The sequence below is a fragment of the Rhipicephalus microplus genome, chromosome 8 (genome assembly GCF_043290135.1).
Source record: "Rhipicephalus microplus isolate Deutch F79 chromosome 8, USDA_Rmic, whole genome shotgun sequence".
NCBI classification, from domain to species: domain Eukaryota; kingdom Metazoa; phylum Arthropoda; class Arachnida; order Ixodida; family Ixodidae; genus Rhipicephalus; species Rhipicephalus microplus.
The window spans coordinates 110,112,005-110,184,093 of record NC_134707.1 but is presented as its reverse complement, the minus strand read 5'-3'; the positions used below and the strand labels follow the sequence as shown (position 1 = coordinate 110,184,093).

General features: G+C 45.1%; 2 protein-coding genes across 2 annotated transcripts; both read left to right on the top strand.

The window, feature by feature from the left end:
* Positions 1-4,915: 4,915 nt before the first annotated feature.
* On the top strand, positions 4,916-6,859 carry LOC142769331 (uncharacterized). The gene has a single exon (XM_075872481.1). The coding sequence runs from the start codon at positions 4,936-4,938 to the stop codon at positions 6,454-6,456; it is 1,521 nt and encodes a 506-aa protein (XP_075728596.1). The 5' UTR covers positions 4,916-4,935; the 3' UTR covers positions 6,457-6,859.
* A 6,850-nt stretch (positions 6,860-13,709) lies between these two features.
* Positions 13,710-39,168, top strand: LOC142768719 (longicornsin-like). Its single transcript, XM_075870728.1, has 3 exons — positions 13,710-13,869; positions 36,365-36,409; positions 39,004-39,168. The coding sequence occupies exons 1-3, from the start codon at positions 13,824-13,826 to the stop codon at positions 39,138-39,140; spliced, it is 228 nt and encodes a 75-aa protein (XP_075726843.1). The 5' UTR covers positions 13,710-13,823; the 3' UTR covers positions 39,141-39,168.
* The last annotated feature ends 32,921 nt before the right edge of the window (positions 39,169-72,089 follow it).

Genomic DNA, 72,089 nt, shown 5'->3' with positions numbered 1-72,089 from the left:
GAGATGTGGTGGATCAGTCGAGAGAAAGGCTTTGAGGTGGTGGAAAAAAACTGAGAGGTGCATAGGTGGGTGGTTTTCACTTCGATGGGCGGGTAGGTCATGAGGTGGGTTCGCGACTTGCAGGACGCGCAGTAGCTTTTTTTGGGGGAAAGCAAGCCCTTCGGGGTGCAGGATAGCTAGTAACGAGGAAAACAACCTGCAGACGCTTTGACAGGTGGTATTGACAGATACAATTCCAAAGTGGCACCAGAATCTAAGATAGGTAGAGTCCATGGCAGAAACAGGCGTAGCCACGATGGCCGAGCCAATTCAAACATAGGGTATATTAACATGCAGAGTGGCAGGAACAAGCTGAAATGGGAAGAGATAGAAGAACAGCTAACGGAGGAGAGGCCGATGGTATATGGTTTTGTAAAAACACATCTTGGGGACTTGTAACAACCTTCAAACAAGCCGAGTTGGAAATATTGTAAGAGAACAAAAGGCAGCAGAAAAGGGGGTGGTATTGGAGCATCAATTCATAAAAGTACAGACTGGGAGAGGGTCAAGCAGGAGTGCAAGGATCATTTACGGCTTAAGAGAGAAAGTGGCAGGACAAATGACACTCCTTGGTTTGGTGTACTTGTCGACGGGAGCAAAGGCCAGAGAGGAAAAACCAGGCAATAGTGCCGTGTATATCAAAATACATTGAGGAATTAGGAGGAGAGTGCGAGATAATTATACTAGGAGATATGAATGCGCACATATAAGATATAGATGGGTATACCAACCCAACAGGCAAAATGATCATAGATATATGTGAAAGGCATGATTTCATCATTTGCAACAGTACTGAGAAGTGTGAAGGGCAAATAACATAGAAGGTAGGAAAGCTGCAGTCGATGAGAGCTTGCGCACTGAGGCTGCTTGATAGGCTCAAAAGATTGCACATAGATGAATGTGGCTTCACACGTCTGGGTAGTGATCACAAACGTATCAAGCCAAATTTTGGAAGAGCCGTGAAAGTGGGAAGGACCCAAGTTGAGCAACTACAGGAAATTTTTATTCAGAAAGGCAAATAGAAATCGCTAACAAACAATTATAGCAAGTAATCACTAAAGACAATAAAACAGTGTGTATATACACGAATATAATTAGAATGTTTGAGCTAGAGCTTGCTAAGGCACGTGACAAGTCACCCCATAAAAGAAGACACAAACCCAGCCGTTGGTGGGATGAGGAAGTTAAGATAGCCATAACAAAACGTCAGGAAGCCTCTAGGAAACACAGACATGCTAAGCAGTCGGGTGAACCAACAGAGGATGTTGAAAGAAAATGGGACATCTTTCTTAGCTGCAAAAAGGAAGCATCTCTTCTGATCAATAAAAATATTAGAAGAAAGGTGGCTCATTGGCTGGCAGAAGTACTTGAAAAGGATAGAAAAGCAGCTACAAAATTCCGGAACGATCTAAACTCCCTCAGAAATGAGACGAGCCTACAGCAGAGTTTGATAACTACAACTCAAGGTGTTAGGCTAGAAGGGGACGAAGCCATTGAAAATATAAGAACAAGGGTGAAAGCAAAGATTTCAACAAAGAAGTGCCTTACGCACCACAATAGACAAAGATGAATCAAGTGGCGTAATAGCTCCATTTTCACAACGGTAATGGGGAAGGGCTGAGAAGAGAATTCCTAGATGTTCATCAAGAGCCAAGATGGCATTCTAAATATGCTGAGAAAGACACTGGGTCCGAAGTCTAAGCAGACTTTGAGAGAGGCAGTGAGCAAAATAATATTCGATGATGAAATCCCCAATGGCTGCAAACTTAGCAGGATGAGCATGATCTATAAAGGACAGGGGGACAAAGCTGACATAAACAACTACCGTCCTAAGACAGCAACATCAGTGGTCTACAGGCTGGCGATGCAGAATATAAAGGAAAGACTACAGGCATGGATAGATGATGAGGGGGTGCTGGGGGAACTGCAGAATGGGTTTCGGAAACAAAGTAGGTTGGAAGACAATCTGTTTCCACTGACGCAGTGCATCGAAATAGCATAAAAGGAGCAGAGGCCCCTGTGGCTAGCATTTTTGCATATCAAGGGAGCGTGCGATAGCGTGGTTCAAGAAAAATTGTGGGGAATACTAGACACACTAGACGTGGAAGATGTAATCACTAATCTTTTAAAGGATATCTATAAAGGTAACAAGGTAATTAAAAAGTGGGAAACAAAGGTATCCAAGCCTGCAGAGGTAAAATGAAGGCTTAGGCAGGGGTGTCCTGTTTCACCCTTGTTATTCATGATGTACCTATAAGGATTAGGGGCCAAGTTACAGGCAAGTGGACCTAACTTCAACCTCTCTTTTGTGAAACAAGGAAAACTCATTGAACAGGCACCACCAGCATTGATTTACGCAGATGATATAGTGCTAGTGGCCGACAACAAGAAAGATTCAGAGATTGATGGACATCTGTGCTAAGGAGGGAGATAGGTTAAATTTAGGATTCAGTAAGAAAAAATAAACAGTCATGATTTTTAATGATAATGAAGGTAGTGAGCTTAGAATACAGGAGGTCACGCTAGAGATAAAAGATAATTACAAATATTTGGGCGTATGGATAAGCAATGAGGCCAAGTACCTAAAGCAACACGAAACATACGTGTTGACTAAAAGTAACAGGAATGCAACAGTGATAAAAAACAGGGCGCTGTGGAATAACAATAGGTATGATGTTGTGCGAAGAATAAGGAAAGAGGTCATGGTTCCTGGTCTGACGTTCGGATATGCAGGCTTGTGCATGAGATTAGAAGTTCAAGCAAAATGAGAAATTAAGCAACGTGGAATAGGTAGGCTTGCCTTAGGAGCTCACGGGAATACACCAAATCAGGGAGTAAGAAGTGATACGGGGTGGACATCATTCGAGGGCATTGAAGCTAGCAGCAAGATAAATTTGAGAAGCGATTGAGAGAAATGGGGGAGCACCGTTGGGCTAGGAAGGTATTCAGCTACTTGTACATCAAGAATGTCGATACAAAATGCAGGAAGCGAACCAGAAAATACTAGTAAGTACTTAGAAAACAGAAGGGGACCAAACCAAAACGAATGATCGGCTAAGAAGAAGGTGACGCAAGCTGACACCAATATGTTGAGAATTGGCATGACTAAGAAGTCCGCAGTAGAGATCTGTCAAACTTTTAAGCAGGAAATCGCCAAGGACAGGATCTATGATAATACTCGGGGTAGTTCTCTACTGTTGGAGGTCAGGACGGAAGTATTTCGAACCGAGATATATCGGGCAAAATATGCAGGCGTACACATGGTATGCAGTGCATGTGGAGAAGAGGTGGAAACTGCCGAACATTTGCGAATGTTCTGTAAAGGGCTTCACGCTATAGTTCAGGATGATGGTGCAGAATTTTTCAAAGTACTGCGGTTTAGCGAGAGGGATTGCAAAATATACTTTCAGCGGGAAGAATTACCTAGAAGGACGTTATCTGACTAGTGGATAATGTCGAGACACGAGAGAAAACTAAACACTTCACTGCAAACTATTAGTCCTCAACCACATTTTTAAAGGTAAAAAATCTAGTTTTTGGTTCAATACGTATTACGGCTTGGTGGTGTTGACCATCGTCCAATCTAAAGGGTAGAGCCATATCAATACAACCATCCATCCATAGCAGGACCGGTGCCTGGCGTGGCAACGCCGGTGTGACGCGATGAAACGAACGCGCGCTGGGTCATGTCGAAGTGTATTGGCGCCTTGATTGTGGCATGTAGTCATGTTCTCACATGACACGCATCTCATGATTATCATGTTTGCACCCGTTACATACCTTCGTCATCCATTGACATCCCGTAATATTGAATTTAGAATATGTTAAGCTAGCGAAACGGCCGCGACTGCATCATGAGCGTAGCGTGTAGTCGTGTTGTTACATGATACGTATCTCATGATTATCACGTTTGCACTAGTCACATACCTTCGCTATCTATAAACGTAGCGTAATACCAAATTTGTTATATGTGACGCTAACGAAACGGCTGCCAGCGCATCATGAGCGTGGCATTTAGGCATGCTGCTACATGACACGCATGTCCTGAGTATCATGTTAGGGTCTGTCGCTTGTGTTCGCCATGCAATCATGTCATACCATACCAGTTCTGAAACATGTCATGCGAACAAAATCACCGCAAGAGCAACAGGACCATAAAATGTAAATCATGACATTCATGGTACACATTGCATGATTTTCATGTTATGACTAGTGAATTATGTTTCTCATTCAGTCATGTTGTGCCATAAGAAGTTTGGTATCGATACCATGATCAAAATGGCCAAGAGAGTTAAAAGTTGTTGGCGGCTAGCTAGCTGGCTAGCTAAATAGCTGGATAGATAGATAGATAGATAGATAGATAGATAGATAGATAGATAGATAGATAGATAGATAGATAGATAGATAGATAGATAGATAGATAGATAGATAGATAGATAGATAGATAGACAGACAGACAGACAGATAGATAGATAGATAGATAGATAGATAGATAGATAGATAGATAGATAGATAGATAGATAGATAGATAGATAGATAGATAGATAGATAGATAGATAGATAGATAGATAGATAGATAGATAGATAGATAGATAGATAGATAGATAGATAGATAGATAGATAGATAGATAGATAGATAGATAGATAGATAGATAGATAGATAGATAGATAGATAGATAGATAGATAGATAGATAGATAGATAGATAGATAGATAGATAGATAGATAGATAGATAGATAGATAGATAGATAGATACGCTAAAATATACTGACGTTCACTACGAAATGCTTCGTATTTAAGAGTTCTGTTTTCCTGTTCGGATCCGCCCTTCGTTGACCCAGCATCCTACAAATTGAGACTTCATCTTGTGTTCGTGGGCTCGGTGACTGCACCACAATGCAGCCATCTAATCCACTTACCTTTGCAATGCAGACGACCATACTTGTGTTTGCCAGCCTGCAGCTGTCGAACATGATAGGCCTATCCTCGGGGGCGTCATCTATGTTGGTGCTGCCGGGCTCCGAAAGCGAGCCAGGCTCCTGCCGCCTACTACGCACCAACTGCTCGTCCCCACCGGATATTACGTCGGAGGAACTACTATCACCGGAAATCACCGTGCTATGGAAGGCCGCATCGTCATCAACCACAGCATCATCAAGTATAAAGGAACATCACCCGCTGACGCCACTTCGTGGGCTCGGTGACTGCACCACAATGCAGCCATCTAATCCACTTACCTTTGCAATGCAGACGACCATACTTGTGTTTGCCAGCCTGCAGCTGTCGAACATGATAGGCCTATCCTCGGGGGCGTCATCTATGTTGGTGCTGCCGGGCTCCGAAAGCGAGCCAGGCTCCTGCCGCCTACTACGCACCAACTGCTCGTCCCCACCGGATATTACGTCGGAGGAACTACTATCACCGGAAATCACCGTGCTATGGAAGGCCGCATCGTCATCAACCACAGCATCAAGTATAAAGGAACATCACCCGCTGACGCCACTTCGTGGGCTCGGTGACTGCACCACAATGCAGCCATCTAATCCACTTACCTTTGCAATGCAGGTCAGTAAATCGTATGTCCTCTTCGCTAAAAAGTCGAGTAATTACTTCCTGGTGCAGTTCCCGAGCCCCCACTGCTGTATTACTATTGCTGTTGAGTGTGCTCATATAATTCACTCGTTGCTGATCTTATCGGGTGACGTCGAAACTAATCCTGGCCCTAACGGAAACGCTGCTATTCTTACTGAGCTACAAAAGCTAAGTGCCGGCCAGGCCCAGCTGATTGCCGAAGTTCAGAGTTTGAAATCTCAACTAAGCACAACGGACAAAAGAATAACAGACTTAAACAAACGAATGGGCGATCTCGAAACACATTACCAAACTCTTCTTCCTCTCAGAAATGATATCGAAAAAACACAGACTAACGTAATCAACATGACTAAAAAAATTCAAGAGCTAGAAACTTCCCTGGATGACGCTGAAAACAGGTCGCGCCGGAATAACCTTCTATTCTACGGCATCCCTGACCCCACTAGGAATGAAACGTGGGCTGAATCTGAAAAAATGATAATCGATATCTGCAACAATAACCTTGGACTAACAGTGCAGCCTAACGACATAGAACGCGCACATCGTCTCGGTATTCATTCACTAAACCGAAATCGTCCCATAATTGTGAAATTTTTATCATACAAAACCAGAGATGCACTTTTATCAAACGGCAGGAAACTGAAGAACACTAACTACAGCATCGGGGAGGACTTTTCCCGCCCCGTTCAATATGCGCGCAAGCAATTACTTGCATTTGCAAAAGCACGTTCGGACAAGTTCTCCTTGCGGTTCAAAACGCTGCACGTCGGGTCGAAGCGCTATATATTTGACGCATCATCACACATGGTTAAGGAAATTGCATAGCGGTTACCCCGCCAACAAAGAGCAATAAAACGCCAAACGGCTTCCCCATGTCATGTTCTCTCGTTTTCCGTAATATTCACTAACATACGTAGCCTTCTTCCAAAACGTGAACTCATATCCAACATTATCTCGTCATCAAAAAGCAACATACTCGTATTAACAGAAACGTGGCTTACCAGCGATATAACGGATGCGGAAATATTAACTGACTTACAGGACTTCCACGTGTACCGAAATGACCGAAATGGCTCACGGGGGGGCGGAGTACTTATCGCAGTTCATCGGGGCATATCTTGCTCCGTTGTTAACGTCGATTCCGATACCGAATCCCTGTGGCTAATTTGTCGTACTAACACCGTAACTGTCCTACTTGGCGTCTGCTACAGGCCCCCGCAAACGGATCCAAATTTTCCATATCATCTGAACAATTCCATTCAAAAACTTACTTCCGCTTACCCAAAGGCTCGCATTCTTCTGTTCGGTGATTTTAACTACCCTAATATTGACTGGCAAAACATAGTTACTTCTACATTATCATGTCACGCAGAGGCGAAAAACTTCCTCGATGTATGTCTCAACTTTAACCTTACACAATTAGTCGCCCAACCAACCCGTGTCACACGAGGATCAGCAAATATTCTCGACCTGATATTAACCAATAGCCCCGAGAACCTATTATCTATTACTTACCTTCCTGAGATCAGCGACCACAAGGTCATACATGCTTTATTTTCATTTACCTCGACCAAAAAACAGACGACTAATAAAACAATTGTTCTTTATGATAAGGGTAACTATAGTGCAATATCTGAAGATCTCAGTAACTCTTTTAATCAGTATGAATCTACATTTCACACGCGCTCAGTTCATGACAACTGGTTGATCTTTAAGGACAAAGTAAATCAACTCTCTGATATGTTTATCCCGAAGATTACTTTTCAAACTAACCGCAATAAACCATGGTTTTCTCGGCATTTAAAAAAACTTGAAAACAAAAAGAAACGACTTTTTCGTACCGCCAAACGCAACGGCAAGCCTACTGCATGGCAAAAATACATCGAAGCTGAAAAATCATATTTGCTATCCGTTCGTAAAGCCAAATACTCGTTTTACCATATAGACTTACCTAATCTCTTAATCAGGAACCCCAAGCAATTCTGGCAAGTTCTAAACCCCACACATCCTTCTGATATTAAACTAACGAATGATTCACACGAGACAGTGACTGACCATGATTGCGCAGAAATATTCAACGAAGCATTTGCATCTGTCTTCACTACTGAACTTGACATGCCCTCACAGTCGCCATCATTTAGCGTAGAAACTTTCATGCCTGCTGTCACCTTCTTCGAAGAAGGCATTTCATCTATAATCCACAAATTAAAACTTTCTTCATCAGCTGGTATGGATTCCATCAACTCGAAACTCCTCAAGAATGTGAAATCGACTTGCGCAGCATACTTATGTCTTATCTTCTCACAGTCACTCACATCAGGAATCATGCCGGATGATTGGAAAACGGGCAAGGTCGTTCCAGTCTACAAATCGGGTAACAGAAACTCACCCTTGAACTACCGCCCCATTTCATTAACCAGCGTGCCTTGTAAGATCATGGAACACGTCATCTACTCACAAATCTTCAATTTTTTGGACTCCAACGAATTTTTTCATCCTTCACAGCACGGATTTCGAAAGGGCCTTTCTTGCGAAACCCAATTAGCACAATTCGTTCATGACCTACAGACTAATCTCGACTGTAATATCCAAACCGACTCAATATTCCTTGATTTTGCAAAAGCTTTCGACAAGGTTCCTCACCAGCGTCTGTTACTGAAACTTTCAAAACTAAACTTGCATCCTAACATTTTCAGGTGGCTTGAGGAGTTTCTAACTAACCGCTCGCAATCTGTCTATCTTAACGGCCACCTGTCTAAACCACTCCCAGTCACCTCAGGCGTCCCACAAGGGTCTGTTCTCGGTCCTCTCCTATTCCTAATATATATTAATGACTTACCATTGCATGTTTCCTGTAACATTCGCATGTTCGCTGACGATTGCGTAATCTATCATACTATTACTAATTGTCATGACCATCACATCCTTCAGAGCAACCTTAACAATATAATAAACTGGTGTAATATTTGGCTAATGACTCTCAACCCCACTAAATGCAAACTCTTGTCCTTCTCTCGTCGTCACAATCCCTCTCGCTTTCAGTATTCTATTTCTAAATCATGTATCGAATTAGTAGAATCGTATAAATATCTAGGAGTCACCCTTTGTTCTAATTTATCATGGCGCGCCCATATTACAAACATCATTTCAGCATCGAACAAAACACTGGGTTTTCTTAAACGCCACCTTCGCCTTTCCCCACCACATGTTAAATTACTCGCGTATAAATCGCTTATAAGACCAAAATTAGAATACGCATCTGCCATCTGGAGCCCCCATCAAGCATACCTAATCACTGCCTTGGAAGGTGTTCAAAATCGGGCCATCCGTTTCATCCATTCCTCATATTCATATGACATCAGCATTTCACCATTGAAACATGAATCTGGCCTATCACTCCTTTCTTATCGTCGCCGCATTGCTAGCCTAACCCTTTATCATAAGTTTTTTTATTCTTCACTCAATCAAGCCCCTTATATAACAGCCGCCTCACGCATTTCCCACCGCACCAGTCATTCATTTCAAGTTGCCCGCCCGCCATCACGCACCACTACGTTTGCTGCTTCGTTTTTCCTCAGAGCAGCTTCAGACTGGAACGGCCTGCCCTACGACATTGTCACAATTGCCTCATCATCTACCTTCCTGGAACGCCTCACCGATCATCTGCCATGTTAATTCAATTTTAACTGTTTGTTTGCAATGTTAATTGAATCTCCGCTGTTTTGAATTGTAATCCCACCCCTTATGTAACACCCCCTGAATGGGGGCCTTTAAGGAAATAAAACTGAACTGAACTGAACTGAAAAAAAAAAAATCAGGAGTGGGAATTGCATCTTCAGTGTTCATGTGTATATCTCAGTTTGTTTATCCGGTTTTACACCTAATTATCAAGCGGAACTGCTTGCATTGGTCTTAGAACTATAGCAATCGCGTTCATCTATAACACACGCTGTCATTTTTAGGGACTGCCTGTCTGGGCGTTTTTAATCAACTGCACCTAATATGTCGAATGCTTTGAAAGTGTTCCTTCGCCTTGCCCCAAGACAATTATGACTCATTCGCGTGGTATGGGTCATCATCATCATCATCATCGTCATCGTCAACCTGGCTACGTTCACTTCATGACAAAGGCATCTCCCATATTCCTCCAGTCATCTTGGTTCTGTGCTTGCTGCTGCCATTTCATACCAACAAACTTCTTCATCTCATCTGACCATCTAACTTCCTGTCTCCTCTTAACCCGCTTGCCTTCTCTAAAACTCCAGTTATTTACACTTACTGCCCACTATTATCCTCTCTACGCAGTACATGCCCAGCCTGTTTCCATTTACTCTTCTTGATTTCAACTATGATATCTTTAACCTTCGTTTGTTCCCTGATCCACTCTGCTCTTTTCTTGAGTTTTAAGATTGCACATACTATTTTCCTTTTCATTTCTTGCTGCGTGGTCCCTAATTTGAACTGAACACTCTTTGTAGTAAGTCTCCTGGTCTCTCCTGCGTAGCTAAGTACAGGCAAGATGCAGTTGTTGTATACCTTCCTCTAGAGGAATAGTAGCAATCTACCTGACAAGACTTAAAAGTTCTTGCCAAACGTGCTCCACTTCATTCTTATTCTTCTAGTTACTTGATTCTTGTGGTTGGGCTCCGCGGTTATTACCTGTTCTAGTTAGACATAGTCTTTTACAGTTTCTAGTGCATTATCACCTATCTCGAAGCACTGTTCTCTGTCGAAGTTGTTGTACAACACTTTTGTTTTCTACAGATTAAGGTACTGGTACCAGATCATAAAGGTTGAACCATCAAGGAATGTTTAGATGCACTTGAAGTGCTCTCAAATAATGGTACAATAGTTTTTGTATTGCCGAAGCTAACATTTATCGCCGTGGCACGACTTGAAAATTTTGCCACGTCAGATAACTTTGGAAAATCTCGCTTGGCAACACCTCAGTTCCCTGAACCTAAGTACTCTCGGAAAAAATTATTGTGCTCCTCTGAAGGATGGAAATCTCAATTAAAACCTACAATGCTCAGTCCTCCTCAACCCTTAAAATTTTCCTACACAAGTCTGGTCTAATACCGTCCCCCTAATGCTCCCACTCATTGACAGTGAATGTCTCTTAACATGTAGGTTATTTGCAAACCAAAGCAAAACACTCTTGAAAGAACCTCACCGTACAATGGCTTTCAATGCATCCCTTCTGGTGGTCTTTTTCATCGGATCAACAAAAAGGACTTTAGCCAGAGGAACATTTGCAAAGCCGTATGCGATTTGCGAAGAAAAACAAAATGAACCGAAGAGTGAACATAGAGATGAGTTCACTTTATTTTCAACTCGATGATCTTGTTGTGTTTTGTTTTGTTTCGTTTCCTTTATTAATTCTATTTTTCATTCTGCTTTATAATGTCCGATAATGTATTCCTTTTCAGAAGATAAGTATCAGAACGTATTGGGATCACAAAACGATTTTACTTATAAGATAAGGTATCATCCATTTCACGGCCGATCACCCGTCGTGAGCTGCCCCAGGAGTTCAACCCTTTTAGACGCCAAGTACACATTTGTGTGCACCACTAATTTTCGTTATTTGCATCAAGTAGGGGCTAAAAAAGCGCAAGATATATCGTACAATAAACGAATTGAACCTTTTGCATGGTTATTTGTCTTCGTCTAACCTCATTTTGTGGTGCGCTGACGCATATGATCACTTTTCTGAAAGCACTGAGTCACACTTTACTCAGTATTCTACCTGCCGTTTCCTTCAAGCAATGTGAAAAGCAAAAACATTTTGTTGCTCACAATTGACACTTCCAAGAATGAATTTGCACTGTATTTTTATACAGATATTGCATTCTAATTAAATCAAAAGTAAGCATCAATGACTTCAGGATACAAAGATATTTAGTTGCAACGTAATCAAAACAAGTTACGTTACTATAACACGCATATATTCAACAATTATCTCGTTATTTTTGTTGCAATACAATACTGAGTGGCTTTAAGTAATGTTGTAATGATCTCACACCTTTGCAGACAGTTCTTATTAGTTGGCGTCTGAAATGGTTAGGGACCAATGAACCAATCAACCCTCTGAAGCGGAGTGCATCGCTTAGCAGTTGCGAGCTTCCCTCCCATGCGAGGATCTCAAGGACTGGGCCGTCAAGCGGGCCAGAGCCATTGCTGAGAACCTCGAAAGGTGTTCCTCAAGCGATAGATTCCTGGTCGCCTAGTTCTGGGCACAAGCCACAATAACCATGAGACAAAGTTTTATCCGCTCAACCTAATTAGGACTCCCTTAACTATTCCCCCTTGGCGAATAAAAATTATGTCCTCTTGATGTGACACTCAGGACACTCAAGATGTGACACTCAGTCAGGCACTCATGCTTTTTTGTCACACCTCCTAGACAGGACAAATGGACACAATATTTGTGTTTGTCTGAAATAAAACGTTCGTTCATTCATCCCCTCCGTATTGGTAGGGGGGAGGACGGACACAACTTGCTTATAGGGCATGTCACGAAAAAAGCTTTTGGGCATCATGAAAACCTAAGTGGTAGAAGTGCCGATTTCTCCGGTAAATAACGCATTCGGAGTCGTGTCTGTCTGTCTGTCTGCCTGTCTGTCTGTCTGTTTATAAAATGTCTGGCACTGTGCGCGAGGGCAGTGGCAGTAAGCTTCCTTTTCTCTTCTGCCGCAATTACATGAGCGAAGGAGATGTCTTAATGCGATAGCGTTAATCAAATTGTTTTGTGGGATTTCCGGCGTGCACGTCCGTCTTGTTGGCTGTGATTGAAAACTCAGCATCTTCTCCGGTAAAAAAAATCAAGAAAGGTGCAAATCAAATATATCATAAGAGTTTTCAGGTTTGAGTGAACATTGAACTAGGGCTGCTTGCGTAGCAAGGAGGTTTGTTACCACGCAACCAAAAGTTTTCGGGTTTGAGTGAGCATTGAACTAGGGCCGCTTGCGTAGCAAGAAGGTTTGTTACCACGCAACCACGTGTCTGCTTCCAAATACACTGAAACTAACTTCCTCTGCTTGGAAATGCATTGAAAGTAACGCTGAATTAACGCTTCAAAATACACTGGAACTAACTTGCTCTGCTTGGAAAATGCACTGAAAGTAACATTCATGCTTTACAAGCACACGCGTGTTGTATACGGGCTGCCGAATACAACATGTGATGTCGCAGTTATATTGCGTGGTACGAGCATGCATTGTCATCGGGCGTCAGAACACGTGATTACCATAATGATCTCGTGGCTTAAAGTCGGACAGCCATTACAAAAGGCAGACTTGTGACTACGCGTATAGCCTTAAAATCACGTATTCAGTGCAGAACCATTTCGAAAGCATTTCACACGCATCAATGCTAATGGTTGAAAGCATGCTACCTATTACACACAAGGTAGCCATTTGCGAAAGCTTCACTGAAGCTACTTTCCCCTTTATCGATTACATTGTATAGTAATTGACAATTTAAACTCCTCGAGTAATGTCATACGATAAAAAAGCATACACTAAAATGTTAAAATGCACAATACGAACAGTATATCGAGTTCAACACTGAAAGGCGAAGCTTAAAGATCTCACTCTCTTCTTATATTTTACTCTTAACACCTTAACGGAAATGATTGACACCAATGACCATGTCGTTCAAGTGGCAGAGTGAAAAGCTACCAAGCATTTAAAGATGTTTGTGGAGTCCACGGAGTCATGTTTCAATAGAAGTCAGCAAGATATAGCTGTTGTTCACTGTCGTAGGGGCTGAAAACGAAGGTTAGATGCTTAATATTTCTTTGCGTGCGTAACTATGATAAATAGCACACGTCAAGGTGCGGAACGTTAAAGCACTGATTCGAATGCTTACGAAATCACAGCAGTCGTAAAATCTGCTTTCACACTGTGTACTTATCTCCACACCTCTTTAGTTTTACTCAACTCCGTTGGGTCGTCTCCCTCAGCAAGTGTGAAGGCGTGCTGACACTGATGAGTCCTTTAAGAAGCGTGACAGGCATCCCGCTTTAGCGGCCATAAAGAGGCGCACTTAAAAAACACTTGCGTGATAACCAAGACGTTCGGGTTATTGCGTTTCTCTTGGAGTCGCTCCCGAACCGCAGCTGAACACGGCTACAGAGAAATAAGACATCGAGTCAGCAGGTGCGACGCTGTTACTGAACTGAACGCATCATGGTCGGCCAGGCGACGACATTGTGCTTTCTTCTGCTCGTTGCAGGTAAGTGCGCTCGCTGCGTTGCGTCGATGCTACGCTCTTGGAGAAGTTCAAAAAGAAGATTTTAGCCGCCGACGTTCTGACCCAACTGCAAGCACATTAGAACCCCACAAAAAGTGTTCACCCTGAGGCAACGTCTGCTATCCTTGCTCCTGTGTGGGCAGAGAACTCGTATTTTCAACGTCGATCGCCAAGCGCTGAAGAGTCTTGACAGAAATCGTTACATGCAAAGTTTTAAGACAGGTCGGAGTGCTAGTGATTCAGCGCGTAAAATAGGCATGCGTCTAATCAAGAAGCAGCTGCCTGTCTTTTAGTGATCAATTAGCGCCAGCCTAAACTACAAAGCTCGGCTCGTATGCACAAGACGCTCTTAGCATAATATATTCGCAACTTACGAGCCAATAGTGACGCCATGAAAGGCCCGTGTACTGTGCGATGTCAGCACTCGTTAGAGAACGCATGAAGGTCAAAATTTCCGGAGTCCTCCACTATGGCGTCTCCCAAGTATATGGTGGTTCTGGGTTTTCATATGCGAGATGCTGTACTAAAGCATATTTGACCATTGGTGTGTCAGCAATAGTGAGGAAGTAAAATACGGGTTGAGAAACAGTGTTGCATAAATGATACGCCACTTTGCACGTTTTTTTTTCTAAGTCAAGAAAGGCTTTTGTCTGTGTGTGTCATGTTCTTCTAGAAGTAACTGAATACAACCTCATCGCTTTTGTAGTTGCATGACGCCTGCCGTTGTATTTCTGGCTCTGAGAACACTTCGGGATTTCCGCTACGTAAGCATGTATTGAAGCTCAGGAATCGCCAAGGTATCAGCATTCGAACACGGTCACAGTTTATCATTCATGATGAAACCTCAGGTACAGGTTTCACGTGTGTAAAGGTTGGGTGTACAAGACACTATGCTACTCACCTGCTGCAGCAAGGAATGAAAGAGCTTATACGTCATAACCATTACTACCACTAGTAATGATCGTTATTGCCACCAGACAAACGGCACATCGCCCATGTGTGTTTTTCACGATTGATGGAAGTCATGAATGACCGTGTCAAAACGGAGTCACCAGAGCACTGCCACACGACGTGTCAAGTTTTCTTTCACGTCGTGTACAGGAGCCGATATGATGTATGATGTTGGTAAATTCGTCTGGTCACTGTTGTTCGAGGGAATAAAAATATTACAAACTCAGGAGCCCTTCTGTCACAAAATCTCTCTATGAGGTTGAGATAGTGTCCGCGTCTCTGTGCGCGAAGCTCTACAATTCCGTCTTCTCATCGCATTTTGAAGCGTATCTTGCCTTTTTTCCTTTTTCCATACCGCAAGTAGGACCATTATCTACATGCTAAGCAGGTTGACATTTCAGTTGTTACAGATTTGATTGATATGTGGCGTTTAACGTCCCAAAACCACCATATGGTTACGAGAAACGCCGTAGTGGACGGCTCCGGGAATTTCAACCACCTGGGGTTATTTAACGTGCACCCAAATCTGAGCACACGGGCCTACAACATTTCCGCCTCCATCGGAAATGCAGCCGCCGCAGCCAGGATGGAACCCGCGACCTGCGGGTCAGCAGCCGAGTACCTTAGCCACTAGACCACCGCGGCGGAGCAGTTGTTAGAGGCAACAACGATGGTCGCAAGTCCAGGCAACAAGTAGATGTCGCAACTTAAATTAAAAAGTAGCCTTGATAATAGATAACATTACTGTATCAGAAGCGCCTTCTCATTGACAAGCCCTCGACCGAGGGATCATCTTGGATGCAATAGGACTATACAAACGACCTCGTAACCGGCGTGCCTTGTAGGGCCATAAAACTTCACACTCGCGAGTCAGGTTCTATTGTTTCGCATATTTTTTATCATTCCCATCTTTAATGCAAAAAAAGAAATGAAAATTGCGAGTGAACGCAATCTTTACTTGAAATCGACAAGTACTGGTGACTGGCTGAGCTCGTGCATGATAAAATGATATTGCTTTAGTGCAGCTCAGTTTGAACGTGAAGGAAAGAAACTGTGCAGTGAAGAAGGGGAAAAAACAGACGACAGTGTGAGCGCTCAAACTGCCGTCTGTTTTTCCAGTTTCTTGACTGCATAGTATCTCTCCTTGACGCTCAAACTGAGCTGCGTCAAAGCAATATCACTTTATTTGACAGGAAGTTTTGCACGCGCACTGCATATTCTCGCTACAGGCCACTTAGTATAAGCTACTACATGTTAGTAAACTGTGAAATTTTCGACCGGTCAGACGTGATTTAATGCAGGCCGATGATCAATTAAAATTGTTGTATGCCCTCTCCAGTTTGGCGAGATCTTTGTTTTACATGCGGGTGAGCACTAACACCAAGCTCAAGCCTACTAGCAAGGACGATTACGACTGAAGGCATATCTCTGCACCATTTGATTCATGCGTGACACGAAACAAAGCAGGACACATTGGACCTTTGTGTTATACCAATTCCTAAGAAAAGGATCAACCCTGTTTTCTTTGTATTTAGTGCCACACGTGCTTCTGAATATGCGAAGTGTGTTAAAATTACGTTATTGCACCCATTGCATAAAATAAAATAAAAAAAATTAGACATGGTATATACATAATGCCCCTTGCTTCTCGTAATGACTGCTTTAGATTCAGTTACTTTCCCAGCGCTATCGACAAATAAAGTGTGTTACCGAAATCCATAATCAAGTGTTACTCGTAACGTTATTTGAAGGAAATCTAAAACTGGTTTTCTATACATAGGTTTGTGGCTACATATAGCTTTTATTTGCAAAATTGCTTTAAACTGTCTCGTGATGCTGTCTACGCATTTCTGTGTTTTGAACACAATACACTTTATTCTGCTCTTTGTACTTTTTCGTATACCTTTTTTGTATTTATTTATTTATTTATTTATTTATTTTCAATACTGCCAGTCTCACTTGGAGACCAAAGCAGGTGGGCATACAGATAACAACGTGAGTGCAACAGAATACACGCAGTGCACAGTACAATGGCATGTCATACAAAGAAGTGTTCTCTCTAATACAACATTAGTATATACAACGGAAGAATCAAGGTTAATACAATCCAATGGAACACAAAGAAGCCATTAAAAAAAGAATTTGCATGAATATGAAACCTTTTCCTTTCCCTTTTCATGGTTGGGGCTTATTTCCTATCGCGTCACAAAATATTGATGATGATTCTATGGCAGCTACTGTTGGGTCGAGGTTGTTCCACTCCCTAACTGCTGTAGGAAAAAATGAGTATTTAAACGTGTTGGAGTTGCAAAAGTATTCAGTTAACATTTTATCGTGTTTATTACGCGATATCCGGGATCTAGAGAAGGTGATATATTTGGAAGAAATTATGTTGAAGTGGTTGTGCAGAAGGCTATGCATGAATTTTAACCGAGCTTGTCTTGCTCTGCCTGCCAGTGTGTCTAAACCGGATGATGCTAGAAGTTCAGTGGGCGAGTCAGTACGTTTGTATTTGTTATGGATGAACCGTATCGCTTTTCTTTGAACTTTTTCTAGTTGATTTATGTTAGTAATATTGTGAGGGAACCAAACAGTGTTAGCATATTCCAGCACTGGCCGCACAAAGGTTGTGTAACTGAGGAGTTTGATAGGAGTGGGAGCAGACTTCAAGCACCTTTTAAGAAAGAATAACTTACGGATAGCTTTTGAGGATATGTTGGCAATGTGTTTGTTCCACTTGAGGTCGGTTGCTAGGGTAAGTCCTAGGTATTTGTGTTCATAAACTTTAGTTAGTTCAGTGTCATTAAGTGAGTAAGTAAATTCTGACGGGTTCTTCTTTTTTGTCACCGTCATTGACACAGATTTGCTGGTATTAATAGACATTTGCCATTGTTCACACCAGGTGTTTATCACGTTAAGTTGTCTGTTCAGGGTGTGGTGGTCTTCGTAACACAGTATTTCTTTATAGATAATGCAGTCGTCTGCGAACAGCTTTATGTTGCATTCCATGTTAGTGATGATGTCATTAATATAAATTAAAAACAGCAAGGGCCCCAAGACCGAGCCCTGAGGTACACCAGATGAGATGGGAACAATGTCGGATGATGCTTCATTGAAATGGACGAATTGCGAACGCTGGGATAAAAAATCGCCAATCCAAGCAGAAATATTTCCGATGCCAATTATTGCCTCTAGTTTTGCTATTAACTTGTTGTGACACACGCGATCAAAAGCTTTGCTAAAGTCCAAGAATATAATGTCTGTTTGGCCGCGATTGTCAATTATCTGTGCAAGGTCATGAACAACTTCCGTTAATTGCGTCACTGTTGACATTCCGCGTCTAAACCCGTGCTGGCTGGGTGTTAATATGCGATTTTGTTCAAGATATACTGTCAGGTGTTTTAAAATTATATGTTCTAGGATCTTGCATGATGTACTGGTAAGGGATATGGGTCGATAGTTAGACGGAGAGTTTATGTCACCTGATTTATGAATTGGTATCACCTTTGCCTTCCTCCAGTCATTTGGCACACGTGCAGTTGATAGTGAAAAACGATAGATAATACCCAGGTATCTGCTGCACCATTCCGCGTATCGTTTCAGGAATTCATTTGGAACATTGTCAGGGCCGCTTGATTTTTTAGCATCTAATCCAAGTAGAAGGTTAAGGATTCCCGAGTCAGATATGATAAGTGGGTCGATGCTGGAGCCTGTAGAAACGACCGATGGAAGAAACCCGTTATCTGTAGTAAATACAGATTGAAAGTACTTGTTGAATACATCAGCCTGGACAGCATTTTCATCATGAGTGCGTTCTGGCGCCAAAGTATTGCGTGCACGAAAGTGATTCCAAAATCTCTGTGGATTATTTTTTAGGAAATCTGGTAGGATTGTATTAAAGTATTGTTTCCGTGACTGGTTCAACTTTTGTTTCAGCTCTTGCTTGGCACCTATCAGCTTAGATTTCACGACTGATTGACTTTCTGTATGTTTCAGTGAACGACGCAACCTTTTAACTTTCCTTTTGGCATGTATAACCTCGCGCGTTACCCATGGGCTGTATTTTCTTGGTTTCCTAGTTTTTAACGGTATAAATTTGGTAATGCAGTCATGTATTATGCCCTTAAACTTTATCCAGAGGACATTTATATCTGCCGACGGATCAGAAGCAAATTCTGAAAATGATGTGAACTCATGTGCCAGGGATGTCAAAACGCCAGCGTCGTTCGATTTCTCAAAGTCAATGATTTTGCTTTCAAAGGACCTTTTCGAAATAGAACATGATAATGGTAGGTGGCATATCGGGATATCGTGGTCGGATATTCCTTCAATAATGCCAGTTTGCAATGTATTTAGTTGAAAGTGATCACTAAGCAGTATTAGGTCAAGTATGTTGTTTGCAGTACCTTGTGAGCGCGTTGTTTGGCTAACTACTTGTTCTAGACTAAAATTTAGCATCAGATCAATCAACGCTTCGGAAGCATGTGATGAATATTCCTTTGTGTTCCAATTAATGTCTGGTAAGTTAAAGTCCCCCATAATGATAATTCTTATACTTGATAATTCTTGTATACTTTTGCTGCTGTTTGTAATCAATCCTGCGAGGTGACCCTGGATTTTTGTAGCGAATTTTGGCTTAAACACACTAGTACTTTACACGCTGTTACGACCGTTATGAGGGCTAGCAGTTTAATAAATGAATTAATGAGGACCAAGCGACTCTTGAATGCACCCTTCTTTCTTTAGCAGTCAGGATTTACGACGGTGTTATCTCCAGCTGTACTGTCAAACACGCTAGGTCAACTCTGTGTTCTCCACTATTGAACCGTAATTCGGGACCCTTAAGCCTCACCTTTAAGAGTTGAACACGATAGCAATGTCCGATCCCTATGCATAATTCAACCGCTTAGTGTATACGTTTTATTGACGATGTCACTCGTGAGGCATAAACTGTGGATTACTGCAATATACGGTAATCAAAAAAATTCAAAGTGACTTGTGCAAGTGAAGCTTTCGCACATGGTTACACTTTGGGTAGTAGGTAGCATACTGTAAACCACGAGTATTCAGGCGCGGGAAATGTTTCCGAACTTGCTATGCAGACACCACGTAATCTTGATTGAACACGCGTCGTAACGTGAGTGCTTTTTGTAATGTGTGGCCACACTTAAACCATGAATTTGTTGTGATAATCACCTGTTTTGACCCCCAATGGGAGTGTACGCGTGCACCACGCAATATAACTGCTGTTGTATTGTAAAGTTTCCACACAGAACATGTGGGTTTGTCAACCCTGAAGCTTGATTTTCCTGCATTTACAAGCAAATGAAATTCTTTTCATGACATTGCCAACTTTTGTAATGCCTGTTGTACACTTGTCGCAGTGGCCTTCATTATTTTGTGCACTATGCATATAAATAAATGACATTTGCAATAAATACAATCCACATTATGATGAAACTGAAGGAGATCCAAAAACAAATTACGAGAAAAAGATCATGCTTGCGCTTTTGTATTTCTACGTGTGACGCAGTGCACACAACTACAATTACTGAAAAGCTGGGTGTAATAAAGTAACAGTTGAAAAAAAGTCACAATAAAAAGTTTCATACGTAGCAGGCCAGCTCGTGGTACACGTAGGGTAGCCAACAGAGTGCCGCTGAAGATCTCGCCAGCTTAGTAGACGACGAGGGTGCCCAGTATTGCAGCCGTCTCGATACGTTGTGCGGGAACTGCATTTTCGCCGACTACGCGAGACTCGCGATACCGACTACCGCGCTTCTCGCTGGTTGCACGTCAACTGCCGATTCCGAAGAAGTGAAAAGATTATTGTGGCGTACGTGTGCTCCCGTACCCTCTCGAGGTCATTTGTTTCTCCTCGGAACACATGTGTGCCCCTTTCGGTACAGGTGTAGGAAAGACGCGGCGGTGCTCTGCTGGATCGTTAGTCGCCAAATGTCGTCTTTCCAATACAAAGGCGCCCTTCCTGGGATGATGAGGCGAGCGGGTGAGAGCAAAATTTCAGTCGTTTGTGACAGTGATTACGACCAGTTAGTGTAATAATGCAAAGGAGAACTATAGGACTATCTCACTCACTTGTTTTTAAATGCGAAGCATTTCTTAGAGAACTTCGGCGACATTGAGTGTGTCTTTACCTATCTATCTATCTATCTATCTATCTATCTATCTATCCGACTTTTAGCTGTCCTGGCCATTTCTGAAATGCGTTCGATACCCAAATGGGTATGGCATAGTATGACTGTATGACAAACTTAACTGACTAGTCATAACATGAAAGTCGTAACATGCATGTCATGAATGTCATAATTTACATTTCATGGTCATTCTGCGCTTGCTGTCTTTTCGTTCACATGACATATTGTAAAACTGGTATGGTATGACATGACTGCATGGAAACATAAGAGGCAGACACTAACGGGGAAATCATGACATACATGTCAAGTAATTCATGGCTAGACGCCACGCTTATGGTGCGCTCGGGGTCGTTTAGCTAGCTTCCCATGCACCCGATTTGGTATTACGGGACGTGAGTGGATGACAAAGGTATACGACTGGTGCAAACATGACGATCACGAGATACGTGTCATGTCAGAACATGACTACATGTCATGTTAGTGATGCGCTCATGGCCGTTTCGCTATCTTCAAATAAACCGAACTTGGTATTACGTGACATGCACGGACGACGAAGGTAAATGACACGTCACAACATGATAATCATGACAAGCATGTCATGTAAAACATGACTACATGCTACGCTCATACCGCGCTCAAGGTCGTTTCACTAGCCGAATTCGTCGTTTCAAATGTACCGAATTTGGTGTTACTTGACTTCAATGGATGACTAAGGTATATATATGGTGCAAACATGATACTCATGACATGAGTGTCATATAAAACATGACAACATACCACGGTCATGATGCGTTCGAGGTCATTTCGCTAGCTTCAATTATACCAACTTTGGTATTACATGACGTCAATGGACGATTAAGATAAATGACACGTCCAAACACGATCCTCATAACATGAATGCCACGTAAAATATGACTACATGCTAAGCTCACAGTGTGCTCGCGGCCATTTCTCTTGACGATTGATATCTGGTATCACATGACGCGAATAGACGATGAAGGTAAATGAGATGTCCAATATTAATAATCATGACAAGCATGTGACGTAAAACATGACTATATGCCACGCTCATAGTTTGCTGATGGTCGTTTCGCTACATCCACATATGCCAAATTCAGTATCATGTAATGTGATTAGACAGCGAAGTTAAATGACACGTCCACAAACCATAATAATGCACTGGAAGTCATGTACAGTATAATTTACGTCTGCCTCGTAACATTGTGCTAATTGTAAAGTTACATATTAACCTTCTTCATTCGTACTTCGCATATCATTGATTTCCACAGTGTGCAGGATCTGCCTATTCTTCACGTTGTATTTACACGGCAAACGATACATTACCGATCTGTTTCAAACTACATCCGCAAACTTCTTCAATAAAACATAAATGAAAGAAATAGAAGATTTAAGTGCTCGCTTTTCTTTTTTGGACAAAATGTTAATCAAAACTAACAGACAAAAAAGGCAAGGTAGGTGCAGATGACGGAGTGAGATGGAAATGTAATGCAAATGTGAATAAAAAAAAGTGGACAACGAGATAACTTAGACGCGTCCGCTCATGCTTCCACGTTTAAATGCACATATGTACCTTATAAAAAGGACGGAGAAAGAGTCGCTGTGGTAGCTCAGTCGGTAAATAAGCATCACACGCGTTATTGAAACGTTGCAGGTACCTGCCAATTCAAAGTTATCTCTCCCTCCACTTTTCTTTCTCTAACATCACCATCTATACAAATGTCCTTGGGGCTATTGTGTGGGAGTTTTCTGTAATACTGTCTCGGGGTCGTGACGTGGATGAATGGAGCACACTGGAAGTTCAGATTATACTTGTAATTTGGCGAACTTGAGGCCTCGTAAGAAGTTGAAATTACAGCAAGACATTGATAGCGGTGAGCAGAGCATCGACCGTTGTTCAAAAACTGATAATTGGTGGTCTCTGTAGACATTTATACAAATTCTGTCGAAAATTTTAGCGTTATTGCTAGCGGCCACATATATTACAGAATAGTCTGTAATTTTTGCGAAGTGGGCATAATCTTATTCAAAAAATCTACTACAGTCCCGACGCTTTTCGAACAATGCAGGCACGTTTTACGCTCTGAATCATGTACAGCGTAACGGGCTGATAAAAAAACTTCAGGAAGAAACGTTCATATGTGGGGTTTAACTTCCCAAACCAACCATATGATTATGACAGACGCCGTGATGGAGGGCTCCGGAAATTTCGACCCCTTGGGGTTCTTTAAGGTGCACCCAAATCTGAGCACACGCACCTACAACATTTTCGCTTTTTTCGGAAATGCAGCCGCCGCAGCCGGGACTCGATCCCGTGACCGGCGGGTCAACGGCCGAGAACCTCAGCCACTAGACCTCTGCGGTGGGGCAGGGAGGAACTTGGCAATATTATACAGTCACATGAAAGGCGGATCGTGCGAATGAGAATAAAATGTGCTTAAAATAGGTTAAGCAAATGGGGTGGGGGGGGGGGCATTCTCAGTTTACCAGTAATCCATTTGATCACATATTTTTTATTACATAAAGTGCCACCAGGACCCAAGCCATTAGCAAGAGAAGTGATTACACGAGAAAAAGAATTTATAAAACATAGAATATACATACAAAAAATATAGTGAGTATAAAATTTTACCTAAGACATTCTTGAACTGCTAGTGGCTTTACACAAAAGATACAAGAAGTAAAAAGGTGATTCGAGCCCACTGGTGTGCATGGAAAGCAATACTAAAAAAAGCAGCAGATTTGCCGGAGGTGTTTATACATACTTTCTGTACGTAAGCTAAGATGCATGAAACAATCTAACGCGTGGCAAAATAACCTTGTTGCCCATCTCAGGATGATGAAATATGCCGTGAGAGATACTCAAATGAAATAACTGACAATGACATGCAAGTGATCATATGGTAACTCTTGATTTCTTCAAAGATGCTCACGCTGTCTTGTATAACCAGGAAAAGGCAAACCACTGATGAATATCCAGCTACTTCTCGCGAATGAATTTTGTTTTCTTGGTATGGATCCTAGAAAAACGCATCATATGCCAGCTTTGAGAAAATCAATGTTTCGTCCATGACTAAGCTTAATAATAAGTTGCCTTTGCGAAATTATGACGAACGATTGAGAACATTTAGTTTGCCATTTCTAATGCGTACGAAATGCGAGATTCTTCAAAAGCAGTTTTACGTAACGTGAATGCCGAAATAATTGTGTAACAAGCTAGCCCAATAGGAAGTTATACTTTTTAGACACGTACAGCGAATTAGTACATACAGAACATACATGATCGTCCAAACGTGCGCATTCCTTGGCACTTCGTTATGTTAAGTTTTATGACCTGTGTGGTACACCATTCATCAATTGCGCCAAGAGGTAAAGTGTGTGCAGGCTATTCCAAGGTAAGCATCGTCAAAGAAGGGAGCACCCAATGGTGTTCTGTTTATGCAAATACGAATGCGTAAAGAGCCGAGTACCATCCGTTGGGCGACGCCAAATGTGATGGCAGTTTTCTTTAAACTAGCGTTATTGAGCGATACAAATAAGGAGAGAATAATAAGGAATACACCTGGCGAAGAGAGCCCTTGATGGTCAAAGGTCAACAGGCGCACTTTCCAGAGAAGCAGCTAATGGGAGGCCCAATAGTCGAGTGCTTCTGAGAAGCTCTAAAAACGCAATTTGTTATAAACAGGGATTAGAAATGACATCAAGTTTGGGAGCAAACAACCAGTTCGGCTTCACATAATTATGATTCGCGAATAGCTTGTAGTGGTGGCACAAAGCAAAAATTTGAAATCAGAACCATGCAAAAGAATGAAAACAAAAATTGTTTCATAGTTTAGAAGGAATGCGTCTGAGTGAAATTAACCGGTAGTTTGAAAGGTATTATCTGAATAAAAGAGAGCAATATGGTGAAAAATCAAACAGTGTCAAGACGCGTATTCTAATTCTATCAACTGTGGGTTCTATCACCGTGCCTACAAGAGAGAGAGAAACACAGCCAATGAAAAAACACGAAGATCAACCAGATTGAAATACATGGTATTTTACGTTTACCTGGAATATGGACCGAGGGCTAATAAAGAAACGCCAGGCCTGCACGGAACACGAAGAAAAGTGAAAGCGTGCGGTAGAGCAGTGGCGCATCTGAAGACATTTGTAAACGCTCTTAGAGCAACAACTGCAAGTACAGTTGCAAAGTGCTCACTGCTAGTAGAACACCCCACCACAGAGTTTCCAATAGATGCACTAGAGGGAAGTCTGACGCTAGTGTCTGTAGGATCTGCAACACACGGTGCTTCAGTCAGCGTAGGAATGATGGGTAATACATGAATTTGTCTAAACTTCGTTCTTTCAGCCCCGTGTGGCCTGCATTCGCTTTATCGCGAGATCAAGTTGAGAAAATGATCAGCCTTTCTAGAATATCACCTCTACATTTTTAGGCTCATCACATAAAATGGGGTGTCGAACCTAACAAAGATTTTTTTTCTTTTTTCCGAAACAATCGTGGTTAGACACTACAATAAAAAAATTGACGAGCGTATTTGAAGCCATCAGAACGAAGACTGGACAAATCCGTGTACCACCCAGCATTTCCATGGTCGATGAACGATCACCGTGCCAGTGTGCCCAGTAATCGATAATTGTGAACTCTATGCACCCAACAGCCACCCGACGGCCACGCAGGACAAGTGGATCAACAAGTCTACACACGTGATCTAAACAAACAAACAAAACAAAAAAAACGTGGGACCTATAAACACGTGGACTTATATAATAAACTTGTGGGACTTATATTCGAAAGCAGGTCATGAACAATTAAATTAGTAAATGACGTCACGATCGTATCTTGGGGAGTAATATTCCTTTAAGTATGTGTGCCAACTATGTACAAAATAATTCATCACTTAAGTCACAATTTGTGCTGATGTGAAGTGCTGCTTCTTTTCTACTGCGCTTGAAGAGGCTGATAACCAGCAATAAACTGTTATACATAATAGCGTTAACAAAAAGACATAAATTGTAGACAAAGTAACGTGCTGTTTAACATTCTAAGTGCTTTGCGGTATTATTGGTACGTATTCGCTTAAAAGAAAAACTTGCGTGAGATTGTTTCTCGGCTGTACCTTGGCAACGAAGTTGACGACAATTTTCTTGACTCTCGTGAAATAACTTATGTGGTCTTTCCGACTTTCTTGGAAACCTGTTTTCACTTATTAGGAATACTCGTTTACGTCCAGCTTGCTTTCTTTATCGATATATAAGCAAAACCGTGCCAGCACCGAATGGTCTTCAGTTTAACTACGCAGTATGTAGACTTGAATATTCCAGACATCAGGAGTTTACGACCAATCAGATAAAGTGATCTGTTTATAATGCACGAAGGTTGGTCTCGTGGTCAGATAGCGACTGCTCGTTCGTCTCGTTTCTTGCCTTTTCGTGGACTTCGTTGCCGCCAGGCTCGCTAGCGAAGAAAAAGTTTAAGTTTGGGAACAGCTTTCATAGTTGCGTACATATTGCGTATGTGGAAGCCATGCAGCCATGGTATCACAAGTGAAGCGCGCTAACCCCACTGAAGATGTCTCTTGGTTTTTACGGCACAGGTGTTCGGCTTCGTTAATATGCCAGTCCGCGTTACTCACGTGAGAGGCTTCAGAAGTTACAAAGAGCAAAAGCAGCGCCTACAGATCTCCCTCCGCGCAGAAAGAGGAGCCCTAAATCAGCTCGCTGCGTCTCATATTCTGCTGTTCTTCCCCTTTTTTTAACGCGAGAGCGTTATGAAGCTCATTTCCAGGAAATTCTGGCTTTGTTGCCGGTGTCGACGTTGTTGGTGGTGAGTGAAAAAATGTTATCTTGTGCGTGACCAAAAAATGGAAAAATACGCAAATAAAATCATCATTATCATTACCAGCTTGACAACGACCACTCCTGGGCAAAGGCCAATCCCTTGATCCAACAATCAACCCGGTGTTAGGCTCTTCGTCACCACGTCCTGCAAAGTTTTAATCTCATCGCCCCACCTACTTTCTGTCTCCCCTTCGTGCGCTTGCCTTTTCTGGGAACCGCTCATATGCAGTGGTTATCCTGCCTGTGCTATGTGCCCAGCCCATGTCCATTTCTTCTCGATTTCAACTATTATATCTATAAGTCCGGTTTGTTTTCTGATCCTCTCCGTTCTCTTCTTGTTTGTTAAGGTTACATCTATCATTTTCCTTTCCATCGCTCGCGGCGTGGCCCTAAATTTGAGCTGAACCATATTTGTAAGCCTCCAGGTTTCTGCTCCATAGGTAAATACTGGCAAGATGCAGCCAATATATACCTTCTTTTTGAGGGTGAGTGGCAAATACCATTTATGATTTGAGAATGCTCGCTGCATGTGATCCACCCGATCCTTTATCTTGTGGTTATTTCACTCTCGTGGTGCGGCTCTGCGGTTACTACTTCTTCTAAGTAGACTTATTCCTTTACAACTTCCAGTGCCTCTTCACCTATCGCAACGTGCTGTTTTCTGCCGAGACTATTGCACATTATTTTAGTTTTGTGCATATTACTTTTAGACCTACTTTTATGCTTTCCATGTCTCATTCAGTAATCATGAGTCGTAATTTGCCCCCTGAGTTACTCATCAAAGTAATGTCATCAGAAAATTGGAAGTTACTATAACTCTATTCATTAACTCATATTTCTAACTTTTCCAAGTCCGGAGCCCTGAAAACCTCCTGTAAACACGTGGTGGAAAGCATTGGAAAGATCTTCTCCCACTGCCTTACACTCATGCTTATTGGTAATCCGTCACTTTCGTTATGGAGAACTATAGTGGCTGTGGGTTCATTGTTAATATTTTTCAGTATGTCATGTATGGTTCTTGGATGTCCTGATTGATGATTGATTTGGGAGTTTAACGTCCCAAAACAATCATAATAATATGACAGGCGCCGTAGTGGAGGCCTCCGAAAATTTCTACCACCTGGCTTTCTTAACGTGCACCCAAATCTGAGCACACGGGCCTACAACATTTCCGTCTCCATCGGAAATGCAGCCGCCGCAGCCGGGATTCGATCCCGCGACCTGCTGCTCAGCAGCCGAGTATCTTAGCCACTTGACCACCATGGCGGGGCGACTGAATAGAGAATGATCGCCAACTTAAGAAAGAATCCAGCGCTGATTCCAGCCCTGAGTCAGACTAAAATAATATATCCGATAGGTCTGCTCTTTTCGCGGCCGCCATGTTGGCCTTCATTCTTAACCAGTGGCGTGGTGAGTTGGTTATGACCATCTTGACAGAGCCTGGCGTGGTGACGTGTCGAGGCCTGCTCCAGACTTCATGGGTGCGGGGAAACGTAAAAGCAGCAGCACACGCTCACCCAAGCGTACACACAAAAACCCAGACGGCGTAATTCCTAGATTTTCGAGCTCTTCGAGTACTAGGCAACGTCGACCATCACCGGTGAAATTCGGGGGAAGACTGAGTCGGGAGAGAGGAGGAAGGCTAATGCCCTTGCCAACACTGCGCATGGCCCGCATCTCCCGGGCGGTTCATTTCTTTGGAGACTAAGTGATTTGCACGCGGCACACAACTCTCTGTGGTTACCCCTCAAATGTCTATTCGTTCATAGCGTGCGCCTGTCGGGCTCCATTACTCCTTTTCCGGGTAATATTGCCTTACAGTGTAGGCGAGAAGGGGAGAAAGACGAAGTTCGAGAACAGCCTGTCTGCAGCAGAGGTGCTGTATCATGTTTGTCTTTCTTCATGACAATGGCGCAGTCGTCGAAAGGCATTGGTGACGCAACTGTAAGCTTGAGGTCACGCGTACGACCGAGGAACGCCATCAAGTTTCCTCGCTTATGGATCCCGCAAGGTGACCGTCGCGGCAAGTGTATTCCACCACGAGCGCATGGCGTCCAGGCCTCCATTGTGGTTCTGGAAAACCTGTCGGCCGACGCGATACTTCGCGCCATTTTGACGCACGGGCTCCTCTCACCTAGGGACGCCAACATGCCTCCTCTAAAGCTGGTAACCTTTTGGCGCTTCAAGCACCGTCCTCGGACGGCGTCCAGGCCTGCTCGGTAGCTCAGCATTACTTCATTAACGCCACAGTACTAGCTCACGACACGAGATTACACGGGGTACGCTTGCCTGGGAACACCGTTGGCACTTCCATTGGTATGGATCCAATTGGCCTGATTCTGTCCAATGTTGGATCTCCAAGGGACACCATCCATTCGTCCTAGTTCCATCATTCTACCATTATGATGACTGGAGTCACTGCATCCTCCGCGGATTCCAGCTCTGTCTCTCCAACCGAATCAGCCGACAGCACCACGGAGCTGCAGAGCGCCATTGCCTAACTCCGCGTCACGACTGACGCCTTGCTAGCGTCCGATTCCTTGCTGCCACCAGCAACAACTTTGTGCATGCTTAAGGGCATGTTGGCTGCAGCCGCGTCGTAAAAACTTGAAGCCAGTCTACCCGAAAACAATCGCAAGCTCCCTGTGTTCCTTCACGGAGCTCTCGGAGCAACTGGGCTGCTTGGAGTAGGCACACTCAGGATTCTCGCCACGCGCTTCACCGTCGACACCTTTATGGGTGGTACCAGAGTTCCACGGCATCAAACACGACGTCTTGAGATGCATTCAGGACGTCAACTCGCTGGGCACCGTCCATGGCTTGCTGGAAGCCTGGAAATAGACAATTGTCATCGATCGCCTTCGTGGAGCCGCCAAAGCATGGTGCAGTTACGAAGGTGTGCAACAGCTATCCTGGACACATTGGTGTGAAGGGCTTACGGCGGCTTTTCGTCGACTTTCCGACACTTGCGACCTCCTTCCGGCCGACCAATTTCCCACCGCGAATGGGAGATGTGAGGCTCACCACCTCCTGAGAGCACCTCAGCCACCTACCACCCCGACAGCTCTCGTCGAATGAGACAGGAAGGGCACGGCATAACTGAGTCATTTGCCAACGTGCTAATCACACACTATAAGCCCACGTGGGGCGCCAGCTCAATGCCTCATTGCAGTCTTGCAGCCCGAAAACAAATAAGAAGATCGCCCTCGAGCCTTATTAGTTGGTGACACCACCTCAGAGCTCGGCCCCATCTGGATACGTGGCCTCTGTCCTGCCGGATGAGCCACGACACAACGCATCCTTCCTCTCTACACTCTAAGGCAAAATGGTGTTAAAAGGGTGTGTAGTCCGTCCTTCTGGGGACTAATGGGGCTCCCACAACCATTAATTCCTTTAAGAACTAACGGCACCGGGTCTAACAGTTAGTCCCCGCAGACGAGCTCAAGAGACTAACATTTACACCTTAGTGAGTAACCGTTTGTCCCACAATTCATCTCAGAGGACAAACATTTCGTCTTCAGATTTGCACCTTATCGGGCAACTGTTAATCCCCACATTTACGCCTTACCGGGCAAGCGCTAGTCCTCACAGTTGCACCTTGCCGGACGAACGGTTGATCCACTCAAATACTCCAATCAGATGAAATTTTTGTCCACAGTTCGAACATTGTATTTTGTTAATTTTCCGCCAGGCCTAATACTTTATTCGCCCTTTTTTCTGCGCCGTGAGCAACAAATTGCGCAGAAAAGAACACGCGAAAAAGTAGTTAGCCACCTATGTGTAACTGCTTTCCCAGCCATAGCAGCAACGAAATACAAAAGTGGGACATGGAAATGTTTTATTTTTCTGCATGCACATGAATATTCTTCATTCTTTTAGGTGAATTCATGGTGAAGTGTGCAAGTCCAGTCTCGTTCTCAAATCTTGTTCACTCCTTGTGGAGCTCCTCAGACGGAAGCGATAGATCACAGGCATTTAGGACGCCAGCGCACGCAGCCTTCTGCCTGTTGTGTTCCCACGGCTGCACGTACAATATTATAGTAAAAATAGTTAGGCACACGTGACAGAAGATGAAGATGCACGCATTTTACAAGTACGTGCACGTTGATATAACAACAAGCGTTAAAATATGACGCACAAATAACTTTAATTTCACATCTCGCACAGTCCTTCTGAAGCTGCTCTGACGAAAAAGATGGATTACAGGCATCGCAGACGCCTGCGCACACAGTGTTCAGCACGGTGTGTGCCCACGGTTGCACAATAAGTATGTGAAATAGTGAGTCACACGTGACAGAGGATGAATACAAATGCATATGAGAAATACGTGCGAGGTATAATGAAAACATACGTGAAATATGACGTGCTAATAATTTCACCTTGATGTCACACATCGTCAAAGACCCATTTCGATCCCCGTAGCGCAACAGCTTAGGAGCGGCGGCCGCAGCCAGAACTCCTTGAACCACAGTGCCACTAACAATTCGGCGAGTCCTAAGCGAGCGACGTCGTTCAGCTCGAGCAAGCGAACGTGAGACCACACACGGCGCTGCACGCGGAGTGTCTGCCGCCAGCGAACTTCGCACAGTAGAGCGAGCGTACGCTTGGCCGCCGCCACGAACAGCGCCGAGCTAGTTTGGAGCTATCGCCGAAGAAATCGACGGTAATGCGGCCCTTTTCCACAAACTCAAGCGAGTGCAGCGCGCAAACGCGAGTCCGCCGCCGCGGCCAATGGATGGCGCCGAGCTGCTTGCGACCGACTGACGGGAAAGCCAACTGTAATGGCGACCAATTTTCAGTGAGTTCCGACGCTAGCGGAAGCCCCGACAGCCCGTGCCGGTGCACACACAGTGCGCGACATACTACAACCAAGCTCTTTACGAGAACCCAAAACGTGTTTTCGACGAGTCCCAGCACAGCGACAAGGTCTCAGCCCAATATGAGCATCCCGGAGCTCGTCACGGCGGCGAAGACAGGTGAGCACTCGATAAACGAGCGTACGGGAGGCCGACGGCAATGGCGGCCAATTTCCAGGTGGTCGCAAAGCACAGGCGAACTGCAGACGGCGAAGCTGACCTTCGCGATGCATTTCGTGCTTTCGATATATAACAAGACCGAGCCCGTTGCCGGCCAGCGCAATCCGTATCGTACACGCGACAAGAACAGTAGAAGAAAGAATGATAACCTACTCGCTTAAGAATCCAGCACTGATTTCTGCCCTCCCTGAGTCAGACTGAAGTATATGTCCGATAGGCCTGCTGTCTTCTCGGCCGCCATATTGGCCTTCCCAACTCTTGCTGTCGTGTGTTGGTCGTGATTACCTTGAAGCCAGAGATATAGAGCGCGACGTGGTGACGTGTGGAGACTTGCTCCAGACTTCATGGGTGCAGCGAAACGGAAAAGCAGCAGCCCACGCTCATCTAAGTGTACGCACAAGAACAACGTCGTAATTCCTAGATCGTCGAATCTAGGTGGTCCTGGTCGAGCACTCCAAGCACGACGCAACGCGAACCATCGCCAGCGAAATACGGGGAAAGACTGAGCCAGCAGAGGAGAAGAAGGACGGCTAGTCACCTCGGCAACGCTTTTCGCGCTTCCTGCAATCCCCTGGCGGTTCATTCCTTTGGAGCGTGGTTGGAGACTAAGTGGTTTCGCACGGCACGCTTCCCTCTGTGGTTGCTCTTCAATGGTCTATACGTTCATCGCGCACGCCTATTGGGCTCCGTTACTTCCTTTTCATGTCATTTTGCCTGAGAGTGTATGAATGCCTGTAACACCACGACTTACAGTCTTCCTCTACAGAAAGTAGTAATGTCTAGCCATAACGAGACCAGCGCTGACCAGTTTCAGCCATTGTTCTGGACCTCGCAGTCAGTAAACGCCTGCTCGTGTGTTCGCTATTCCCAAAGAGACGTCCGTCGTGAATCTCCGATTGCGTGCACAGTGCGACGAAAGAGACACCGATGGTTACGACCTTCCCGCAACAAACAATGCCATCCACAATCAGTACCTGCAGCAATGCGCCAAATGCCAGCGCCCGAGTGTCGAAACCTGCAACGACCATATCTACATAGCCAGTCGCGCCCACTGGAGTGTGGGGCGAATTCCCACAGCCAGTCGCAGTATGGCTGATGCCGACCTCCGCGTGGCAGCCAAAGTCAGCCGCCTGAGTCTTTGGCACCTCGTCAAGACATGTCGTGGCGTAAAAAAGACAGACCACCGCGGCAAACTCAATGCCACCCGCCAGAGACGATTCCAGCTGGTGGTCATACTACGTCGCAATCGTGGCCGAGTGTGAGAATAATAGTGCCTCTGGGGCGCAGGAGCGCGCGATAGACTAGGCTATCAAGTAGAGGATACGAAGCACAATAAGAACAGTCAGCCTGCAGCAAGGGTGCTGTCTCTTGTTTGTCTTTCTTGGTTGAATTTCAGGTCATCTGTCACACTTTGTCCGTGATTTTCTGTCTGAGCGCCCAATGAAAGTGCGCATTATAGAAGTACAAAGTGAACCTCGCGCTGTTAACTGTGACATCGCGCAAGGCAGCGTTTTGTCACCGCTTCTCTCAACAGCGTACTTGCGGGACTTCCATGCTGATTACCTCGAAAATGCGACTTTTCTATAGTCATAGCGATTTATGCTGGTGAAATCGCATTCTTGGTCAGCGGTTCGTCACACCATGGTCCACAACTTCTTGGTATAATGCAGCAAGCTCTAAATGCAACTTCAGAATACTTGGTAGAAGTTAGCCTCCAGATTTCGGCCAAGAAGTCAGCCCCGGTCACGAATCAGCCTAGGAAACGCACTCGTAGAAGCCTTAGCAGGCTTTCCCTTGGCGACACACCGATACACTGGGTACACGAACATCGCTAACTGGGTGAGTTAGCGATGTTCGACAAGTTAAGCGACGGACGAGTTAAGGAACACGGGCTTTGAAAGACAGTCATTAACTAATAAACGGGTTGAGCATTCATTTTAGCATAGTTTCACACCTTTAAATATAGCGGAGCCAGCGTTGGTATGTTTGAGAAGGGAAGACAGAAAAGAATAGCGAACCCGATCAAATGCTTTTGCTAAGTCTAATTGTAGCAATTCCAGTTGTTCATATGAGTGTGAACAATGTTTCAATACTGTGCGAGCAACGTCTATGTTAGTTTGTATTGAGCGACCTTTTAGACCGCAGGTCTGATGGGTACCAATGAGTATCGACATTGCAATTTGATATCTGTTTGAAAGTACCTTTGCAAAACTTTTGTAGTGGACGTTGCGTTATGTAATTTTTCGGTAGCCGTCAACGCGACGAAGTTTTCTTTTCTCTGAGTATTTTTGGATGAAAACAGCGTTGCCTTTAGTAAAAGAGCAAGGAAGCGTCTCTAGATTAAAACTCCGCGCGAAAATGTCGAGTAGCACAGATACAGTAATGATTTAAATGTCTTGTGAAACTCGCCGGATATTCCGTCGGGTCCTGGCGTTTTTGACAATGGTAACTGTTCAACGGCAAGCTCTATTAATTGTATAGTGAATGGCCCACTAATAGATTCACATTCCTCGTCAGTTAGACAAGTCACAAATAATAAAAACTGCGTCACCAGACGTTGATTTTCATTTTCTAAAGAGGCGCTGAAGAATTCTTTGTAATAATAAGCTTTGTATGCTTATATGCTGATATAATTTCACTGAAATTAATTACCAATAATCCTCCCGAGTAATAGCCTGGTATACGTTTGATTTATCATTGCGATATTCATCGAGTAAGGCTTGACGTGTGGGCTCCTCTAAATGCAAAATACGGGTATTGCGGGATCGAACACGGGCACCTCTGTAACGTAAAGCGCCATACCTCTGGAGTGCGTTTTTGGCATTAACGATATCTGCTGTAGAGCGACCAGGGGCCTCACGCTCGAATTCATCTAGGCTTTGAAGATTTTGATTTAGCATTTTTAGTTCTACATATCTGTAAAAGTCCCTCACAGATCCAATTTCTATAGCTATCGCCCGAACTTTTTGTTTGAATAATTCCCAAGAGGTGAGTAAAGGCACTTTTGCCAGAATACAGTTCCTCAGTGCTATGCGAATGTGTGCAGTAAACTCCTGGCGGCTTACAAATGAACAGTTAGGTTTCCAAAGTGTCACTGAGGTCTGAAGTTACATCAAATGTTGCTACCTATCTGCCCCTCAACAATGGAGTGATCTGAAAAGGGAAATGGGCTCCGTTTTGCTTGAAACGTCGCGGGAAATAAGTGGTGCTGAAACGTAAATGTGATCAAGGCGCATATGGGTACTGCCTTGGGCGTGATAATACCAAGGCAGGTTATTCAGCAATCTTATAAGAACTAGTCCCGCATTCATTTAGCGATGCACCACGGCACACCAGCTTGTTCGAGAATTTGGCTACCTTGCTAGATCCTGACCGTAATATTGTGCACATGGGCGATTTCAAGTGTGGCTAATTCATGCGATCGTACCGGGCTTAGTCGCGATGACAGGAGTGCTGGAGCACGTCGGTGCTTGTGACTTGTTGGCCAACTTGCCGTAGGCAGGCTTGGTTTCAGGAAAGCAATCGCGTTAATACGACTTATAAAGCATATTAAAACAGCGAAAGAACAACAAGTCGTCGCGAATTGCGAATAGCGTAACGAGTGGGTCGTCCAATGCCCCAACCCATTACAAAAGCTTGTTCTTGTTCACCTATTAACTGTGGCACATACCCACATCAGGCATAATTCCTCATCGTTGTCACCCACTGCATGAACAATTGGCGCGAAATTCATTGAAAGTGTTTAGCGGATACTAAGCTTCTGAGAAGAATGACGAGAAATAGCATAGCGATTGCCAGCCTACTACCCAAACATTTATTATTAATGTCGTAGTTGGTGCCAAGCAAGTGTGCTTGCAGCAGTTAGCCAAAAAGGCTGCTCTTTTAGCTTTCGCTGTGACTGTGCTGCGCCTTCCACGCAAGCCGGGTGTTTTTTTTTTTCCATTTGATGATGAACTTCTACGGAAAGTTCTGAAGTTTGAAGTTTGAGTTTGTAACATCATGAAAATACAAGTAACATGGTTAATAAATATTACAGGAGGATGTCCTTAAGAAACACTGTCAGAGGGACCTTTCTATAGACATTTTATTGATTCAGTACAATGCAGACAAGTGGCGATAAAAAAATCATATTGGAAACACTACATTGGAAGAATAAATAAACTATGAAAAAATAATAAAGTACTTTCGAACCTGTTTTAAAAACGAAAAATATACGAACAGTACAGAATGCTAAAGAATGATGCTTAATAAAACAATTCTACGTGAATTTTATGTTGGAAAGGCAAAAACAAAATTCAAAGCTCAAAAAGAGCGAAAACAAAATAGCAGTTGCTATAAAAATGGTCAAAAACTAAAAGGAGAAAGCATCAATGTGAAGGCGAAACTATGATTTGTTAGGAAAGGTATTTGATTTCTTCAGCATGCGTTGTTATTATTTCAGTGAAAGTATATTTTCAAAACAAAATTTCATTTCAGGATGGGCAACGGCCGTCGTGAGCGAGGAAGTCCACCAGCATAGTAGTGAGTCCCTGCCTGGAACGGCACTAAGCGACTTTCATGAGCACGCTGCCCTCACGCCGTTTTGGGCATGCGTTGTTATTTACTTTACATGAACCCATCTCATATCTTCCACGTAACGTAGCAGGGCTACAGCAGTGCTACATCTATGGGGACGGACGGCTTTCCGCGGGGGCGAATGGCTTTAAAGGGGTAGCGACACATTTGTTCGGAGGTGTGTTTACATTGCCACACAAATATCTTGTATACACAGGGAGTTATGAGCAAGTGCGTACCTCAGCGAACGCTGATAAGACATTTTATCTTTATAATAAAGCGAACCCTCCAACATCAGCACTAGCTTGACGTCACACTGGAGTACTAGTTCTGGTGACCTCACACAGCATTCTGGCTCGTTGTAATGGCGTCATGCATCCAAAACCTCTAAACTGCTGCTTTTGCGATGTGAATACAGTCCGATTTGCAGTGGCCGTGAAAACGTCACGATGTCTTACGCGAGCACGTGACGAGGATGTATGATACCCCTTTGTGACGTAGGGTACAGGAGCAACCGAAAATTAGAAGGAGAAGAAAAGTGGTGATGATTCCAAGTTCTCCTCTAGCTGTCAGACTATCCTGCTTCGCCATCACGTCTCCGCGGTTTCGCCTTTACTGGTTCATCTGCATTGTAAAGGGATACTGAGACAGATGTGTTGGCCTCGCGTTTCTTTCTGTTCCAGTGTGTTCCTTGGGGCCTGTTAGTGATAACACGACACAACAATTTCTGCAGCGCGTCATCGATAATTAATTACACGCTCGTTAATACCGACCAGTGTAAATTTCGGTGTCCAAAACGACAAGGTACAAGGTGCAGCTATCACCGCCTAGCGGGTGCAACGTTCGACTATGTCCGCATACTGAAGTGTGATGCTCTTCCGCGTGCTTCACACCGAAAATTTTCTTTGACCAATACATGGGCCAGCAATATCATCAAACACAACACTCGTGCGCCGCAGCTACGGATCAACGAGCAGCCGCTGCGTGATAATCTGCCGGGAGCAAACGCGACCAAAGAAAAATGGTGGCTGTAAGGCCATTTCAACTTGCTGTCGCGGGTCACGTGAGGGAAGTAGGAGGTCCACAAGGGTCCCTTTGAGGGGGTCAATAGCGTGATGTAGTCGATCACTCACTAAAAGTTCAGAAATAATTTAAAATTCCCTCGAAGCTACATTCCTTGTCGATATTTCGTAGACGGTGTACGCGTGTTCACAGGGAATTGATTACGCAGGCCATCTCGGCCACAAAATTTTGTGACACTACTTCATTAAACAACCGGACTCGGAAATAACTACAATTTTCGCAAAAGTGACATATTGCGCTCGTAAGGCTATGTCATAGGATTTAGCATAGAGTTTTTCCTCCAACATTTACTAAAAGGAACTTTGGTGCTAGTAACTCTGGAAGATGCAACGCATGGCACTTCAGCCGGTGTAGGAATTATGAGTAGTACACCACCTTGTTTATACATCGTCCGTATGTCTCTGTTTGTCTCCGTGCGGCCAGCATCAGCTTTGTCCCAACACCATTTTGAGCAAACGTTGAGCAGTTTTATTTCGCCACTTTAACCCTTCAAGAGGTCCTGTGCGCAATAACTTGTTTCTACTCTTCGGCCCGGCTCCTCACCTTATCTTTGCGAATTTTCAAGAGAGCCCGCGCGTATTAGTGGCCGAGCCAGGTGATACACTGTCCATTTAGCAATCGCAGTCACGCTTACTCAGACAGGATGTTTTATATGGACGGAACTACGAAAATTTACACACAAGATTGCCAATGAAGATGCCAAGGGCGTAGTAAAATTGAAACTGGGCAAGTTGGTAATGATGCATAGCTGGTTGATGTAAACATCACTAAAACAAAGACAGAGTAAAGGAAACGCACAAGACCAGCCTCAGTGCTCGGCTTGTGTCCTTCCTTTTCTCTGTCTTCGTTTTTCACGTTGTTTACTTCGATAAAGGGTGTCATTTGTACCAAGTGTCCACGTGACATATGTGTGGAGAAAGTAAAGCGAATGAAAAAAAATTTCGCGATTGGCAGAGACCGAAACTGCTACTTTCGAATTCGGAGGTCGCAGGTCTCTGGGAGCGACAAGCTGTCTTTTCGTCCACTTTACTTGCTTGACGTTTATATTACACTTGCTACAAGGAACACCCCGTAAGCGTCCTCTGGCAATAATGTCCCAAAATAATTTTAATAATGTGTCCAAGAAAAAGAAAAGAGGCCTTAATGCGCTCTTTCATTCATTTAAATAAAGGCTGATTGTAGGTGGAGATTCCTTGCCTTTGTATCTATGGTGCGATGAATATGTGTTTTGTGGGTGCGCGTGTGATGCCGTATCAGTGATTCAGTGCCTGCTGTTACTTGCCGAATATGATAGTAACGGCGATGAAAATTATCAACTTAAGGACATATAAAGCGACCTGACGGGATGCATAACGAGCAATTTCCTGGGCCTCGAATTGCGTTCTTCATGCACAGGGGTCTTGCTTTGCTCTGACTGACAATTTGTGACGGCAAAACATGTTGCCATTGTGTTAAGTCCGTTCTGCCACTTGCCGCAGGTGGTGGCTACGCTTGTATGCGGGGAAACCCCTCTCCCTGCAAAAATGCGTGCAGGCGAGACCACCCTGGAAGCACGGGCTACTGCAAGGGCGGAAGTTGCATGTGCAAAACAGCCCCGTCCGGCCACAGTTCATGATGGGCTGAAGGTGCTCGACTATACGTGCCAAAAGGGCGTCTTTCAATAAAATGAGGCTCTCTCTAGCCTTGTCCTGTCTCGCTGGAGATCTTTAAAGAGTCTGTAAGCTTCCATGGAGTGCTGTGCGTCATGGTTAGTATCTTGAGCCAAGGGTGAATCCAGTTAAAACTGGAGTGCCGGGAGGGGTGTGTGTACTGACCCTTTTCTATTTATCAGTCACTATCATAGAGGGATCCCCATCACAGCAGAAATACTGTTAAATATGTTCACAGTTGTCCGCACATACATCCCAATCTGCAATAGGAGGTGGAAAGAAGCGGGGAAGGTTGACATAAGCTTCGGGAAAAAGGCAATTGCCCCACTCTCGATATACCTCTGCCTTCAGCTAGTAGGGCATCCCTGTATTATCTCTCAGTCTATTAGTTATGTTCTATCAGGAGAGCTGTTCAAACTTTTCATAGCACCAGTAGTGGAAACAGCCCCGCCGCACTGCTCTATAGTTGTTAAGGTTTTCCGCTGCTTACCCGCAGGTCACGGGATCGAATTCCGGCTACGGAGGCTGCATTTTTGATGGAGGCGAAAATGCTGTAGGCCTCTGTGCTCAAATTTGGGTGCACGTCAAAAAAGCCTAGGTGGTCGAAGTTTTGGGAGCCCTCCACTACGGCGTGCGTGTCTCATCGTGGTTTTGAGACGTGCAAACCCACATATCACTCAACCAACAGCAGTGTAAACAGAAACGTCGATTGTCATGAACCATCACGCTCTCTGTATGTCTTCCTCCTCATGTTCTGCTTCGCTCCCACAACGCATGCACTGATTTGTCCAGCTTGTGGTATTACAAATTAGATTTAACAGTCTTTGTGCGACGTGTTCCTGCCCGATTCACGTACACTGATCATATATTATATTGCCAACAGAATCGAAAGTTGGGCTAGTTGGATATGCATGGTATAACTGTTATATTGCCGCCAATGTTACGTAGGACTAGTGATGTTACATGCCCCCGCTAAGCTTACCTAACGCTAGTCATGTAACCCTAAGTCCCACCACACTTGTCACAGCATATGTTTCCGCCGAATTTACAATTTAGATGTGGCGTAGAGTCACGTTAGACTATTGACGCAACCCGTTCTTGCCAAAATCACATATTACTAGTCACGAAGCATGCTCCCTCTAAATTCTTAGTAAATCAACGCAAAAAGATAGACACGAAAACAAGAAAAAGATCACAGCATATCCACGGCGTGAATGACGATGAGTGGGGCGAAGCGTTCGTCCGTGCGTCCATGCTTCCGTCCATCCACGCGTCCATCCACTGTCAGCCTGTGTCCGTCCGTCCGTTAGTTCATATCTCTGCCTGTCGGTCCATCCGTGCGTATGTCTGTCTGTCTGTCACCTACACAAGCGCCACCTGCTGAGCGAGTCATAAAACTAGGTGGTTACAAACCGGTCACAGACATTCGTGGATAGCTCCATGGCTTCAAGAGCTTCACCCCTAAAGCAAAGGACAGGCGCTGAACTTACAAGTGTTGGGTTTATTGTGTAAAATGAAATGCATACATGTAGTCTGACTGCGCGTGCACCCTTACTCGTAACGTTTTCAGAGCAGGTGAAGTCCACAGTCACGAAGGCAGATACATTGGGCGGAAGTGCAGAGATCAGGGGCGCTATGCAGGATCGCCCGAGTTTCGCGAAACTCGGCATCTTTCCGAGCTCTGGCCCCTTAAGAACAAGCCAACAGTACCAAAAAGTAGAGTCAACCCCTCAGCGCGCTGCGTTTCATTGATTATATACCACGGAACCAGTCATTGCGTCAAGGACGATCAACCAAGTTGGGCGGCGTTTTCAAAGCAGGGCCATCTTCTCTCATTTGTTTGTCCTTCCACTGAATGAAGAAGTGCACACATGCAATAAAAGTGTCAGAAACAGTTCCTGGTGATATTTTTTCGAAGAGTGGGGTGTTTAAAAACATTTTGAAGCATTTATTCCCTGCACTAAGTCTGTCTCGGAATAATCAACGAGGTGGCCTCCGAGATAGGTACCGGCCGAGCGTTTTACAACATCGCGACCGCAGCTAAACGCGAGGCCACCTGTTAATCATCATGGTCAGCCTGTACATTCTAGCGCGCTGCTCGGCTGGTGTGCATCATCTTTGTTGTCATCGCCCGCTAGCACCCGAGCACGTGCGGCGGGTAAATGAGCTGTTAGAGGCGAAGCTCCTACACCCGTGGCTCTGTCCCTCCTAACTTGTGGGACGCGACCACCTTGTTAAAGACTCACTAAGCAGCTGTAGATGGATGGACATGAGGACGGATGGACAGACAAATAAACAGATGGCCGCACGGACAGAGGGACGGACGGACGGACGGACGGACGGACGGACAGAAAGGCAGAGAGACAGACAGACGATTGACAGTTTATATCGTTAACCCTCCGAAGCTTCGCCGCACATATCATTATTCACTTCGTGGATATGCTGTGTTTTTTTCGGAAGGACGGTATTTCGGATGGATGGTAGATAGGTAAGGACATGCTATGACCAAGCTAATTACGCCAAGTCCTGATAAGGCTGAGGTAATTAAGCCACATCTTGAAAAGACCGTGTAATGAAGCCGTTTAAAGCTAGAACCGGGCTATCTTAAGCAGGCAAGTTGAGAATCTAACTAAAATATGCTAAATAACACGATGTTGATCATGAGCAGGCCAAGTAAAACCATGCTAATCAGCCTTTACTGATATTGTCACGGGGTCGTGACGTGGCCTAAGACAGGATACTTTGTGTTGGGATTTAACAGTTTATTTGAGCGAACCTGTGCCCGGCGAACGGAAAGTCCGATTACAGTAGCAGTTTTGCACAGATTGCAGTGAACGGAGCGTCGGCCGCGAATCAACTACTGTCAAGCGGCGAAGTGCGTCGGCATTCATACTCTTGCCATCAAATGTTCTAGCGTTATCGCTAGTGGTGGCGTAGGTTCCGGAATAATCTGTACAGTTTGCAGCGTGGGCGTGATCTTATGGAAACGATCTACTAAAGTCCGGAAGCTTTTCGAAAACTGCACGCGCGTTTTGCGCTGAGAATTGTGTAGTGTTTTGTGGCGATAACAAAGCTTAAGAAATGGAACGTGGCAATGTGATGAGATTTAGTATTCTGCTAATCACAGTTACGTTTAATAGTGGCCACGGTAATTGCTCTCGAGAAAATGGCATTTTAGTTATGCCTAATCAATGAAGGCAAGACAGCTTAGTGTAATGAACGTTGGGTCTCAGCCAATTAGTACAATAAAATTGAGACAGAGCTAATGTGGTCTTCTCTTCGTAGCCGACCACGCACATAAGGGGACGACTAACTTAAAAGCCTGCAAGAAGCAAGGTTATCACAAACTCCTCTGTGGCTTCAGCCTTGCAGAAGTAGTGTAAGCTCGCCATTTATTTTATATGTAAAGAAGCTGCTGCTTAGCATTCACCGCATCAAACGCTTGACAGTCACACCGGCACCATCACAGTCACGAGTTGAACTAGAGGCTCCTCGGAATCAATGAGCTTGCATCCGAGTTCCCGCCTCCATCAGTTTGATTGACAGAAGCCCGTGGCGAAGATCGGGCACGCCCACCATGTTTTCTCATGCCGAGGAGCAGTATTCACGTCTAGCGGCACGATTAATCTATCAGCTTTATCACGCAGGCTGTGCACACACGCACGCACAGATAAAAGTTATATCACCACGCGGCTACAATGTTTTGTATTGAATTTCAGCGCGCTCACGACTTGGCCATTCAGAGCCGCGTTGCCACCTATTGCCACCACAATGCGAGCGCCCCTGGTGACCACCTGTCCCTGAATTTATCTTTAATACTTGATAGAAGCAAAACGAGCGGCACGAAAGTGCGGCGTGTACACCTTCCTTGCCTTCAAGAGTGCAAATTTCTATGCTGCAGGTGGAACGAAAGAACCTGTGCGAAAGAGGACATACGCCCACGTCTGTGGGAGGCACGTGCTAAGTTGGCAAAATGAGCGCACGACTGTCACGCTGACGTCGCTGCACTGCTAAAATGTTCAGTGAGTGGCGGCGCTTGCACGCGGTGTTTTAAGTGTGAATACACTTTACAAGCGACCCCAAACCATCCACCGCCGTCGGCGGCGTCCGCAGTCTTCTCTCTATCTTTAAAAGAAAGAGGACTTGGCGGGCCGCAGCGCGACGCTCTACCGAATAAGCCACGGACGTGACGCTGATATCGGTGTCAGTAACGCGCCTTATACCCCCTCCCCCTTCGCTCCTCCGCTCTCCTCGCTCGCTGCAGCTGCGCGCGCACCCCTCTCTCTCGCGTGCCCGCCTTCTCTCTCAGTCTCCCGTCGAGAGCGGGTCGTGCGATGGATGTCCCGGAGGCAACGCTACCATCAACAACGAATGCAGTACAACCGAATGCCAGCACTGCACCCGTCGTTGGAGGTGACGGTACCGCGGTGGTTTCGCCGACGTTGGAAGACAAGGCGGCGCTGCGAAGGGCTCGTGAGACCAAACGTAAGCGGGCGAAGCGCGCAGCGGATGCCGAACTGCGTGCTCGCGAGGCTGAGTGCAAGCGAGCGAAGCGTGCAGCGGATGGTGAACTGCGCGCTCGCGAGGCCGAGATGAGGCGTCAGCATCGAGCCGCGAACGTGGCCCAAGAAGCGGAACGACAACGCAAGCGTCAGGCGGAGAAGGGCGATGAAGGCCGGCGTCAAGACGCCACTCGCAATCGTCAGTGGCGAGTGGATGTTCCCGAAGCCGTTCCAGCCAGTGAGCGTGCCACGCGGGAGAGGGTGCGAGCCCTGGACTTTGCTCGTCCGGACGCGACATGAAGTGTAAATAAATAATACTTCGTATATAATGTATCTGTGTACAAATGCTTCATGACAAACAACACTTAAATTCATTAATTACACTTTAATCATCATCATCAGTAATAAAACTTCCAAGCATTTCCCCGAGGGTGAACATGGTTAAGTGCGAATGCACGGGGTGATGCTATGAGGGGAGTAAAGTTAAAATCCGTTGGCATTCGCCAGTGAGTTAACGTAAACTCCCCCATGTGATCAAATTGCGATTCCTAGGAACCATTACACCATTAAGACACCATAGTGTGAGTAATAAATATAATATTGCGAATTAATGAATACCACTCATAGCATCACCCCGTGCATTCGCACTTAACCATGTTCACTCTCGGGGAAATGCTTGGGAATTTTTTTTCTGATAACCCCCGCAAATGCGTTTCCAACGCCAAGCACGTTCGTGTATTCATTTCTTTGTCAGCGCTGCTATCCCGCACTGTCTTGCGCCACGGCCAGCGCAAGCGAGCAAACTCGGCTGCCTGAGAAGCTCGGGCCATCCTGCATTGCAACCAAGGGTCGTTTTATCGCGATAGCAATTATATTTACTTTCGTCAGGATTTTCAGAATATCCAGAAAAAAACACTCTGGCGCGCGGAACCGAACGTGGGACCTCTGCGTCGTGAAAGTGAGGCGTCAACCACTGAGCCACGCCGGTTTTTTTCTTTGTTTGTGCTTAAACTTTACACACGTGCCAAGATAAAGATATTACAATACACAACGAACCATACAACAAATTTAAGAATAACTAAGGCCGTCAGGCATTACTTTAACTCATCACGCCCTCGAATTCCTTCATGGTCCGTAGGGCTTCAACCCTTTCTACCCATAAAGGTAGACATTCGTCTGTTCTCACTACCTCGAGAAATCTTGAGATAAATTCTTTAAAATACTCTCTTGCTGGTCTCCTGTCAGGGTCACAGTGAAATCCAGCCATTCTAGAGCGCCATATACTGTGCAATGCAGTCATCGTGATAAAAAAGAGTACCCGTTAGACTCATGGGATCAGGTATTTGGCAATAGAGATTGAGAATGGATTAACTTTCGGTTTTATCATGATGACTGAGCCACACCGGTGCACATCTTTCACCGTTCAAACGGCAAGCTACCTATTTATTTATTTATTTGTTTATTTAGATATACTTTACAGACCTCCGTTGAGGCATTGTGTAAGGGAGCAGTACAAAAAAGTGGACTTCCGTAGTAGTTAAAAAACACAAAGTTCGTGAACAGCGGTCATGTAGAAGATCACATAATAATAAGAGCAGTACAAAACAAAAAGAAATCAAACACACTAGCGAAGATAAAACAGATAATAAGGAAATATATAGGTGACACTACGGTGCATTACAATAAGATGCTGCAAAAAGGTTACAACGAAGAGAGAACACTGCGGTAATGGCAAGCATTTTTGCACCTCGTTGGCCAGATAACTGGTCAATACGTCATGAAAAACATTACTGTTTATCAGACATGCGATGCTATCCGGCAGGGAATTCCAACATCGGACTGCACGTGGAAGCGCAGAGCAGTTGAATGAACGTGTTGATCCGTAAATGCGGGTATAGCTAAGGTGATTATGAAGCCTGTGTGACGTGAAGTAGGGTCTTTTTAAGCATGCTAGTGTTGTTCGAGATGAATGAATGAATTTGTGAAACATTGTCAGCAAGGCCATGTCACGTCAAGTACAAAATGATTGCAATGAAAGGTTAAATTGGATTTGTGCAACGCTAGATTGATAGCTGTAATCGTTAGAAATGAAGCGGCTTGCCCTGTTCTGAATTCGTTCCAACATGTCAGTAAGATATTTTTGGTGAGGGGACCAAATAGGGAAAGCGTACTCAAGTTGAGGGCGAACGAGGGTAAGGTATGCTAATTTGCGAACATTAGAAGGAGCATTTCTTAAGTTTCGTCGCAAGTAACCCAAAGATCGGGAGCCTTTGGCTGAAACGAAGGTGATGTGTTCTGACCAAGAAAGATTTGTAGTGAATATAACGCCTAGATACTTATATTGTGTAGCTATTGCAACAATGTTTTTATTTATATTGTATGAATGTAGGGAAGTTATAGGTTTCCGAGTAAATGACTTTAATTTACATTTTGACGTATTCAATGACATTAGCCATTTACTGCACCAGTTACTAATTTGTTCGAGATCATGCTGAAGTGCCAGATGGTCGTCTGTATTAACTATTGTGCGATAGACATTACAGTCGTCAGCAAATATTCTTATAGTGGAGGACACGTTATGTGGAAGATTGGTAATAAAGATGAGAAAGAGCAAAGGACCGAGGACGCTTCCCTGTGGTACACCAGAAGATACTTCAGTTAATGAGGACGAGAAGTTATTTGCACTAGTGAACTGGTAACGTTCAGAAAGAAACTTCCAGAGCCATGATAAAGTGAAACAGTCCAATTTAAGAGCTGAAAGTTTTGAAATAAGGCGACAGTGTGCGACGCGATCGAACGCCTTAGAAAAGTAAAAAAAAGCGGTCAGTTTGTTGGTTGTTGTTCAAGTTAGAGTGCAGGTCTGTAGCGAATTCAAGCAACTGTGTCTCACACGATATGCCTTTTCTAAAACCATGCTGATTATGAAAAAAGAACTTCTGAGTTTCAAGTTGTCTGTAGATCTATGAGACGATAATATGTTCCAGTAACTTTCAAGAAATGCATGTCAAGGAGATTGGTCGGTAATTTTCGCATGATGATTTATTGCCACTTTTAAATACCGGTATGATTTTTGCCATTTTCCAGTCCGTAGGAAGGAGGCCAGTCGCGAGTGACTGCTTAAATATGTGAAGAAGAATTTCGCTTGACACTCTTACTGTATTTCGTAACATTTTTGAGTTTATGCCATCTATGCCACAAAAAAAAAGACATCTTAAGGTTATTTATGAGTGATGATAAACCCTCTATTGTGACATGTATAGGTTCCATGTATTGGTAGCTTGAATAAGAAACATAAGGTACGCTTGAAGTGTCCTCATTTGTGAATACGGAACTGAAGAATGAATTAGGAGCCGCTGAACACTCGCTATTTGGAAGAGGAATATTGCTGCTGCTGTGTAAGCAGATATCATTAGATTCGTGGTTGGGGCTTATCATTTTCCAAAACTTAGCTGGATTGTTTTTAAGTAGTTCAAAAAGGTCATTAGAGAAATATTTGTCCTTTGCTTCGCCTAAATCTGAGCAATATGTTTTAAGATAGCATTTGTAATTCTGCCATGAGGATGATGTTCGAAGGCTCTTGGCGATATTATACAGCCGTTTCTTTCTGCTCCTCTTTTGCTTGAGCTTTTTTTTTGTAAACCAGGGGTTTAATCTATCGTTTGTTATAGAAACGAGTGGGACATATTTGTCTACCAACGCACGCAAAGCATTTTTAAACAACAACCAGTTCTCATCCACAGATCTATTGTGAAATGAGGACCACATTGTGTTTTGAAAAAACTGTTCTTAGTTCCGTATTTATTACAGCAAAATTACCTTTATTGTAGTCTCGAATTAGCTTTGTTATGGGTCCTGCCGTAGGTGGTGTTATGTTTGTTGTCACTTGAAGCAGATGGTGATCGCTGAAACCATCCAGGTGTTCTATGTCACATAAGTAACATAGAACACCTGGATTCAGGAGCGTTCTAGCACTTACCGCTGCTCACGAGTATCTCCGAGGGAATTGTGTTTTCAGCATTACCAGCAAGATGGCGCAAATAGCGCGCGTCGTTACATCGCGTGGCGGAGCACGCTCTAGTCTTCTAAGCGTACTTTGGTGATTTCTTTTAATTGCGCAAGGGCCAATTGATGGCCAAAGAGCGCCATTTCAAAAAACTAGATATATGAACAATGATATGATGCGTGGCTGTAAAGGGGCCTTAAAAGTCTTCGCGCTAACGTGGGTAAAAACTTGGAAGTAATAAAATCATGATTGTGGTGTGAGATATGTGCACTGAAAGTGGATGGCAAAATGTCATGATAATAAAACCGTGATAGAGATGTAGTCACCGCAGCCACGATCATGGTACAAAGGTCATGTTACGGATAACCTCGAAATATGGGATGAAAACTATTAACATCTTTTAAAAACGTGAAAAGGGATTGCAGTTTTAAAAGCGGATCCCTACCGATGAGCATCCCAGGGTGTAGTGGGAGCTGCTTTTAGTAGGGCAGTAAAAAGTACTTTTTTCTTAGAGCATCTAGCTCATTCCACTGGACGAGAATGTGGAGAACCGTAAGTGGTTCTCCACATTTCTCACAATATGGTGGATTGCCGGTAAATAGAAGATATGAATGTGTAGAGTGTGTATGCCTTGTTCTAAGCCTTGTTAGTGTTACTTCTGTGTGTCGTGATTTTGATAGTGGCGGCCAATAACCTAGTTGCGGCTTAATAGCATGAAGTTTATTATCTGTGTGTCTATCCCACGTGCTCTGCCAATACACTCTGAGCTTTCGTTTTAGAAAATGTTTCAAGTCAAGTGCAGGGATTGGTATGGATGCATTGGAAGTAGTGTCGTTGGCGGAAGCAGCCAGCTTGTCGGCCAAAACGTTCCCTTGTATCTCACGGTGACCTGGAACCCAGCAGACAACGAAATGCTGTTTTGATGTGCACAGTGCGCGCAGAAGTGAGTAAAGTGACACCCCCACGGGGTTCTTGTGTTTTTTAGGAGTTTTCAGGGCTTTGACCACACTTAGGGAATCTGTGTATATTACCGCCTTTTGTAATTTTATCTGTTTGATGTGTTTTACAACCGCCAGTATTGCGTAAGCTTCTCCTGTGAAAATGCTTGCATCAGGATGAAGAACGCCAGCCTCGAAAAAGAATTGGCCTACCGCTGCATATGATATAGAAGTGTTGGACTTGGACACATCGGTAAACAACTCAGGGCATGTGTATCTATGTTGTAGTTCCAGGAAGTATGTATGTATGTGTGCAAGTGGTGCGTGATTTGTGACTTCAACAAAAGAGACATCACAGTCTATAAGCTGCCACTGCCACTGCGGCAAATATGCTGCAGGAGCCATCAAACTGTGTCCGAGAAGAGGCACACCTGTTTCTTCAGCCAGGGCACGGAGCGAGTAGGGCTTCCTAAACGAAGGACGGTTCTCGAACAAGCCAGAACAAGACAAATCATTAATTGTGAAATGAGAGGGGTGTTTTTTGTCTGCCTCCACCTTCAAAAAGTACAAAAAGGACAGGTAGCATCTTTGTAGGTGGAGCGACCATTCATTCGAATCCACGTACAGGCTCTCCACAAGGCTAGTTCAGAAAGCACTCGTAGCGAGGCGAATGCCTAGATGGTGGACAGGGTCGAGAATCTTCAAGGCCGATGGTGTTGCCGGTTGATAGATTATAGCAGCGTAATCTAGGCGTGCGCGTACGAGGCTTTTATATAAATTCATTAGACATTTGTTGTCACTGCCCTACTTAGTGCCTGACAATACTTTCACAATATTCATTGTTTTAAAGCACCTGCCTTTAAAAACTTGATGTGTGGATTGAAGGTTAGTTTTGTGTCTAATATTAGTCCAAGAAACTTGTGCTCGGTCTTCATTGACAGAGGTTAGCCATGCAGGTCAATGTCAGGGTCAGGATGGAGGCTCCTCTTTTGGCAGAACAAGATGCATGTGCTCTTTTGCGCGTTACGTGTAAAACCATTCTCATCTTCCCATCGAGATGCCTTGTTAAAGCCTGATTGAACTTGACGTTGGCACGTTGAGATGTTGGATGACTTGAAACCAATCTGTACATCATCGACATATATGCAGTAAAAGATATTACGTGGGAGTGACAGGTGCAAGTAATTCATTTTAACTATGAAAATCGTGCAGCTCAATACACCTCCTTGTGGCACTCCTGTTTCTTGGACAAATATTCGAGAGAGGACAGTGCCAACTCGTACACGGAATGTCCTGTTGGACAGGTAGCTCTCGATGATTGTCAGCATTCTAGCCCGCACACCTAAATGTGACAGGTCTCGCAATATGCCAAAGCACCATGTAGTGTCATATGCCTTTTCCGTATCGAGTAACGCAGAGCGAAAAAAATGCTTATGAACAAAAGCGTCGCCAATTTGTGCCTCGATACGGACAAGGGGGTCAGTGATGGACAGAGCTTCTCGAAACCCACACTGGTATTGGCCAAGTCGCCCGTTAAATTAAAGGAAATGCATCAGCTGCCTGTTAATCATTTTCTCTAAGACCATGCAAAGACATCTGGTTAACGCTATTGACCTGTAACTGGAAACTGAAGCCGGGTTTTTGCCTTGTTTTAGAATTGGGATAACGATAGCTTCCTTCCAGGCTGAGGGTCGCTCGCCGGAAGACCATATCGCATTGTACAGATAGAGGAGAACGTTCTGGGTTTCAGTGGGCAGGTGTTTTAACATTTCATATGCCACACGGTTCGGGCCTGGGGTAGATTTATTGCAGCAGGTAAGTGAGGCTTGTAGTTCAGCCAAACAGAATTGTTCATTGTATGCCTTATGTGTTGTGGGTTTGCGCTCTTATCTCTGTTTTTCTATTCTGATTTTGTATCGTCGGAACGCTTCACTATAGTGTGATGAGCTGAATACCTGCTGGAAGTGTGCCCCAAGAGTGTTTGCCTGGTCTTCCAAGCTCTCCCTTTGTGTGTTCACTAGAGGAAGTGGGTGTACTTGTCGTTCTGGTACCTTACTATGTTCCACACTCTCGCCTCATCCGTATATGAAATTAATGCTTGCTAAGAATTTATGCCAACTTTCTCTTCTCGCCTGTCGGCACACCCTCCTTCCTTGCGACTTGATCTTCTAAAAGTTTATAAGAGTCTCGGCTGTAGGCGAGTCTCTAAGCAACTTCTACGCACTAATTTGTTCTTTGCACGCATTACGGCACTCATTATTCCACCATGAGACTCGTCGTCTGCCTGACTGTTCGTGGTATACACTTCGTTGCAGCATCAATCAAAAAGGCTGTCAGGTAGCTCTCAGCAGCTTCTATGCTTAACACCCCCATGTCAGTCCAAGTTAGGATAGTCATTTTTTTTTATACTGTCCCCAATCGGCTTTGTCGGTGAGCCATTTGGGAACCTGTGAAGGACTTGTATTTGTTATTGATGTGCATATAACGATTGGAAAATGGTCTCTACTGTATCGATTAATAATGACTTCTCGTTTAATATGAGGACAGAGTGATGGGGGTGTTATGCTGAGGTCTATGGTTAAGTATGTATTGTTAGCGATGTTGTACTATGTTAGCTCTTTCCGATTCAGGCGGCACGCACCGGAAGAAAAAAGGAACTGTTCAATCAGGCAACCTCGTGCATCGGAGCGAGAGTCACCCTAGAGGCTACCATGTGCATTAAAGTCCCCTAGGACAAGGTAGGGTTCTGAAAGTTCGTCTATGAGGGACTGGAATTCATGCTTTTCAAGGCGGTGTTGTGGATGTATGTATAGAGAGCAGATAGTCACGAGCTTATTTAAAGCCCTGCTCGACCAGCCACCACTACAAGGGATGTTTGTAGTGGTAAGTGTGTGCATGCAGTTTCTTGAATGACTATAATGGCAACACCACCGAATGGCGCATTGGCATCATTCCATTCCTTTCGGAAGATAACTAAATTGCGTAGAAAGTTATTGTGTTTTAGTTTCAAGTGTGTTTCTCGCACACATAGCACTTTTGGTGTATGTTCGTGTAAAAGCTCCTGGATATCGTCGAGGTTTCTCAGCAGTCCTCTGACGTTCCACTGTAGAATTTGTGTCATTTTAGTGTTGTGCGGTGCTGTGTGTACATAAGTGTTGGCTTAGGTTACAGGGCCTTTTGGGGGCCATGTAATTCAGGTTTTTTTCTTTCGTGGTGCGCTCCAAAGAGTTGCGCCTATCCTTAGGCGTCGGAGGCGCCGAGCAGTCGTACTTGTATCCATCGCCTCTTGTGAGGTGGTGGATGGTGCCTGCTCGATAGGCACGTTCACAGAACTTTCGTACCTAACTGCGCTTGCAGTGGTCCGAGGTTCAGCCGACACGGTGGTCTGCCAGCCCTATTTGTCAGGTGGCGGAGCAGTACAGGCTACTCCAGTCGGTGGCGCTATTTGCAAGACCGCGGCCACACTCTGTGTGGCATTCGCGGGTGCCAAAACAGGTGGCGCGCTGCCCCGGCGCGTCACATCGGCAAACGAGGGGTAAAACGTTTACGCGCCTCTTGGAATGACAGACTGAACTTGAACTTGAGTTCTGCTATTCGTTTCTCTTTTTTTCGTGTGGGGAATCAACGTGAGTAGGCAGGGTGATTTTCTTCACAGTTTGAACAATAAGTTGCTTCTGAGGTGCAGTCGTCTGACATGTGTTGGGTGGATGCACACTTTGCGCAAGTGGATCGCCCTCTGCAACTCTGCGATCTGTGCCCCAAACGTTGACAAATGAAACATCGACGAGGATTAGGGATGTATGATCTGACACGGAGCTTACAGTAGCCAGTTTCAATTGATTCTCGTAAGTCACTAGTACCAAAGGTGACAATTATGTGTTTGATGGATGTTTCTTTGTTGTCTCGTCGTATAATGATTCTCTGTACCTTGACTACATTCTGGTCTTGCCAGCCTTGTAATAGTTCACTTTCTGAGAGTTGCAGAAGATCGTCATCAGAAATGACGCCGCGTAAAGTGTTCATGAACCTGTGTGGGCCCACTGAAAAAGAGATTTCTCCAAATGCTATAAGTTTAGACAGCTTCTCATATTGAGCTTTGTCACGAACTTACAAAAAGAGATCGCCACTTCCCATCTTTGTAACTTTATAGCCGGAACTTATTGCTTTGGTGAGAGGTTTGTACACAAGAAAGGGTGAAATAGTACGTACTGTCTTCTTTTCGTTCCAGCTATGAATAAGATGGTACTTTGGGAAGGTAGTTTTTGGTATGTTGAGCATGAAAGTGTCTTTGGAGCGCCACCTTTTCAGGGAGTGATCAGGGAGGGGGAGGGAAAGCATTTACAATAAATTCACTACAAAGTTCGGCAGCCGTGCCAGCTGCCCACCACCAAGCTCAACCAGGGGACGTGGTAGGAGATGCTGTGCAAGTCCTGTCGACGCCAGCTGTACAGCGCTGCTATAACCTAATATGGAATAGCCAAGACTGGGTATCCCCACAAGGTTAACCCTTGCCGCCAGGAAATTTGGAAGTACACGAAAAAGAGAAGATTACAGGACAGATAAAAAGCTAGAGATAAAGACGAAGATGTAGGGAGAGAGAGACAGGAAAAGGGGACAGGAAAAGCCCAGGGGTGCCGTCTACGTGAAGCCGGGGCCAATGGGGTGTGTTGACTCTGCTGGGGAGCCTTAAAGGTCCAATCACCCGGCGTAAGCTCAACCCCCGGGTCCCCTTTTCCCCGGACACGGCAAAGCCACCCACGGCTAGGCGTGGGAGGGAGTCGAAACTTTATCCCGTTAGCTCGGGTCCGTGGTGTCGCTACACACCAAACGCCTACTTGCGCAGACGCCCCTGCGTGCCCTAAGTGTACTTTGCCCAGTGATGAGGGGAAGGTCGTATGCCTTGGCTGGCCTCAGGCTTTACGTGGAACGATTCTGCTGTTGTTACTTTCCATTCCAGCCTCCGTTTGCGAAAAGCGCGCGCTTTTCAGACACAGCGAAATAACAAATGAGACGCTTATTCACGTGAACCTGTAGCTGTGAAGACGTTTTGGGCGGGAAGAATGCCGGGCATTCTTCGATCTGCTTTCAATTCTGCGCATGACCTTTCTATTCGTTGCTATCGCGTTCATTGCTTCGCCTTTCCGGCAAAGCAGTGGCTTTTTTAAATGTAGAAAGCCTCTGTAATTCAATGTCATCTTTCATGATCGTGTCGGAAGTGGCATGCGTAGTATGAAACAGTGGTTTGAAACCAAGGAGCGACACTTGCCATGACAAACGAGTGGTAGGTATGCCTTTTAATGTGTTGTTATGCTGGCGCAGTCTTTCCGTACGCATATAAGAATAACTGGGTTTTTTACGTAGCAAAGCAATGATATGGTTACGAGAGACGCCGTAGTGGAGAACTCCTGTAATTTTGAACACCCGGGATCTTTCAACGGGCACAGGCTTCAGGGATTTTCGCTTTATTCACAATTGCGGCAGCCACGGCCGGCATTCGATCTCGCGACGTGTGCCTCAACGGTCATGAACCATAACTGCTAAGCCACCGTGGCGAGTTCTCGTTAAGGTAGGCACCATTCTGTCCAATATTTATTTTTCACAAGTTGGTGGGATGTTGTACACTACACCAGATGCACTAGATACATCACGGGTGCGATGAATAACGGGTAAAATATTCCTCCGTTACTGGCTATTCTTCCTATCTATCACGGCACATGCGTTTTCAAATTTACCATGCACAGAAAAACAATACTTACGTCATAGTCTTTAGGAATCTCCTTGAACCTACGTGATAGACCAAAGACATGGGGGGGGATCACGGAAACATTCTTTAATTTTATTGCAGCCTTTGTGCAATACACCCAACGGTTGTTAGTTTATCGCCTGTCCTGTGTACTTCTTCATCTCGATGTCTTCTTCTTTTCTCGCTGAATTTTATGAAGTTAGTCTAGCTCGGCAAGATTTTTCACAGTATTTATTGCAGCTCCCTCTGAACGACGTACACTGGCCACGTTAATTAAAATAAAAAGCATTGTCATGCGACATGATCACGCGAAATGCCTCTAACACTAAAGTCACGTTCCCCTAGTCAAGTCACATGTGCGTGCCATAATGACGTAACATTAGTCAAATGACTGTGTGAATTAACATTTATTGTGTCCAGCGCAACGATATAAAACGTGCCGGGCGGTACGATCACGGGCACACTGGACGGCCAGGATTCGGTCTTCATACATGAAACTTCACAGGAGTGCGTTTCACTTATTTTCCTTCGTGAACTTCAGGCCCAGCGAGCCGCACACCTCGAGCCCATGATACACGGTCCGGTGACTCTCAACACCATATATTCTGACGTTTACCCGAATAGCTTTCGCGGAGCCCGTGGCGAGCCAGATGACATATCCTGACCGGGATTAAAAGGCACCTTCTTCAAAAAAGTTGCTCCACTGCTGGTCCCAGCCTTGCGCTACGAGTGCAAGCAGCACCGAGTTTGTAGAAGCTTCACTTGCGTTGAGTAATTCGCCCAGAAAGCACCATTTATTTTCTAGCGACGTGAAGGCGTCCGACGTAGACGTGCCGTTGTCGCTGGTTCTATAAAAGTACGACTCAGGGAGGAAGCGAGCTGCCCAAGTATAGTGGAGACCATGGCGTCAAGCCAGCCAGAAGCTTCCGAACGTTCTGGGTGGCACGCGCCACAAGCCACCGGCGCTCATCTTCTCTTTCTAGCACTACGCGACAAGTACATGAGCCCATCATTGACATATTAAGGTGCATAGAAAAATAATTAAAAGGAAGATAGAGAGAGGGTGACAAATGCAAAGGTAAACAAATCTTTTCACGTAAATAATACAGCAATAGTAGAAAATAAGAACACGATCCGAATTCCTCATGGCCGATTCCCGAACAAGGCACTTCGAATTTGCGTATTCAAAGTACGAAAAACACAGTGCACGTGAAAGCTGTGGCGACCTTTACAATCCTAGTAAACTGTAGACACCATCTTACGAGACAGTTACTGGACTATTGCGAGAGAGAGAAAAAGAAATGCTACACGTTAACAGCTTACGGGAATCTGCTACAGCACTTAACTAATATTTTCAAGCGTTGCAATGTACAGTACTTTACAGGTACGCTCAACGTGCTGATGTCTTCAGCTTTATCAAGAAGTTATCTTATCACACTCATCGTTGAATGAGAGCATTTCAAGTTGAGAGTGTCGAAACGCCTACGGAGCGCACGCAGCTACTACTAGGTAGTAGGTAGCTACTATTAGGTATGTGCCGCTGACACAGAGGAAACTACCACTACTAACCACCACTCCACAAAAAATTAAAAATAATGCAGCATCTAGGACGAAAAGAAACTATGTGGGAGCAGCGCTGATATTCCCTGGTGTTCCTATTTTTTTTTCTATTTGTATGTTTCCGTGTATGTTTCTTTTGTGTGTGGAGTTGTGTAGAGTTGTGTATATGTTGTGTACCGCTTGTGTTACTCCCCTCCCATTTGCGTGTATTACAATGTGTGAGCCACAAAGGAACACTCGGCGCTTCCGGGAGATCGCAACGCAGCGAGAGCGCACAGCTGTACTGGAGAGATAAACATGAGAAAAGAAATGAAACGAAAGCAGCACCCTGACAAGGAGGTTATGCTAAAACCTTTAGTATAACCTCCTTGCACTCTGCCACCTCATGCAGTCCACCTCCTCCCACCTTCCCGCACTCACGCTAGCAGAGAAAGACCGTTGGCGCATGCACAGAGGGAGAGTGGACGACCTCGTAAATTGTAGACGCCATTTTACGAGACAGTTGCTGGACTAATGCGAGAGGTGAAGAAAAAGTGCTACACGTTCACAGTTTACGGGAAGCTGCTACAGCACTAACATTTTTCAAGCGTTCCAATGTACAGTACTTTACAAGTACTGCTCAACGTGCTGATGTCTTCAGCTTTATCAAGTTATCTTATACACTCATCGTTGAATGAGAGCATTTGAAGTTGAGAGAGAGAGAGAAATAAATAAAAGGAAGAGACATGGAGGTTAACCTAGACGAACTGGTTTGCTACCCTTTACGGGGGTGGTGAAAAGGGTCGGAAAGAGGATAGAAATAGAGATATAAAAAATAAATTAGAAAAAAAACCACATGCGCACACATTCAGAGAGTTCCGATCACAGTCTTTTGGACAGGCCGGTTGAACGCCAAAAGCACAGGAGCGCCTTCACAGCCTTCTTCTGCGACATAAAGTCCTGTTGGCAGCGCAGGATTTTTTTTTTCCGAAAGAGGCTGGTTGTCCAGTTCATCTAGTGCATTGCATAGTGACTGTCTCTGCGAGCAGTATTGTGGGCATTTGCACAGAATATGCCAAGTTGTTCCATCACTGACACAATGGTCACATGCAGCAGTGTCAGCCATTCCTATGCGGAACGCGTACCCATTGGTAAATGCGACGCCCAACCATAATCTGCACAGCATAGTAGCGTCTCGTCGGCGTAATTCCGGAGGAATTCGAAGACTAAGAGTTGGGTACAAAGTACCTCACCGTGCATAGATGAAATGTGACTCGTTCCATTGTGACGAGGTCCGCTTGCGAGCAAGCATGCGGAGTTTCCGTGCAGCGTCAGTTCTAGAAAGCGGAATTGATATTTCATCGCTATCAGTATGGGCAGAACGGGCAGCTCGATCGGCCCGTTCATTGCCAATTATTTCACAATGGCTTGGGAGCCATTGAAAGGCTATTTCATGTCCTTGCTCAATGAGTTGGTGAGTCTTTTCTGCAATCTCAAATACCAGCTGTTTGTACGGGCCGTGGTGTAAAAGTGATAGAAGGGAATGCAGTGCCGTTTTTGAGTCACTGAAAATTGTCCATTTTTGTGGCTCTTGGTCGTTGATGCATTGCAATGCGGCACGAAGAGCTGTGAGTTCTGCTCCCGTTGATGTCGTAAGGTGGGAGGTTTTGAATTTTCTTCTCATGTCTTTTATCGATATAACAAATGATGTCGTTGAACTCTTCTGTAAAACAGAGCCGTCGGTGTATTCGTGTATACAGCCTTGATACGTCTCGTAATACAAGAGCAGAGCAAGCTGTCTAAGAGCAGGTTACGACATATGTGCTTTTTTCTGGATGCCAGGTATAGTTAGCCTGATGTTAGCCTGAGTCAGGTGCCCGGGAGGAGTCGAAGGCCTGGCGGTGGGTGTGAAGCATGTTGGCGATAATTCGCGATATGTGGTGACCATTTGGCAAAATGACGAACGTAATCTGTCTGCTGGTAAAGAGGCTAGGTGGTGGCAGGGTGTCCGAGCATTATGCCTTATATGTGTCCTGAGCGCCTCCACGTTGATATGTGTCGTGATGAGGTAGTCACCGGCGATAGCTATAGTAGCCATTGTCGACGCACTACGAGGCAAGCCGAGGCAAATCCGGTGTGCCTGGGACTGAACACTCTGTAGCGTTCGAAGGCTTGTTTTGCTTGCATTGGTCAATGCCGGTAAACTGTACCGCAAAAAACCGAGAAAAAGCAGGGAAGACTTGGGGAATGTCTTCTAGTGCAACGCTACAGCTGTAGCGTTGCACTAGGAGACATTGCCCAAGTCTTCCCTGCAAAGAACTTCAGTATATTACAGATGTCCATTAACCGTTTCTTCATGTACGAAACGTGATCGCTCCATGAGAGATTCCTGTCAATTATGACGCCCAAAAACTTGTGCGATCGAACGTATGGTACAGCTTGACCATTGATGCTTATAGTGTACTTATCCATAGGCTTTCGTGTAAAAGCTACGAGGGCGCATTTCTCGGAAGAAATTTTCATGCCTCGATTTCGTTGGTAGCGTAATGTTTCAGTGGCAGCTTTTCGAATTCTTCTTCGCAGTTGCAGGCGTGTTACAGCCGATGCCCAAACGCAGATATCATCTGCGTACATTGATAGCCTGACTGTTCTGGGCAGATGCTCAGTGAGAGCAATTAACGTAAGATTGAACAGCACATGGCTGAGTACGCTACCCTGGGGGACGCATCGGTGGCTGTATTGTTGAGAGGTTGGACCGTCTTCAGAGCTGACAAAGAAGCATCGCATTGACAAATAACTACGTATCCAGCGATACATCCGACCACTTACTCCTATATCTTCGAGAGCGGTGAGAACAGCTTCATGCGTAACCTTGTCATACGCTCCTTTAAGGTCTAGGAACAAAGATGCGCAGAGATGCTTACGGCCTTTCTCGTGTTGGACGTAAGTGACCAGGTCGACTACGTTGTCAATCGATGCTCGACAACGTCGAAAACCTGCCATAACATCTGGGTAGATGTTGTTACACTCCAAGAACCATTCCAGGCGTCCCAGGATCATCCTCTCCATAACTTTGCCTACACAACTAGCCAATGCGATCGGACGATAAGATGAGAGCTCCACCGGTGACTTGCCTGGTTTCAGAAGTGGAACTAGGCGATTTGTCTTCCAGCTTGTCGGAAGCGTTCCTTCTCGCCAGGATTTGTTGTACAACTCCAAAAAGAGGATTCTCGCATGTTAACCCAGATGACACAAGGCCCTATTTCAAGTTGAGAGTGTTGAAACGCTTACAGAGTGCACGCAGCTACTACTAGGTAGTAGGTAGCTACTACTAGGTAGTAGGTAGCTACTACTAGGTAGTAGGTAGCTACAACTAGGTATGTGCCACTGACACAAAGGAAACTGCCACTACTCACCACCACTCCACAAAAAAATTAAAATTAATGCAGCATTTATGAGTAAAGGAACTATGTGGGGATGCGGAAAGTTCAGGATGGGGCAATGCTTAGTTTTTTTATATATAACGTGACAGCGTTAAAGATCTCATTTCGCAAAAATTCTGGCGTTGGTGTTGGTGTAGGCGTCATTAGTTGTGAGCGAAAAATGATCTTTTAGTGACGAAAAAGTCAAGAAAGATGCAAATAAAGTAAGTAAAAAAATCTGGCTCTGAGCGGGGATCAAACCCAGCTCGTTTACGTGGCAAGTGGTTGTTCTATCACACAAAGCCACGCCTCTGCTTTTCTTTTTAATACATAGCATAAACACAGTAATGGTCATCTACGCACAACGTAATTCATCAGCAGTCAGAAAATTACACGCAAGCGTCCATAAGGGGAAGCCACTTCGTAAAGGGGCCAAAAGTCTCAACAACACTGCGCACGTGCTTCTGAGTACGGTGAAAATAACTTCCTCTGCCTAGAAATGCAGAGAAAGTAGCGTTCATCCATTACAAGCACACGTGTCCTATATACATGCTTCAAATTACAACATGAATTATTGCTGTGATAATAGGTGGTATACGCATATATTACTATCGGGATTCGGAGCGTAGAATTATTACAATGACTTCTTAATTTAAAGTCTGTAATTCACTGCAAAATTCACACACGTTACACCAACCTAAATGCCACATATTGGCTGATTAGCAAGTTAGAAAATATTTCATTTGCTTAGGGTTTTAGGTACGCACTAGGGACAGACAGCTCTTGAAGTCAAAGCTCGAGGGTCTCCCATTTTTTTCGGGTGACATGCAGATATAAAGAATGACGAAGAAGAGTTACGTGCTATGAAGGATTATATTACGTGCTTATTGTGGTCATGGAGACAGCAGATTTAGGAGCTACCTCTATAATTCAATGAAAGCAATGTAGCTGCTGCAGGCCAAGAGCTCTCGTATATGCCTTGTAGTAGCGCGCGTCTTCCCACCACTCTAGCAATGGCCGAGTCCGACGAAGTTTCATTGTGGCTAAACAACGTGATGCTATTAGGCCTGAACATTACAAAAACGAATGCGAGTCAACGCCGCTATAGGCATCGTGTGGATACCAGCAGTCACATGGCGCGCGTGTGAAGGTTGTCTACAATGTCCCCAATTTCAGTTTAAGCACGAAATTGTAACCCCTGTGCCACCTTGTCAAAAGATTTATGTCTGCTCTTCGCGGAGTGCCAACTGGGATTTCCTTGTAGGAAGCAGGTGAGTAATTAAACTACCGAGTTGAAAGCACCTTTTGCTGCCAATCACCCTTTATGCCATGACACTCGTGACAGTAGGCGAGCAGAGCATAAGCTCCGCTACTGGGTTTCTCCTTAATGGTGAGTGCCTCATTCACGTTATCACTGATCATCCGATAAATTAGCATGACGGTTTTGTTAATGGATAAGGTGCTAATGCTTTGCACGTGAGCACACCCTTAACACAACTTCAATCGTGGTAACTGAGACACACTTAGCGTTGAAGCCCAGAGACTGAAATGTATGTGCTTTTTATATCCTGCGTAATTATGTATGTAGAACAGCAGCACTTTACTTCTGCAGATATTAAGAACGAGTATACCGTGTATGCTTTGCTTGAAATAAAAGACAACATTCAGCTCTGCAAGGGAGAAAGTATCTCTCTAGTAAAATATGAATTGACACATGACGCTGGCTAGAAGTGTTCATTTTAAATGTGCCAGAATTTCTAGGAAGAGTCAACGTGGGAACCATTCGTGTGTCCCTGTGTTGCCGGGGTAACGGAATCAAAAGTTGGAGTACGCTTCAAGATTTAGAACGCGATAGTTTAATCGGGCCCCGTGCGCATTGGCCTCTTAATTGGTGGCCTTCTTTCCGTTTTTGGTGGATGCCTGAACTGTGCCACAACGAGAGGATGGATCTCCTGTGCACGTAACATTGGCAGTTAAAACATGTCGCAGAAGGCCATGGTCACTTCACCCCCATATTTAATATTGTGAATCAGAGAAAGACCCATTTTGCCCACGAAAGACCGCACGCGAACCTACGCAATTGCTCGTTTGGGGACAGTTTAGCTGAAGTCAACGAATGAGTATGTATAAGTGATTGGTAATGCGTGCACCTTTGAAACAACCACCCTTTGCGCAATCAACATTTTCTGATGCCATGTGCGACTGTCTACCACAAAATATTACATGCTTTAAAGAAACTCCTCACCCTAGACAACAACTCAACTTTTTTGGTAAATTTGTGGTAGAACTAGTGCTTGCGACGAAGGACTGGGTTCGAATTTCTTTTGAACTGATGGTGGTAACAATGGCACGACCGTCGAACGTGCTGAAGCTTCACACGGAGAGACTGCACTTTGTTCTAATAAAATTGCACATTCCCAGAGTGATGCATGAGTCCAGCCGCGCAATTTGCAAGTATCATCTGCATTGACTTGTTGCTATATTATTCTAAAATGAATTAAATCGAGGTAGGTCTGTGTTTGTCATTGACAAACACAGACCTACCTCGGTTTGAATTTGTGCAGCTTCACGCTTGGAGGTGGATAAATACACCCAGGTTCTTTTTATGAAAATTCGTGATATCACTTTATCGGGTCATTATATTTCTCCAGCCCTCCTATGGCAGGCCTTCCTATTGTATTTATTTCAAGCTATCGTATTTCTCACTCACGAACGACGCTCATTTTTTTCCCATGCACAGCCAACAACACAGACAACTGCCGATGTTGACACCAAAATTTGTGCGAAACAAGCTATCCAACGCAAACGATTGACACTCACAGTGTCCCCTTTTTTTTCCTTCTTTTTTTTCTTGACATTCTCTTGTGGTTTTACTCACTGTGGGTAATTTGCCATTAATTGAGAGGTCTTATGAAATCTTTTTCAATAAAGTGAAAATTCAACAAATTGTTACAAATGTTATAAAGTGAAAATGTTACAAACTTTTGACAGAAATGTTGATACTTACGTGAATGAACCAACTATAGACGTTTTCTATTAGGAATAGATAATAACGTAAATAAAAACCTAACTTTAAAAATAAAAATAAATACACAATAAGTTGTGCATATGTTGGCACAGCAATGTAATAATATATATTAGTTTGTAAGTTTTCTTTATCTCAGCCAGGTGATTCTGCACAGCCACGCAAACGTTCGCAGTGGTAAACAGAAATAGAAGCACCTAAAGACATACTCACGGGCATGGATAAATTCATTCCAATAGCACGTAAAAAACTTTCTAACTTGGATCTACGAGCAGTAGTGAATTTCCTACAGATCAAAAAGAAATGATGCGTAGTTTCTAGCTCTCCACAGAAAGCGCTCATTAGAGAAAGAGCCTGAGCAGACCTGTGTTGGTAGGAATGCGACAGCGCAGCCTCGTATATGCGGCTTCTAGTTTATCTGTTTCAAAGAATGATGGGCGCCAGGGATATAATAAGTGCTGATATTCTGTGGAGCTTGGAATCGATGTACGTGCAAAGCTTTCCTTAATGGTACGCCTGTGAAATTGCGCAGTCATTACATAAGCGGATGTTTCGAACCACAGTAAAATTGGCACACTTATTGATGATTTCGCTGAAAAATCTACCAATTCCTTTAGGAAAAGCCCTTTGAGACGAGGCACCCAAGCTAATGTAACATTTCTCGAAGGTGGGGGTTATATAGCACGAAACGCCTTTATCAAGTGCGTGTCAACACGAACAAAAAGTTCAGCGCAAAGAGAGAAAGAATCTGCACATACAACAGCCAGTGTAATTTCTGAGTTAAGCTTTCGAAAGGTGAGTACCGCTGCCGGAAACTCAGTCACAAAAGCGGACATGAATCAGGCAGTCGAACGCAATGGGACCAATCCAAAGTTGGGCTCAATATACCTACACCTCACTTTTATTACAGCGAAAGCTGTTATCACAACTCGGGTCACACGCATTTGTCCACCGCCACCACCGGTGTCCGTTACCACACCACGTGAATTTAGAAAAAAAAAGCCTAGCACCAAACAGGGGTCGAACCCAGGTGCGCTGGGTGCCAGCCCAGTATTCTACCACTGAGCTACGCTGGTGCTTGGGACCAGGCAAACTTGCCTTACGAAGGCTTGTTGTCGAAAAAGCAATCGCGTTATTACGACTTATAAAGCGTTTTAAAACAGCGAAAGAACAAGCAGTCGTCGCATAATGCGGATAGCGTAACAAGTGGGCCGTCCAAAGCTCCAACCCATTACAAAAGCTTGTTCTTGTTTCCCTTTTAACTGTGGCGCATACACACTTCAGGCATAATTGCAGTAGTTGCCCAATGAGTATTTTGAAAAGGCTCTGAGAGGCCGCTCTTTTAGCTTTCAATGTGACTGTGCAGCGCCTTCCACGCAGGCCTGGCGTTTTTTGTCACACTGTTATGTATATATGGCAATCATTACGCTTGTCTTGAAGCTCTGCAAGTGTTCTTGATAAATCATATAGAGTGTGAGGGGGGGAGAAACTTGGCATTATTAACAAAAATGGCGTTTAATTGAATACCTACATGGTGCGAATTATCAGTGGTCATTGTTATCTTGCAGATACGTATATAGTAGGGGGCTATTTTCAAAGGTGGAACTACGGGTGGTCGCGTATATACATACAAGGGACGGACAGACCCACGCATTTAGGAGCTTCGCCCTTAAATAATTCCAGAGAGGGTGTAAATACTGTTTCCGACTGCTATAGGGGTGACTCGCAGTTTCTTTAAAAAAACATCAGGCCTAGTGGCGTGGAAGGCACAGCAAAGTAAAGCTAAATCTAGAAGAGTAGCCTTTCAGTGCTTTTTCTAAACACTTATTGTATAATTGCTGCAAGCACACTTGCTTGATACCTACAACAGCAATGCTTTTGCAACTACGGCAACTATTTTGAGAAGTGTGGTATCCTCTAAGCACTTGCAAGCAATTTTGCGCCCATTGTGCATGCAGTGGCTGATAAGGATGAAGAACGGTTCCTGAAGTGGGTATGCACCACAGTTTATAGGTGAACAATAACAAGCTTTTGTAAGGGGTTAGAGCATTGGATGACTCACTCGTTACACATTAAGGCAAAAGGGTGTTAAAAGGGTATGTGGTTCGTTCTTTTTGGGGCTAATGGGGCTGCCACAACCATTAATCCCTTTAAGGACTAACGGCACCAGGTCCACCTGTCAGTCCCCAGACAAGCTCAAGAGACCAACATTTAGTCCTCACATTTACACCTTAGTGAGTAACCGTTTGTCCCACAATTCACCCCAAGGGAGGAAATTTAGTCCTCATATTTGCACCTTATAGGGCAACTGTTAATCCCCCCATATACTCCTTACCGGGCAACCGTTAGTCCTCACAGTTGCACCTCACCGGAGGAACGGTTGATCCGCTCAAGTACTCCAATCGAATAAACTTTTATTCCTCAGTTCAAACATTGTTTTTTGTTATTTTCCGCCATGCCTAATACTTTTTTCGCCTGTTTTTCTGCGCAGTGAGCAACAAATAGAGCAGAAAAGAACACGAGAAAAAGTAGTTAGCCCCCTATGTGTAACTGCTTTCGCAGTCACAGCAACAACGAAAGACAAAATTGAGACAGCGAAATCTTTTATTTTTCTACATACACATGAAGTTTTTCTATTCCGATAAGTGAATTCATGGTGAAGCTTACAAGTCCAGTCTCGTTGGCACATCTTGTTTAGTCCTTATGGAGCTCCTAAGACGGAAGCGATAGATGACAGGCATTGCAGATGCCAGCGCACGCAGCCTTATGCCTGTTGTGTTCCTACGGCTGTACGTACAGTAAGCTAGTAAAAATAGTTAGAAACACGTGACAGAAGATGAAAATGCACGCATATGACAAGTAAGTGCACGTTAACATAAAAACAAGCCTTAAAATATGACACACAACACAAATAACTTCACTTTCACATCTCGCACAGTCCTTCTGAAGCTGCTCTGACAGAAGAGATGGATGACAGGCGTCGCAGACGCCAGCGGCACAGTCTTCAGCACGGTGTTTGCCCACGGCTGCACAATAAGTATGTAAAATAGCGAGTAACACGTGGCAGAAGATGAATACGAATGCATATGAGAAATACGTGCAAGGTGCAGTAAAACATACGTGAGATATGACATGCTAATAGATTCACCGTGATGTCACACATCGTCAAAGAGTCATTTCGAGCCCCGTAGCGCAACAGCTTAGAAGCGATGGCTGCAGCCACAACTCCGCGAACCACAGTGCCACTAACAAGTCGGTGAGTCTTAAGCGAGCGACGTCGTTCAGCTCGAGCAAGTGAACGCGAGACCAAACATGTCGCTGCATGCGGAGTGTCAGCCGCCCGATAATTTCGATTAGTAGAGCGAATGCACGCTTGGCCGCCGCCACGAACAGCGCCGAGCTGGTTTGGAGCTAGCGCCGAAGAAATCGATGGTAATGCGGTCATTTTCCACAAACTCGAGCGAGTGCAGCGCGCAAACGTGAGTCCGCCGCCGCGGCCGACGGACGGCGCCGAGCTGCTTGCGACCAACTGACGGGAAAGCCAACTGTAATGGTGACCAATTTTCACTGAGTTTCGACGCTAGCGAAAGCCCCGTCAGCCCGTGCTGTGCACTTACAGCGCGCGACATACTACAACCAAGCTCGTTACGATGAACCAGAAACGTGTTTTCGATGACTCCCAACAGAGCGACGAGGTCTCAGCCCAATATTGTCAGCCCGGAGCTCATCTCGGCGGCGAAGACAGGCGAGCACTCGATGAGGGAGCGGTCGGCAGGTCGACGGCAGTGCGGCCAATTTCCAGGCGGTCGCAAAGCACAGAACTGCAGACGCCCAAGCTGACCTTCGCGGTGCATTTCGTGCGTGCGATATACAACACGACCGAGCCTGTTGCCGGCAAGTGCGATGCGTATCGCACACGTGACAAATAGAGTAGAATAAAGAATGATAACCTACTGATAATCCAGCACTGATTTCTGCCCTGAGTAGAACGGAAGTATATGTCCGATGGGCCTGCTGTCTTCTCGGCCGCCATGGTGGCCTTCCCAACTGTTGCTGTCGTGTGTTGGTCGTGACTATCTTGAAGCCAGAGATACACAGCGTGGCGTGGTGATGTGTCGAGACTTGCTCCAGACTTCATAAGCGCAGTGAAACGTAAAAGCGGCAGCCCACGCTCATCCAAGCGTACACATAAGCACCACGTCGTAATTCCTGGATCATCGAATCCAGGCGGTCGTGGTTGAGCACTCCGAGCGTGACGCAACGCGAACTGTCGCCAGCAAAATACGGGGAAAGACTGAGCCAAGAGAAGAGGTGGATGGCTTGTGACCTTGCCAACGCTTTGCGCGCTGCCTGCATTATCCGGGCATTCGTCCTTTTGGGGCGTGTTTGAAGACTAAGTGGTTTGCACGTGGCACCCTTCCATCTGCGATTCCTCCTCAACGGTCTATCCGTTCAATCGCGCGCGCCTAATGGGCTTCGTTACTCCTTTTTCGGGTAATTCTGCCTTGGAGTGTACGCTATTCGCATTGTGTGACGACTGTTCTATCGCTGTTTTAAACCACTTTATAAGTCATATACACCATTGCTTTCATGACATCAAGCCTGCCTAAGGCAAGTTTGCCAACAAGCCCCCAAGCACCGGCGTTGCTTCATGGTAGAATAGTCGGCTGACCCTCAGCGTACCCAGGTTCTGGACCCAATGTGTCATTGGTACTGGGTTTTTTTTCTAATTTCGTGCGTTATGGTTACGGACACTCTCGTTGGCGACGGACTACTACTGTAGCACCTGACCCGAGTTGTGATCTCATAGCGGCTTTCGCTGTAAAGTGTCTGAACGGTCAAGATGCGAAACTTGCATGAAAGAGAAAGAACTATCGATTGCAGATATAAAACACAGTTTCAAAACGTTTCACAAAGGCCAAGGCGTAAATCTAACGATTCCCTTTCTAAAAGAATGAAGGCCGAATTTGTTGGCTGGGGTCCCAGAGAAAAGCACGCAACCAAATTAGGGAATCGGACGAACGTGCATTTGATATATTACGAAGTCTTAGTTTGGATTACCTTCTACTAGGCGCGAGGAACCAGTAGCCGTCAGCTACGATGAATGAGCCAAGATGATGATGCTACGCGACAACGATGAAGATGCATGAGCCACACACGATAATGATGATAATGTACCGGTGAAGAGGATGCGTATACTAAATGCCCACATCAATTCCCCCCACGTGAAAGCGGCCAGCCTGGCCGCGGCAAGTCAAGGGGACAAAGAACGTCGCATGAAGGGCTTCATACGGGAGACATGGACTACAAGTGGCGTCACGCGATAAATCACTGGTGAAGTCTCTTCAAGAACTGCGTACGGCCCGATAAACCGAGGCTGAAATTTGTCACACAAACCCTGTGCGCAAACAGGCGTCAAAAGGAGCACTTCGTCTCCAGGTTGGAAGGATACAGCACGATGCGATTCATCATAAACTAGCTTTCTGTCTTGCTGGCGGGCTTCAGTGTTTATACAAGCTCGTTGGCGGCACTGTGCGAGTCTTGAAACGTATTCCTCTGAAGAAGATGGAGATGAATTCGCTTGGCAGGTAAAGAAAGAGACATCCAGGAAAGAAGTAGGGGAGCGTCCATAAACTAGGTAAAATTCCGAGTAGCCGGTTGTTCGCTGAATGGCCGTATTGTAGGCGAAAGTGACGAATGGTAAAACAACGTCCCAGTTTTTGTGGTTTGGTTAAATATAGGCGGCGATCATGTCAGCAAGAGTGCGGTGGAATCGCTCAGTGAGGCCGTTAGTCTGGGGATGATAACTAGTGGCAGTCTTGTGAGTTGTGCCAGAGGCGTGAAGAAGTTCGTTCACTAGTTGTGAAAGGAAGGCCCTTCCATTGTCACTGAGCAACACACATGGAGCACCATGACGCAGTATAATGGCTCGGAGGATGAAATCGGCAATCTCAGAAGCTGAACCAGTAGTAACGGATGCTGTCTCGGCGTAGTGCGTCACATGGTCAATGGCTTTTACTATCCACCGGTTTCCAGCAGCACTGACTGGGAGGGGGCTATAAAGATCGACGCCTACAACTTCGAATGGTGTGGCTGGGCACGGAAGAGGCTGTAGTGTACCGGCGGGAGCAGATGTTGGTAGTTTTCTACATTGGCAGGTAGTGCAGGACCCGACGTACCGAGCTACACTAGTGGCAATGCCTGGCCAATAAAACCGACTTCGAAGGCGATCGTAGGTTTTATGGTCACCAAGGTGACCAGCAGTCGTATGGTCATGAAGTGCCCTGAGGACTTCGGACCGAAGCGATCGGGGTAGAGTGGGAACCCAGCGCTGACCCAGCTTAAATTGCGCTGAACCCAGCTTAAATTGCGAGAGTTGGCGACGGAGCCTTGCATTAGGTGGGCGGGAACTGCCAGTGAGGTAGCCTATAATACGTCGACAGTATGGGTCAGCCAACTGTCGAGAAGGAATATCGTGCGGGTCGTCCGAAGGCAGCTGGTCCATAGAGGCGAGAGAGAAACCACCGTAGATGTAGACTCCGAGGGCGTGTTGTGCAAATTGATGGCGGAAACCTCGAGTGGAGTCGCTGGTAGTGGGCAGCGAGAAAGAGCGTCGGCGTCACTATGCTTCCTGCCACACTTGTACATGATCTCAAAACCATATTCTTGGAGGCGTAGAATCCAGCATCCTAGGCGTCCCTACAAGTTCTTGAGTGTCGAAAGCCAACATAAAGCATGGTGGTCGGTCACAATGGTGAAATGGCGGCCATGCAGATATGGACAAAATTTCTGTACTGACCGAACGATGGCGAGGCACTCCTGTTCGGTGATCGTGTAGTTCCTCTCGGCTGCGGAGAGGACGCGGCTGGCGTATGCAACAACTCGCTCTCGCGAAGAGTTGTCGCGTTGCAAGAGCACGGCTCCTAAACCGCGGCCGCTAGCGTCTGTGTGCAGGAAGGTTGGTGTATCATCGTGAAAATGAGCAAGTACAGGGTCGGTCGTGAGGGCACTCTTCAACCTGTCAAAAGCCGATTCACATTCCTGAGACCACTGAAAGGGCATACCGGAAGCAAGTAGCTTATGAAGTGGTGCTGCTATGGAGGCAAAGTTTTGTATGAATCGCCGAAAGTAAGAGGCCAGACCAAGGAAACTTCGCAAATCGTTTGGTTTGTCAGGGCGAGGGAAGCGAAGCACTACAGCAGTTTTATCAGGGTCTGGACGAATTCCGTTCTTGCTCACAACATGACCGAGTACCTTGATAGATATGCTGGCGAAATGGTACTTTTTGGTGTTAATTTGAAGACCAGCGCCCGCAAGACAAGTCAGGACCTCGTCCAAGCGTTGCAGATGTTGAGGAAACGGCGATGAAAAGACAACAATGTCATCAAGGTAACATAGGCAAGTCTTCCATTTCAGGCCATGCAGCACGGTGTCAATCATGCGCTAAAAGTTGCGGGCGCATTGCATAGACCGAACGGCATAACATTGAATTCGTATAGGCCGTCCGGGGTTGCAAGTTTTTTCTTTATCACCTTCGTGCATGGGGATTTGCCAATAGCCGGAACGCAAGTCGAGGCTCGAAAAGTATTCAGCACCCTGTAAGGAATCTAGGGAGTCGTCGATGCGTGGCATGGGGTATACGTCCTTCCTAGTGATCTTATTGAGTGCTCGGTAATCGAAACAAAATCGTACGGAACCGTCTTTTTTACGCACCAGAACGATGGGCGACGACCAAGGACTGGTTGAGGGTCGAATTATCTCCCGTTGGAGCATATCATCTACGTTTTCTTCAATGATTTTTCGTTGGGTAGAGAGACGCGGTACGGACGGCGGTGCACAATGGATGTTCCGTCGGTCTGAATACGATGTGCTGTAGCAGTTGTCTGGCCCAGGGTGGATGAATGAACGTCAAAGGAGTTTGCATGCTTTTCCAACAAATCAAGCAGCTGCTGCTTCTGTGAGTCGTTCAAGCCTTTGTTGATGGCTGCTGCAAAGGCCGAGGAAGCAGCATGATCTGCAGGATGGCCTTTAGAGGAGACAGGGGTAAGAGGCACAACGAACACAGGCTGCAGATCGGCAACGCAGGCGACGATAGTGCCCCGTAGCAGTAAAATTTTATCTTGTGTGGTGTTGGTAGCAGCGAGGACACTTGATCCATTGTTGAAGCGAGCCACACCTGATGCGGAAGCTACGCATTTATTAAGGCAACACGATGACGGAGTGACCAAAATGTCACCAGAGTCGACGTCGTTGGACAAATCTGTAACTAATTAATGTTCGTTTGGTGGTAACTCGATGTCTACTGCAGCGATGAGTCGAAGTGGCCTGTAGGTTTCGTCGTTGAGCAAGTGGTTCGTGTCAGTAAGATGGACGACACGTTGTGCACAGCAAATAGCCGCGGAAGCAGAGGAAAGAAAGTCCCAGCCTAAAATGAGTTCATGGGTGCACGTGGATAGCACAGAAAATTCTATATGATGAAGCATTTCGTCGATTTTTAAACGGGCAGTACAGAGAGCGGAAGGGCGAATCATTGTTCCCTGAGCTGTAACCAGTGTCGGTCCATTATGAGGCGTCGTGACTTTTCGAAGACGGGCACACAAATCAGCACGAATAACAGAAAACGCAGCCCCAGTGTCCTCCAAAGCATCAACGTCCACTCCCTCAACTGTGACCGCAATCATATTGTAGGGGCGCGCTGGAGGAATTGGAGTCCTGTGTTGGAATGCAGTTTTCCTCCAAAAACTGCATCGCTTAGTTTTCCGGACGCCGATCAGAAGTAAGGGAAGCACGCTGAAGAGGAGAAGAAGAGCGCCGGTAAGGCGACGGTGAACGGCGTCGGGTTGATCGGTGACTACTGCGCAGTTCACCCGATGCTGGCGGAGATGGAGACTGACGCGGCGGTGAGGCGGTGATGAATAACGGCGGCCCTGGTACAAGGCTCCTGCGGTATAGTCCCGTTCGAGTATGTCATACCCTCGGCGCTCGTCTTGCTGGCGCTTGTGGCAAAAGCGTGCAATGTGACCACGATAGCCGCAATAATAGCACGTAGGCCGAGTCGATCGATGAGAAGGGTAGTAGCTTGCGCTAACTGCACCAGGAGAGAGAGAAGTCAGAGGTACAGGTGACGGCTCACGCGGTGGTGATGAAAAGCTCGTAGGAAAGCTTGTGGAGGTGTGGCAGCAACCGACGCGTACGTTCGTGGCGGGGACGTCGAGCTGAAGGTGCCTGGTGGTGCGGCGGCGGTGTGCGGGAACGATGGTAGAGTACGAGAGACAATGGGCTGCAGGTTGCCCATGTGGGTCATGGACTTGAGCTCTCCCTGATGACATCCCGCAATGACGTTGAAGAAGACTGAATAGGACACACTGAAGGTAGTGTGAATTCCATTGATTCTAATTCTTCACGTATAATTGCCCTCATCGTGTCTCGCAGGTTTGGATCAGTCGTAATACGGGCCGCGTCACTGTCTGGCTGTAGGCGCATAGACTCAAGTTCTTCGAGGCGCTGACAGGTTGTCGCAACGTCAGCAACGGTAGCCGGATTCTGGATTGCAAGGGCATTGAATGCGACGGGTGCAATCCCCTTAAGAAGCTGGCGCACCTTGTCTGATTCTGTCATAGGTGTGTCAACCCGGCGGCAAAATGAAAGAACATCCTCGATGTAGGATGTGTACGACTCCCCGATGTGCTGTTTCCGAGTCGCGAGAGCTTTCTTTGCGAGAGCCGAACGAACTGCCGGTGTGC

Coding starts and splice junctions, on each gene's coding strand:
- LOC142769331 (XM_075872481.1), top strand. CDS start 4,936: ATGCAGCCATCTAATCCACTTACCTTTGCAATGCAGACGACCATACTT.
- LOC142768719 (XM_075870728.1), top strand. CDS start 13,824: ATGGTCGGCCAGGCGACGACATTGTGCTTTCTTCTGCTCGTTGCAG. Junction 13,870..36,364: donor CTTTCTTCTGCTCGTTGCAG/GTAAGTGCGCTC, acceptor ATTTCATTTCAG/GATGGGCAACGGCCGTCGTG. Junction 36,410..39,003: donor GGAAGTCCACCAGCATAGTA/GTGAGTCCCTGC, acceptor CACTTGCCGCAG/GTGGTGGCTACGCTTGTATG.